Source organism: Myotis nattereri (assembly GCF_964212035.1).
Source record: "Myotis nattereri genome assembly, chromosome: 5".
NCBI lineage: Eukaryota > Metazoa > Chordata > Mammalia > Chiroptera > Vespertilionidae > Myotis > Myotis nattereri.
Genome location: NC_138080.1, coordinates 96,771,880 through 96,838,727, shown reverse-complemented (window position 1 = coordinate 96,838,727; position 66,848 = coordinate 96,771,880). Strand labels below are relative to the sequence as shown.

At 48.8% G+C, this 66,848-nt stretch overlaps 1 protein-coding gene across 1 annotated transcript; it reads left to right on the top strand.

Moving 5' to 3' along the window:
* Window positions 1-23,954: 23,954 nt before the first annotated feature.
* On the top strand, window positions 23,955-66,602 carry CCNJL (cyclin J like; the record flags this gene model as incomplete). Its single annotated transcript, XM_081093229.1, is given in 8 exon segments — window positions 23,955-24,012; window positions 24,015-24,213; window positions 24,598-24,637; window positions 24,640-24,717; window positions 48,077-48,290; window positions 62,918-63,220; window positions 64,451-64,610; window positions 66,179-66,602. Coding segments are annotated over 8 exon segments (1,476 nt in total).
* Between the last annotated feature and the right edge of the window lie 246 nt (window positions 66,603-66,848).

Sequence of the window (66,848 nt, the reverse complement as noted above, 5' to 3'; positions counted from 1 at the left end):
CGGATTCATGTGTAGGTCGGGGTCCTGCCAGGCACCCCTGTGGGGAGGAGCCAGCTTCTGAGTTTGAGCAGGAATCTTTGTGAACAGTCCTTTTTACTTTCCCTTTATGTAACCATTTCTTCTTCCTTCCTCCAGGGATGTAGGCATCTGAAGGAAGTGAACTTACGCCTTTGTAGCCAGGGTAATAAATCCAGCCTGAGCAAGACGAGCAGGGGCCCAGAGCTCTGTGGTGGCCACTGCTGGGCCTGATCTAAACCCGTGTCCCTTTGTCACCATGCCAGGGATTCCCTGGGGCTGCAGGGAGGATGGGGGGATAGTCAGCATTCATGGTGGGGGTGGGGCAGATGGAGGCAGAACCTTGCAGGAACCTGGGCTGGCGTCTTGTCTCCCTTGGGTGTGGTCCAGGGCTGCTGGAGTGCTGGGGTTGTGGCAGGTGGTCAGAAGCAGGGGACACAGTTCAGAGGGTCTCTGGTAACCAGCTGATGGCAAGGAGGAGGGCTGGCTTATCCACTCACACTTCTGAGGGTGGCTGCCTCCTTGGTAACCACTGGAGTCCTCAGGCCGATGATGCAGGATGGAGGCCCAAACAAGGAAGGAGTCCCAAAAAGGGGGCCTTTCCAGACACATGGGGGGAGAGGGGGCGGGGAAACCAGTCCCATACTGTGAGCCTCAGCGGACAGATCTACCTTTAGGCCTTGACGTTTGCAGGCATTGATGAAAACCCAGAACCCAGTGCACCTTTGTGCAGTAAAATCACTCTTGACCCCAGGGTCATTTCTCCTAAGGGGCGCACTTTGAAAGGCAGCCATCATCAAAGATAAACTCAGCTCAACACTAAAGTGGCAAGGTCAGGTTTTAATCAGTGATATACTATTGCAACAGTATATAGGGAACATGTAATATATAAATTGCAGTAATACGTCTGTAGGGAAAAGAGTGCACCTTTATACAAAGGTGTCTGGGTATTTTAAAGGAAGAGTGAGGGGATAGGAAGAGGAGCGGAGGGGCACTCTGCCGAGTCAGGGAAGTGAAAACTTAAAAAAATACAGGAAGGGGGATTGGTCTTATCAAACAGGTCCTCCTCTCCCAAGGAAGCAGAGACCGGCAGAGCGGGTGCTATCTTCAGATGTTGGCTAGAACAGACCGTACATTCTTTTCACTGGCTTGAGTTTTTCAGGCAGCCACTTTACGGGAGGGTTGGGTCATCCTAGGACTGCAGCCTTGAGCTGTTAGAAACGATGTGTTTGTTGGCATCTTTATGAGCCAAGGTTGACAGGCCTAGGCAAGAAGAGGGCTCAGAGCAGCCTGGCTGCAGTTTGAGCAAGGAGCGTCTTTGTCCCTGTCCCCTTCTGGAGAAAACCTGAGACGCTGCCGCCCTGGGTGCCACAGTGCACAGAGCACAAGCCCACTGTCCTGACTCCAACCCGGCCAGCCCTGCCGGGACTTAGGGCTCATCAGACAAGTGAGGGGGGTTGCATACATCTGGGAGGATCTTCCCATGCTGACTGCTGGACTAGACTATGACCAAGGGGAGGCAAATGAGGCATTCACCTAAAGGGTGCCCAAAACCTCAGCAATCAATATAAATAATATTTTAATGTAATATCTTAATACATCGACACTAATGCAAAAAAAAATCTCCGTGATGAAGAAACCATACAAATTTGAAATAACGAGGAAGTCTGACAGTGCTGGAATTAGGACGAGGTAAGGGGAGGCTGCGGCTGCAGCAGTGGTGTGGGACCCCTGGGCAGGCAGGCCCTCGGGTGGAAATTCTTTTCATGCCCTGCCTGTCATCTTCACTCACTCCACCAGGGGGAGCATGCCTACTACGCAAACCTTCAGTCCTAAGGCTTACAGGCTGGAAGACCTACCCTGGTCTCAGGCTGTTTTCAGAGCCAAAGACAAAAGAGAGGAAGGGAGAGAGAGGGAGGGAGACATTCTGCCCATTCTTTTATGCGGCCATGGCCTTTCTCTGGGGAAAGAACAAAAATTAAACAGAAGAGTTGCGACTAGCCGGTTTGGCTCAGTGGAAAGAGCGTTGGCCTGCGGACTAATGGGGTCCCAGGTTCGATTCCCATTAAGGACACGTACTTCAGTTCAGGCTTGATCCCCGGCCCTGGTTGGGGCACATGAGGAGGCAACCAATCGATGTGTCTCTCTCACACATTGATGTTTCTCTGTCTCTCCCTCTGCCTTCCATTCTCTCTAAAAATCCGTGGAAAAATATCCTCAGGTGGGGATTAACAAAAAATAAAAATAAACTCAAGAGCTGCATGTCTTCCCAGCCCTTTCATTAAAGGGATTTTGCACACATGCTAAATTGCAGTCACAGCTGGTGTCGGGTAGGAATAGAAGAGCAATAGTCAGGGAAACAGAAAACCCTGGTTCCAGCCCTAGTTCCGTCTTCAGGTTCCTTGGTCTGATTTGGCCAAGTCTTTTCTGGTCTGGTGGCCTCAGTTTCCCCATCTGTAAAATGAAGGATTGACTCCGATGGCCTCTGAATCCATTTTGGCACGAAACATTTACGTTCCTGTCTCCAAAGCAGAGCCAGGAAGAGAGCCCCGCATTCCTGAAGCATAAATTGAAACAGCCGGGTGAATCAGGCCGGCGTGTTCTGAGGCGTTGAACGTTGACCTTCGGCCCTCTGCTCCCACTGACGACCCTCACCAGATTGCTGTTCTTCGGTTTCCTGGGCGAGAACTGAAATCATGACCAACTGTTAGTGGACATTAGCCACATGCTGGGTCTGACGTATATTGTTCCTCTTCAGCTTCTCAACACCCCAGCCTCACAGGTGGAGAAATCAGTCCTGGGGAGAATGCCACAGGCACCGCGCTGGGAAGGGCATTGCTGGGATTGGAACCCGGCGGCCCTGGCCCTGGCCAGCCCTCCCTGCCCTGCTGTGCGTCCCCTGTCAGAGGGCAGCCACAGAAGTGCTCTGATACCCAAGATCCCCTGAGTGGTAGGGGGTTGGGCCCCAAACACTTCCCTCCCGCAAAGCATGGTCCTGCCTAGTGGATTAGAGATTTCCTGCCAGTTCAGTGGACGTCTCCTAAGCACTCGTGTGGCAAGGCCGGGGAAGGCCCCCGTGGTCCCCAGACAGCTGGGGAGTCAGAATCCCCCAGGGCAGGTGGGGCTGCGACCAGGGGAGAGACAGCTGCGCCTGCTCTGCCCATCAGCTTCCCAGGTGCAGCCTGTGAGTCTGGTCCTAGCAGCTCCTCAGCCAGCCCCGAGGTACAGCCCCGCCAACCCCTGGGCCCCTCGAAACCGGAAACAGGAAAGGCTCCAATTCTGCTCCTTAATGGGGGGCGTGGAATGTGTGTGTGTGTTCCTTTTTCTTCATTTCCCCCATCTCCTGCTGTCCACGGCTCCCTCAGGCCCGGGTGGACATTGGAAATGGAGCTCTGAGGCCCATTGGAAGGTAAGCTCGCAGGCCCAACTCCTCAACCAGCGTCCGCGGCTGGAGGGGTGCGGTTGCTTACTCACCCCTAACAACCTCGCTGAGATTCCCGGCCATCCCCCTCTTCCTGCTTCAGAGACAGAAGCCTACAGAGAAATTCTCAGAAAGGGCCCACAGATGGCGATGGGCACGTTGCCCTTTTTTAAAAAGAGACATTTTCATCTACTTTATCACTTTGGTCTCAGGTTGGCCCTGGTTAAAAACAAGAAGGAAAGCCTCAGTTTCGTCACTGGTGTTTCTTGTCCTGGATGCCCTTGTAAGCCTGCAACCGCCATCCATCCCCCCCTCTCTCCAGTAAGTGGTCTTCAAGCTGAGGCTGATAATTATCCAAAATGGCCTCCTAGTGGGCAGCGTTCATAGCTCACGAGGGGCTCCTTTATCCCTTAAAACTCATTAATGTCTGAGCTTAATTACATGGAGATCAAGGGCCTTGGAGGTGAAAGGCTAACGAGGGCATTAAATCCGGACCCACTTCTCAGCTGCCCGGTCACTTGGCAGAGCTGTGTGGGCAAATCGCTCCTGCAAAGCTCCCCAGCCCCTGGTTGGCGTCCTGGCCCAGGCGTCCTATAACCAGCACCTGTTCGGAGGAGGGTGGGCGGGGTCTGGAAGGACCACCTTTTATAAGCAACAGAGAGGAGGGAAAAATGGGAATCCTGAGGGTGCCTGCCCACCCCAGAGAAGCGATTTTTTCCACCCGGTGAGCCGCAAGAATTTTTAAAACATGCAATACCTGACTATGTAGCAGGGCCACTGACCTCTTTTCCCTTAGATTGTCAATAAAAAAAATGACAACAGCCAACGTAACAATAGCCGTCCAGTGTGAGCGAATCAAAATTATACCTATTTTTTTTTTTTTTGTCAGATCGGCAAAAAGTCTCTCCTTTGGTGTGCTGCAGAATTATGGTTATTAATGTATGCCATGAGATGAAAAAGGTTGAAAATCGCTGTTGTAGAGGGGCAGATCTTGAACAACCGGTGGGCTTCATCAGAAGCCAAACTGGGCCAGTTTACTTATTCAATAAATGTTATTAAGCCTCCACTATGTGCCCAGCACTGAGTCAGGCGCTGGGGACACTGGGATGAGCAAATCCTAGATCTGGTTCCCATCCTCCTGGAGCTTAGAGGGTAGCACAGGTGACAGGCATTGGACAGATACCACACCCGTAAGTGTAAAATGTCTGCCGAGACAGTGGTGCCGGGAGAATGGCAAGGTGAGGATTTGTCCTGGGAAGAGTGTCAAGGAGAATTCTACAGGTGGACTGACAGCAAGAGCTGGGAGCTGCAGGTTGAGTGAGCCCAGGGAGCGGGGTGGGGAAGGCGTTCCCAGGGCAGGAATAAAAGAGGACTTCATCCCTAGCTGGTTTGGCTCAGTAGATAGAGCGTCGACCTGAGGACTGAAGGGTCCCGGGTTCCATTCCGATCAAGGGCACATGCCCAGGTTGTGGGCTCGATCCCCAGTAGGGAGCGTGCAGGAGGCAGCAATCAATGATTCTCATCATTCATGTTTCTATCCCTCTCTCCTCTCCCTCTCCCTTCCTCTCTGAAATCAATTATATAGATAGATAGATAGATAGATAGATAGATAGATAGATATAGATATAGATATAGATATAGATATAGATATAGATATAGATATAGATAAATATTTTATAAATGTTAAAAGAGGACCTCAGAGGCTGGTAGGTCAAACTAAAGACTTCTATCTTGACCCTGAGAATAACGGAAAGCCATTGCATGATGTTAAGTGGGCAGGTGACATAAGCAGGTGGGTACTGAGATCACTCTACAGCCATAAGAACATTTCAACTTCACCTAAAGAATAGCTTCCTAAGACAATGCTTGATCTTGAGAACGAAATAACAATAAACATTTATTGGCCTCTGACTAGGTATGAAACGCCATGTGCTTCTCATGGCCTAATACACTTGGCCGTGAGAACAACACATCAGGTAGGTGCATTGCAATGATACCCTTTATACAGGTGAGGGAACGGAGGCTCAGAAAGGTCTAGAAAACTACGTGAGGCCTGTTGGCGACGTTGCAGAGCAGGAGCTCATATCCTAGGCCGTCCGACCCTAGAGGCTTGGATGCTGTGCTCCTAATGACTGCAGCACCAGAAGCTGCAAGGGACCGCAGCCTTGCACTGTGGGGCCAAGAAAGTCGATACTTTTCCTCCCATCTTCTAAGTTCTTCTAGCTGGACAATAATCAGCTTAACAGACAGATTAACAGGAGAAAATCACGTGTTTACAGACCTGCACGTGGGGAATTCACAAAAGCATGAAAATTCCAAAGACAATGAGGCAGCATGGGGTCTATAAGACATTTTGGACAAAGGAGAAAAGGAAGGGGATGGGGGTCTTAGATTTCCGAAGTGGGAACGGGCCTTTTACAGGTAGTTGAGGAAGAGCTAAACATACATGGCAGGAAATGTCTTGCTAGGCAACTCTGGAACAATGGGACACAGTGGGTATCTAGCTAACAAGTCTGGAGTCTTCCTAATCCTGGGGTGAAGACTCTTAAAGTGATTAAGCAAAAGCTCCCTTCCTAAAGCAGGTTTCTCTGTCTGACTCTCTATGGCAGGAAAAGGGGGGAAGGGAGAGGAAGGGAATCAAAGGTTCTTTCTGAATCTTGCTTCTTAATAAACAGCTTAAAACCCTAAAAAGGCAGCTTCAGGGTGGCAAAAATTTGGTTCCCTTCAGTACATTGGAATCCCCTGGGTGGGGTGTTAAAATGTAAATCCTGCCCGGCCAGTGTGGTTCAGTGGTTGAGCATCGGCCCATGAACCGGAAGGTCACGGTTGGATTTCCTGTTAGGGCACATGCTCAGGTTTTGGGCTTGATCCCAGTAGGGGGCATGCAGGAGGCAGCTGGTGGATGTTTCTATCTTTCTATCCCTCTCCCTTCCTCTCTCTAAAATCAATATTTTTTAAATGTGAATCCTTCCCATCCCAAGAGAGTCTGATGCAATGAATGAGCCAGGTAGCAGCCTGGGCATTGGGAATTTTTGGAAACTCCCCAGGTGAGTCTATTGTGTCGCCTGGTTGAGACCCACTGGCCCACAGCCCAGAAAAGCTCCAGGGAGGGCAGTTGAAGCTGAGAGCCATCTCTCCAGCTGGACTCAGTGGCCTCGAGTTCCCTTCCTGCTTGGATAGTCTGTGAGTTTGTGATTCACCAGTTCTGCTTCCAGGAGCCTTTTCCCCCAGGTGACTGGGTTTCTGGAACTGACAGATAGAGGCTGAGGGACCTGGGTAACTTTGCCTTGGCTCTGACGGCTGCATTTCCGAGCCCTGCCAGCCACATTCCCGCTGGCTCAGACCCAGCCTGCCGACAAGCTGGGAGGAGGAAGAGAACGGTCAGCCAGTCCCAGTGGGCACTGCCGGAGCTGGGTGCTGCTGGCTGTGGGCGCCCTTACCAGGGACCGATCCACTCCTTTGAGAGTATCTGGAGCCTCCGACCAGCCCCACCTGTGACTCAAGTCACAAACACTTATCTGACCCTCTCTGAGCCCAGTGGCTGTACAACCACGGAAGCTGGAAAGAAATGGGGCAGCGGAGAGTGAAAAACAATACCTCGTGCCTGAGGGCTACTTTCTGCCTGTTCCAGACCCTCCTGGAGCTATTACCGCATTTATAAACTCAGAATCCGATAGCCTCATGATGACTTCCTGTGCCCTTTTCACAATATAAATAGGAAAGGAGGTTGTCAGAGATTTGATGGCTGGTACAAAGTCACGAAGTTTGTGAGTGACAAGGGTCATGAAGCTTGTGAGTGACAAGGCCTAGACTATGATGCCCACAGATTTTGAGGCACCTTTGTTCTCAGAATAACTGCAAGATGGGGGTCAGGAGGGTCTCACTGGCAAACAGAAACCAGAAATCCCCACCACTGTCCATTCCTACCATTACACCACAGAGGGAAGGCAGGCGGGATGGAAATATGCCAGGTGACGTGAGTTCTAAATGGAAAAGTTGCTTTTAGGACTGTGAGTTCTCAATTCCTCAGAACTAGGGTTTGCCAGACAAGCCCAACATTTTTCCTTGACCCCATGTCTCAGCTTCCTCATTCATTAAAGGAGGATAGCAATACTTACTCACATACTACTAGAGAGATAAGCAATAACCCAGGTAAGGAGGTATAATAGTATGCTGGATGGTTCCAATGATTATGGAGAGAAAATAAATTAGGAGAGAGAATGGGGCGCCCCTTTAGGGAGGTGTTACTGAAAAGCTGACATTTGAGTGAAGACCTTTTAGAAGGTGAGATGAGACTATCTTGGGGTAGTGTGTGTGTGTGTGTGTGTGTGTGTGTGTGTGTGTGTGTAGGGGGTATTTTAGGCAACGGGAACAAGCAAACAAATGCAAAAGCTTGAGGCAGGAACTTGCCTGGTGTGTTGGGGGCCACAGTGGCTAGAGTGGGAGAAATGATGGTGGGCATTACGGACCAGGTATGGCAGCATGGACCACTGACCTGACGTTGGCTTTTACATGGAGATGGAGAGCGTTTTGAACAGAAGTTTTACATAAATGACCTTGCACCTGCCTGGCATGGCTCAGTGGTTGAGTGTCGACCTATGACCCAGGAGATAATGGTTCCCAGTCAGGGCACAAGCCTGGGTTTCGGGCTCCATCCCCGGTGTGGGGAGTGCAGGAGGCAGCCATTATTGATGTTTCCACCTCTCTCTTCCTCTCTAAAATCAATAAAACTATATTTTAAAAAATAAAAATAAATGACCTTGCATGTAAACAGGAAATAAATTGAAGCTCCAGGTCCCCTGCAGAGGTGCGGGTTGGGTGGGCCAGTTCTAAATGCATTTCGTAGTGATTAACAAAACAAAGGGAGTGAGGTGAGAAACAGCTCTAGAGTAAGGCACCTCCTTGAGCCTAGTTACAAATTATAGATAAGAAATATCCCCACAGAGCAGCGTAGGGATGTTTCCCCTTTCTTTTTTCCCTGCCATGCTCCACCAGGCTTTAGCTCTGATGAGGTGACATGGAAATCTTAGCAGCGCACCAAACTGGGAAATCCAGTCCCTCTCCTCACCCCACCTCAACCCCGGGTCCAGACATTGCCACTAGTTTAATCCTCACACAACCTTATGAGCTGGGTTCTATCTGCATCGTTATATTTGAAATCAACACCAAGGAAAAGAAATGCCTCCCATTTTAAAGTTTTTCCATTTAAAGACAAAAAGTACCACCTCTTCAAATGGGTTAATGTTACGACACTGCCTCAATGCCAGAAATGTTCAAAAGTTAATGATCGGACTAAGGAAATGCAGAGTTATCACATCCATTTTACAGGTCAGAAAGTTGAGGCTCCTGCCTCAACTTAGAAGTATAAAATCAGAGACTTGAACCCACAACCATTTGTTTCAGACACAGCTCCCTCATTTTAGTAACTGGCGACCCCATCCAGGTAGGTGCTTAGCTAAGAAATGTCAGGATCAAAAAAATAAAAATGTCAGGATCGTGCCCTACTCCACAGTGTTGACACAGAGGGTTCATCTTAATCCTAAATCAGCGGGACCTTGGCAGAGGGAGCCTCCTGCCACAACCCCCATCTGTTGATATTTTTGTTCCATGGCCCAGATCCTGAATTTTGCTGATCTTTTTAAATCTTTAAAATATACATGACTTTGACGTTCTACTCATTAACATCTCTATTTTATGAACCTAGAAATAAAATATTTTTCTTCATCAAATCTTTGAATAATCTGGACGCCTAAAGGAACATGGCCTGGCTGTGAGGACACATTGATAAAGTTTAACCATTTGGATACGTGTTTCCAATTAGTCAGCCACAGCCTGCCACTTGGCAGGTATGTGTAACAGATGAAAAGGCACTTTCTGGGCCAGCACATTTCTGTGTCACTGAAAGCAAGCCAGTGACGATTTGTCAGATGAGAGGAAAACACCACATCATTAGGCTGAGCTATTTGGAGAGGTAAGCAGATCTTTCTGTATTTAAATCAAAGGATGTGCTTTTTACTTGCTGTTCATTATTAATTCTTAAGAGTTGAAAAGCAGTTAGGACTTTTCACTCTGGTGGTGGTGAGCTCAGAAATACACTTCTTATTTATTTATACCTCAGATTCCTGTATATTTGTTAAGTATTATCTTTTCTTGGATTTTATTGCTATCTCTTCAAGGCCATCTTTCTCACCCAGCTTAGATGTTATGGTCCAACATTATGATCACTGCCTTATAAAAATGGCCTTAATGTTCTTATTCTTCTTTTCCTATCACTCCTCCCAGCAAAACCTTACTCTGGCCAAACTCAACCCTCTCCTTTCTTCATTCACTTGTTCCCAACTGAAGGTTAAGAGAATACACACCCAGCCCTGGCCGGTGTGGCTCAGTTGGTTGAGTGTTGTCCCAGGCACTGAAAGGTTGCTGGTTCGATTCCCGGTCAGGGCACATGTCCAGGTTGTGGGTTCAGTTCTGGACCATATGGGAGGCAACCTATTGGATCTCTCTCTCTCTCTCTCTCTCTCTCTCTCTCTCTCCCTCTTCCTCTCTCTCCCTCCCTTCCTCTCCTCCCTTCTCCCTCTTCCTTCTCTCTAAAATCAGTAAAAACATATTTTAAAATGAAAACAGTGAAGCAAACACACAACTGTGCAGATCAGTCTCATTCATGTCTACAAATCTCAAATGGCACAAAATGTAGCCTGGTAATTTCTTCTCAAACTCCCACCATCCTCATTGACATGTTCCTGAGGTAGGACCAGCATGGTTGGTTCAAGGAACAGAAGGATTGATGGAGGGGAAGAGTACCAGGAGATGATATCAGAAAGGCTGCAGGCGCCCAGATCATGCAGACCCTTGTAGGACATTGTAAGGACTTGGCTTTTATGTTGGTGAGTTGGAGCACCACTGGCAGGTTTTGAGTAGAGCAATGACAAAATCTGATTTAGGTTTTAACAGAACCTCTCCAACTACTATTTTGAGAATAGACGGTAAGGAACAATGACAAAATCGTGGAGACAAGGAGACAGGAGATGATTACAAGCAAGAGAGGCTGTGGCTTGGACCCAAGTGACTGTAGGGAAGGAGGTTAGAAGGGATCTGATTTTGCTGTCTTTGAAGATGGAGCCAGCAGAGTTTGCTGATGGTTCGGGTGTGGGTTGTGATAGTAAGTGCAGGGTCAATGAGGACACCAGTGTTTTGGCCTGAGCAACTTTATGGCTGGAATTGCCCTTTACGGAGATGGGAAAGACTGTAGGAAGAGCAGGTTTGGTGGGTGGGAGTGGGAGGTGAGTAAATGAAGAGTTTATTGTTGGACACAGTTGAGTTGGAGATAGCTTTTAGATATCTCTGTTAGTTTCCCGGGGCTGTTGGAACAAATTACCACAAACTTGGTGGCTTAAAAGATTAGAAATGGATTTTCTCACAGTTCTGGAGGCCAGAAGTTTGAACCCTGCATGCCAGCAGGGCCATGCTCTAGGGAAGGGAATAATCTGTTCTTTTGCCTCTTTCAGCTTCTGGTGGGTGGTGGCATCCTTGACTTGTGGACACATTGCCCCATTTCCTGCCTTCTCAGTCATATTACCTCTCTTCCATAGAGGTAGGAGAGAATCAAGGGACTGGTGCTGGAAGCAAAGTGTCTTCGTCCATTTTTGCTTCTATAACAAAGTACCATACATTGGGTGTCTTCTAAATAAGAGAAACTTATAACTCTTAGTTCTGGAGGCTGGGAACTCCAGGATCAAGGTGCCAGTAGAGTCGGGTCTGGTGGCAGCCCACTTCCTGGTGCATATACAGCCATCTTGCTGTGTTCTCACCTGGTGGAAGGGGCCTTTTTACAAGGGCACTAATCCTGAATTCATGATTATACCTCCTAAAGTCCCCATCTCCAAATACCACCCCATTGGGGATTAAGTTTCAACAAATAAATTTGAGAGGGGACACAAAATTCACTCTGTAGCACACTGAGGAGTTCAAGGATGTGGGGGACTTGGTTTTCTTATTTGCCTGGGGTCCAGAGGGAAAAACAGCAGGCTTCAGGAGATGGAGTCAGAACAAGCGAGGGTGGTGGGCATGAGGATTCAAGTCTGGGCGTGAGGGGATGCCTAGGAGACCTGAGCTGAAGGGTTCAAGCACCGGACTGTGGTCTCAAGGCAGATCATGATGGTGAGGCTGTGAGTGTTGGGGAGAGGGAGGGATGGGTTTTTGCCTGGAGCATCTTCTTCCCACATTTGATCCTTCAGCAAGTTGATGGGCTCTAGGGCATGAGGTTCTCTAATGGTTAGAGTCTAGAGACTGTGGAGTCAGATGATCTTGGTTCAAATGTCTGCTCTTGGTGACCTTAGGCAAGTTACTCCAACTTTCTTTGTCTCCATTTTCCCCTCTGTAAAATGGGGCCAAGAATAGTACCCATCCACCTTCAAGGGATTTTGTGACTAATAAATGAGTTACTCTGTGGAGGATGCTAGAAGAATGCCCTTTATGTAATAGGCCCTATTTGTTTTCCAGTCTTGATAAAACATATCCCAGATCTTCTACTCTCTGCCTCCATTATTCCAACACGAGGCCAAGTCAGCATCATCACCCACCATCATTGCTGGGTGTTTTGTTTCCACTCCCCACTCAAACCCACTATCACAGTGCAGCCAGAGTGATTATTTTGAAATGGCACATCAATCCATGTTACTCCTTTACTTAAAAATAATCTTCCTGTGAGCTCTCCTCCATGGCATTTACAATGAAGTCCCAAATCATTATTCCTGGATTACAATGTCCCTCACCATCTGGCCTTCCCCTCCACCTCGTTTCCTCACCCACCAATACCCAGTTCGCTCACCTTTCTCTTCTTTAACATGCCAAGCACACTCCTGCTTTGGGCCCTTGCACCAGCTGTTCCCTCTACCCCAGATTATTCTTTCCCCTAGTCCGTGCCTGGCTAGATTCTTCTTGTCCCTCAGATCTCAGCAGAGACCTTCCATGACCCCCACGTCATGCGGCCTTTTCTCATTCAGTTTGTGCCCATTTTAATCCTCTGCGTAGCACTTACTACCCTTTGCGTTTCCTTGGTTTTGTTTATGTCTGTTCTACTTTAGAATTTTCCATAAGGAGAGGCTAAGACAAAGGTTTGGATGTTGATGGTTTATTTGGAAGATGTTGCCAAAAGAGGGGAGTGAGGTTACAAGGAGGGCGAGACAGGGAGGGTGCAAAGTCAATGTATGGATGTCATTGTCGGATAGGAGCAAACTTTCTCTACCTTCAAGGTTCTTTTGGCTGGCCTAATAACCAAATAGACATGAGACAGATTAGCAAGAGAAAATAACTAAATTTAATGCATACATATGTATGGGAACCCTGCATACACGAGAGAGTGAGGGACAAATACACACAAGAGATTCAGAGACAAAAAGGGAGCATGGGTACATAAGGCATTCTGAGCTAGGGATGAGGCAAGGTGCCTTGGGGATCATTGTAGCATGATAAGAGCAGATACTTAGTAAATAGAAATTTCCCCTTCCATATAGGTGGGTCAAGAAGAGATGATGGCCCTGGCACATAATTTCTTGAGATGACTTGCTCTGAACCCCACATTATCAACCTCACTATTGGAGGGGAGGGGCTTTCTCCTACTAGGACCTCTGGGAAGCACCCACAATGCCTCCCAGAGTTGTCCTGTTGAGAGATGGGAGGCTGAAGCCTTTATCCACTGGTCACATCCCCTGGTAGTGGAGGGCTGCTTCTGGGGCATTCATTCCCTGACTCCCAGGCTGTGCTTGTCTGAGGGCCAAGCTAGTTCCAGCTGCAAGGCTGCAATGGAGGTAGTTCTGGCAACCAGAGGCCAGGCCGCTCTTCCCAACACAGCCGTGGCCAACTCGGAGGTAGACTGACCCCCGGGCTGGTGCTGTCTGCTGCCTGACCCACTTCCCCCGCTAGAGTGTAAGCTCTTGGTGAGTGGAGACTGCCACTTCTCTTCATTATGTATCCCAAGAGCCTAGCACAGAGTCTGACAGATAGTAGTATCAGCAAACATTAGTTACAGGAACTTAATCCTTTCATCACTCTGGGGTAGGTGCTGCTGTTGTCTTCATTTTTAGATGAGAAAATTAAGACTTGATCTTCCTTACCTGGGTCGCCCAGCTCACTGGTGATATGGCTAGAATATCAACGCAGGCAATCCGACTCAGCTTTGAACTAAAAGAAATTACTTTACTGGAGCTATCGTTACTGAGGAATGTTATTAGACTTGATCATCAAATTTAGCACTGGCCATGTAATGTTTTCAGGTACTTTTTAGAGGTTGCCTTACTTACATGGCATAATGGCTTTCCTGTTGTATTAGACTGTCATTTAGATGATTAATAAGAATGGAAAATGCAAATGGATCAAAGGCCTTGCAGGGTAAGAGAAATCCTTGCATCTGACCAGGCTTGATCGAAGGTTCCTGGAGGAAAATGGAGAGCACATGCTCCATTGAAAGAGAGCCTCTATGAGATGATGTATTGCAGACCTGAAACTTATATAATTTTATTAACCAGTGTCATCCCAATAAATACAGAAATAAAAATTAAACAGAGCCTTTATTGCAGTCCACAGTTGGTGCCTTACAGCAGGGTCGGCAAACCTGTTTGTGTAAAGGTGCCAATAGTGAATAGGCTTTGTGAGCCATATAATCTCTGTGGCAGCTGCTGGCCTCTGCATTGTAGTTATGGACTATGCAAACAAATGGGTGTGGCCGTGTGCCAATAAAACTTTATTTACAAAAACAAGTGACAGCCCAGATTTGGCCCACCAGCTGTCATTTGCCTTATGGGAAGGCAGTAGTCCAGATCTTCTGATTCTTCAAGAGGAGATAGAAATCAGGATTTTATGTGAAATTTCCTGATTCTGAAAACATTGTATAGGCCGCCAGTTGGCGCTCACTAATTCAGCAACTTGCCCTATTGCCTCGGAGGATGCGGAGGATGCGATGCCATCTTGGTTTGTGTAAGTGACTCTATGATGTTTGCACAACAACAAAATCGCCTAACGATGCATTTCTCAGAACGTGTCCTTCCTTAAGCAACTCATGACTGTAAGTGAGAACTTCAGACTTCAGGTGCTCAGATCTAAAATCTCCGGGTCTTCCTGATTTCCCTTCTTCACACCCCACATCTGCTCAGAGTCTATCAGCTCTAACTTCCAAATATGTTCACAACCTGGCCCCATCTCACCTCCTCCACCATTTCCACAGCGAGCCTCCAGCTGGCCTCGCTTGCCCCCACTGTCTGTGTACCCAGCCAAGGATACCACCATGCTAGTAACACGTGAGTCCTGGTGGTGGGAGGAGGGTGGGGTTGCTCAGGGTCTTAACATTTTAATCATGTTTTAGTAGCATTACAAGCAGAGTGATACTTGTGTAATCAAAACATTTTTTTTCTTCAAATATGTGTTTATTGATTTCAGAGAAAGGAAGGGAGAGGGGGAGAGAGCTAGACACATCAATGATGAGAGAGAATCATTGATTGGCTGCCTCCTGCACGCCCCACAACTGGGCATTGAACCTGAAACCCGGGCATGTGCCCTGACCGGGAATAGAACCTCCTGGTTCATGGGTCATCGTTCAACCATGGAGCCACACTGGCAGGAAAAACATTTTAAAATATACGAAACATGTTTAAATACACCCTCTCCCACACCCCAGCCTCAGCCTCCCCAGGTGCACGGCTGCTACCTTAATCCTCAGCTCTTCAACCCTGGGTCTCTGCACACCTGGAAGCTTTGGGAGCCCTTCATAGTAGGTGACCTCAAGGAGTCCCGGGGTCTGAGAAAAGCAGTGCCCTGCTGCTGACAGCCAGGACCTCCTCGCCTGAGGGGAAGGGTCCCATGGGCAGCCCCTGGCAGGCTGTCTGGTTGCTTTTTACTGTCCGTCTCAGTTTCCTTCCTGTTCATTGTCAGGAGGGGAGCAGGCTCAGGGGCTTTGAAGTTAATGGCTGCTTTTATTTCCTCCTCCTGGAGTCTGGGCAGCTCTTAGGGTCTCGTTCCATTGTTCTTCACAGAATCCTGGTCAGGCTTGAAGGCTCCTTATCACACACCTATTCCAGAGTTCACCAACTAGGGCTGATGCTGGGTGTGGCCACAAGGCGTTAAAACAAACAAAAAAAGGGCAATGCAGGAGATATCTCGATTTATTACTTCTTTGGAAAGTCTAGCAATCTGGCAATTAAGGGCCCAAATTCTGACCATCAGAGGGGCTGAGAAGTGGCTCCTCACTTTGGCTGCACCAAGAGCTTTCTGGGTGGCCACAGTCCTCACACTCCCTACTGTCCCTGGCACCTTGGTTGGCATAGCCATTGGCCATCAAATATGTGCTTGTATGTGCATGTGTATTCAGTTCATGTAGTAACAGTAGAAATGCTGCACAAAACTTACACCACATCTACGACAGCCCTATTTCCAAACAAGGGCACATTCTGACATACTGCATGCTAGGCTTTCAATACATCTTGTTGGAATGACACAATTCAACACATAACAGAAGGCAGCAGCATTCTAAGAAACCATTAATGTGAAGCATTAAACCCAGCGCCAGGCCTTTCTATGCACGGGCCTGTGAACTAGCCCCTGGTAGAGGGAGATTTATTTTTTATTTATTCCTTTTGAAACTTTAACATTTCTTCTTTTATGTATTTATTAATTTTTAGAGAGAGAGGAAAGGAGGGGGGTAGAGAGAGAGAAACATCGATTTGTTCTACTTATTTATGCATTCATTGGTTGATCCTTGTGCACTGACTGGGATCAAACCCGAAACCTTGGTGTATTGGGACAGTACTCTAACCAACTGAGCTACCTAACCAGGGCTCCTTTTGCAGCTTTTTGATCTTATACTTTTTTAATTGAAAAAAGTAATATAGGCCAACTTTATAAATGTCCTAGGCTTTGAGTTCTATTTTGTTAAAATGTTGCTTTTTCTATTCTCCCTGCCTGGCCCTCAGACCTAATCAGTAGAGTTGTATCTCAAGAATTTCTGGTCAAGGATCATAAAGGATGGGCCAATGTTCCCTTGACTTTGCAGAAGACACAGGTAGAAACAGCTTAAAAGGATGGGCTTTACCAGTGTGGTAAACAAGGCTTACATCTAAGTTTATGGCCCAGATGTCGTCCTTCTGTCCCTATAAACAGAGCCAGCCTTCATGCTTTTGACCCTAATGGAGCAATGCAAACCATTAAGACAGCAAGGAAAGACGACTCTAAGTGTATGTCTCCCCCGAAAAGCTGAGTGCTTGAAGAATCACATCACTGACCCCCCTGTCACCCGGGATATTTGCAGCAGTGCGGTTACGGCAGCAAAGGGCTGGAAGCCACCTAAACGCCAGCAAAGGAGATTGGTTACACATATCATGATGGAACTATACTCCGAGACTTTAGGGTAACTGCGCAGCTCTGTGGGCACTGCCGTGAAATGACTAAGAGGAAAGAACAAGGTGCAGACAGATATGCACGGTATGCTATCATTCGTGTAAAAGGAGAACAAGCATGCATGTCCATCTGGATAAATGCATAGGTCACTTCCGGAAGGACACACAGGCGCTGTTTATCCTTAGAGAGGAGAATGAGGCCTAGGGTCAGGGTGAGAACATGTTCATTTATTATTTAAATATATTTTTATTGATTTCAAAGAGGAAAGGAGAGAGAGAGAGAGAGAGAGAGAGAGAGAGAGAGAGAGAGAGAGAGAAGAGAGAGAGAGAAACATCAGTGAAGACAAAGAATCATTGATTGGCTGCTTCCTGCATGCCCCACACTGGGGTTCAAGCCCGCAACCTGGGCATGTGCCCTGACTGGGAATCGAACCATAATCTCCTGGTTCATAGGTTGATGCTCAACCACTGAGCCATGCTGGCCATGCCAAAGCATGTCCATTTAGCCGTATATATCTGTAATATGAGAGCTTGTATTCTATGAGAAAAACAAAAGAATAAGGAAAATTGAAGTGAGCAGTTGATAATATTAGTTTGACTTGTCCTTTGAAGAAGGTTGGAAATGTCGTTGGATACCTGGGAAAGTTGTAGTTAGGTAGGGTGGTCTTGATCTAAATGTTTGGTGCCCAAGCTGTGAGCTTAAAAGATGGGTTGGTAATGGCTCATAGTAAGCACTTGATAAAGGTTTGTTTTTGAATGAAGGAATGAACATACGGATACTTCTCAGGCTAGCTGGGGATTGAGTGGGTGGGAGAAGTAACTTCAGCCACACTGTCCCCGGCTGTCCACCAGAGGAAGCCTCTCCTGCTAAGGGCACTGCCCCCATTCCACCTGTGGATAGTGACTCACCACCAAAAACATCAGAGCAATTAAAATTACTGGGGCAACATTGTTAATAACACTCTATAAACTTCAGGTGCACAACTTGATAATGCAATATCTGTACACTCTATTGTGTGCTCACCACCCAAAGTCTAATTTCCCAAATCATTATTCATCCTCCTTCAGTTGCATTGTATTTGACCCCTTTACCTTCTTTGTCCTCCTCCCCACCCCCCTGCACAATGTATTTTTATCCTTCAGAGATCCTGGGAAAATGAGACTCCTAAAAATGATACACAGAGGACTGGAGACGATGGACAATGTTTAGTAGAATCTTTTCAAAACAGTTCCTGGGGAAAAATAAAACAAAGTTTCCCCCTCCCTCTCTCACCTACCAGAACTTCTGAGAGGACTCCAAACTAGTGAATAATAAAGGACTTTCTTCATTCAGTGCAAGAAAGAAATAATACAGCTATGAAAAATAAAACAGCACCGCGAGTTATGTGACTCAGTGAACGCCACACTAGTTAAGTCTATCATGTGATAATTTTAAAACAGCATTCGTTCTTGTCTGATTATGAAAGTAATACATGTTTCTTGCAGAAAAATTAGACAATGCATATATTCTAGAATAAAAAGTAAAATAAAATATCCTATAATAAAAAAAAGTGTCCCATAATACTACCACTCTGATTACACAGTTAATATTTTTATGGCCATTCTCCAGTTTCTTGTGTGTGTGTGTGTGTGTGTGTGTGTGTGTGTGTGTGTGAATGTAGTATAATTGGGATCAGACTCTAACCTTTTTCACTTAATATATTGTGAACAGTTTCTCAAATCATTATTCATTCTCTTTAAAAAAAAAAAAAAGTGTGTTTTTTAAAGGGTTAAGTCATTATTTAACCAGTCCCTATTCTAATAGCTCATTATAATAAAAAAGCATTGTGATGAGACCCCTGTAAATAGATCTTTATATTCGTCTTATTTTTTGTACAATTCTTTATTGTTGAAAGTATTACATGTGTACTCCTTTTCCCCCCATTGACCCCCTCCAGCTCTCCTGCTCCCCCCCCCCCCAGGCCTTTAGCACCCTATTGTCTATGTCCTTGGGTTATGTCCTATGTGTCTTTGGTTGATTACCTCCCACCCACCCATTCTCCCCCACCTTCCCTCTGAGATTCCGCACTCTGTTCCATGCTTCCATGTCTCTGGATCCACTCTGTTCATCAGTTTATTTTGTTACTTAGATTCCACATATGAGTGAGATCATGTGATACTTGTCTTTCTCTGACTGATGTATTTCACTTATCATGATTCTCTCCATGCTGTCTCAAAAGGTAAGAGATTCTTCTTTTTCACTTCTGATAGTATTCCATGGTTTAAATGTATCACAGCTTTTTTTATCCACCCATCTACTGATGGGCACTTGGGCTGTTTCTAGATATTAGCTGTTGTAAATTGTGCTTCTATGAACAGAGGGGTGCATACATTCTTTCTGACTGGTGTTTTGGGTTTCTTAGGATATATTCCTAGAAGTGGGGTCACTGGGTCAAATGGCAGTTCCATATTTAATTTTTTGAGGAAACTCCAAACTGTTTTTACGTAATGGTTGCACCAGTCTGCATTCCCACCAGCAGTGTACAAGGGTTCCCTTTTCTCCACATCCTTGCCAGCACTTGTCATTTGTTGATTTGTTGAATGCAGCCAGTCTGACAGGTGTGAGGTGATACCTCATTGTTGTTTTAATTTGATCTCCCTGATCAGTGACTTTAAGCATTTTTCATATGTCTCTTGGACATCTGTATGTTTTCTTTGGAGAAGTATCTATTTAGGTCCTTTGCCCATTTTTTTAATTGGATTGTTTGTCTTCCTTTTGTTAAGTTGTATGAGTTCCTTACATATTTTGGATATTAACCCTTTATCAAATATATCATTCCAAATATGTCCTCACATACAGTGGGTTCTCTTTTCATTTTGTTGGTGGTTTCTTTTGCTGTGCAGAAGCTTTTTATTTTGATGTAGTCCCATTTGTTTATTTTCTCCTTACTTTTCTTTGCCTTAGGATACATATCTGTAAACATTGCTATGAGAGATATCTGAGATTTTTGCTGCCTATCGTTTCTTCTAGGATTTTTATGGTTTCACGACTTACATTGAAGTCTCTTATCCGTTTTGAGTTTATTCTTGTGTATGGTGTAAGTTGGTGGTCTAGTTTCATATTTTTGCATGTATCCATCCAATTTCCCCAACACCATTTATTGAAGAGACTCTCTTGATTCCATTGTATGCTCTTGCCTCCTTCATCAAATATTAATTGAGCATAATGGCTTGGGTAGATTTCTGGGTTCTCTGTTCTGTTTCATTGATCTATATGCCTGTTTTTGTGCCAGTACCAGGCTGTTTTGATTACAGTGGCTTTGTAGTATAACTTGAAATCTGGTATTGTGATTCCTCCAACTTTGTTTTTCTTTCTCAAGATTGCTGAAGCTATTCAGGGTCTTTTTTGATTCTATATAAATTTTTGGAGTATTTGTTCTAGCTCCGTGACATACGCCGTTGGTATTTTAATAGGGGTTTGCATTGAATCTGTAGATTGCCTAGGGTAGTATGGACACTTTAATGATGTTGATTCTGCCAAGCCATGAACACAGTATATTCTTCCACTTGTTTATATCTTCTTCTATCTCTTTTTTCAACGTCCTGTAGTTTTCTGAGTACAGTTCTTTTGCCTCCTTGGTTAAGTTTATTCCTAAGTATCTTAATTTTTTTGTTGTTGCAATGTAAATGGGATTGTTTGTTTAGTTTCTCTTTCTGAGAATTCATTATTGGTATATAAAAATGCCATGGATTTTTCAGTGTTGATTTTGTATCCCTCATCTTATTTTTTTAAACTTCCAGATGCAGAATAGTTGGAGTAAATGATACATTTTTTTAACTTTTTGAGTTACATTGTCTTTCAGAAAGATGGTATTAATTTATATTCCCAACAACACTGTATATTTGTCAACCCTGCACATTATGTTTATAGAAATATTTGCCAAAGCTGCACCCCACTCTTTCTAAAAATACTTTTAATGTCTTTGCTAGTGAGTATGAGCATTTAAAAAATATTCATTCTTCCATGGTGTGTGGGTTCATCCGTTTCTGCATTTGGGGTGTTAGTGTTTTATGTTTTGATTTATAAGATTTATATAGGAAGATCAACCTCTGCCACATTTGTTAAAAACGTTCTCCAATTTGTCATTTGCCTTTTTGATGGTATTTGATATATCTGTCTTGCATATTTATTCAAATATGTATATTCATCCTGCCTATGGTTTCTTCCTATGCCTTAATATCTGGGCCTTCTCCTCTGAAATAATTCGCCTATTTTCTTTTAATTGTCTTGTGATTTTTATTGTTGTTTAGTTTTTTGGATTTGGTAAGGGTAATTCATATACAGTAATCCCCCCTTATCCACAGGGGATACATTCCAAAACCCCAGTGGATGCCTGAAACTGCAAATACTACTGAATCCTATATGGATTATGGTGTTGTTTTTTTATGATAAAGTTTAACTTATAAATTAGGCACAATAAAAGATTAACAGTAACTAATAATAAAATAGAATAATTATAATAATATACTATAATAAAAGTTATGTGAATGTAGTCTGTCTCTCAAAGTATCTTATTGTACTGTACATACAGGGTGGCTACACTGGACAAAGGGATGATTCACATCTGGGCGGGATGGAGTGGGATGGCGTGAAATTCCATCACATTACTCAGAACAGTGAGCAATTTAAAACTTATAAATTGTTTATTTCTGGAATTTTCCATATAATATTTTTGGATTGTGGGTAACTGAAACCATGGATAAAGGGGGACCACTGTATTGGGATCCACAAAGTGGAGGCCCCACCCACATCAGAAATTTTTTTTTAAAAATATATTTTATTGATTTTTTACAGAGAGGAAGGGAGAGAGATAGAGAGTTAGAAACATCGATGAGAGAGAAACATCGACCAGCTGCCCCCTGCACATCTCCCACTAGAGATATGCCCGCAACCCAGGTACATGCCCTTGACCGGAATCGAACCTGGGACCTTTCAGTCCCCAGGCCGACGCTCTATCCACTGAGCCAAACCAGTTTCGGCCACATCAGAAATTTAAACCTAAGTCAACCTGAACTTACAGGGAAACTCTTTCAATGAAACCTAACATACGCCAATCACAACCGCCCAACTCAGCTTTAGCTATCTTACCTTACTCTAGAAAATAGGATCTCCTAGCCTTATAACGAAATCCCAATTTCCTAGGCAGTCATGTGTTGCCTCTTTTAACATTCAGTAAGATTGGCCCTTGCCCCAAATCCCATGGGCCCAGTGCTCCATTGCTTGTGAGGCACGGTTCTCCCCACAAACCATGGATTGTTTTCCCTTGCAGAAAGGACATTAAAGTCATTACTAAATTGTTTTAGTTTTGTCATTGGACAGCATCATATATTGATTGATTTTGGTAATGGTGTAAATAAATTCTTGATTGTGTGTTTCCCCTTCCCCAATTAATTTCCCCAGCCGAACTTATTGAAGAATTTTCCCTTTTCCCACAAAGTGAAATGCCACATTTATCATATGAGTAATTTTAAAGTTAGTTGTATATGTTTCTAAGCTTTCAATTATTCCACTGATGTTCATTCATCTATTCTTGTACCAACACCACACTGTTTCAATGATAGCTTTGCAATATGTTTTAGGATTTAGTAATATAGATCTATCCCCCCATTTTAAAAACATCTTCGCTTTTCTCACAGATATTCTTCCATTTGAGTGTTAGGAAGTTATGTCATCCCTTTCCCATCCACCCACTATCATTAGAATTTTATTGAAAGAGTTAATTTGGATGAAGTTGGTAGTTTTGCCTTCTATTTCTTCAAGCCTTTCTTAGGTTTCAACTTCTATAATTTCTTCATGAAGAGTCTGCACTTTATAGGAGGTTTATTCCTAGGTATTTTACACTTTTATGAGAGTTCCTAATTTTTCTGTTTACATTAAAACTGCCGTTTAAGCTCCCATTGAAGCATACCAAAGGTGACTTTAAATTTTTTTCCAGCTGGGTATCTGCTTGCAGGAAACCAGTCAGAAGCTAAAGGCTCTTCAGTAGCAGCTACTTACTGAGTGTTGGTTCTACGCTGAATGGCGATGATCCCTTTACACGAACTGTCCTATTTGGTGATAGCTATCTCCAGCATTTTACACAGGAGAGTTCCCAGGCTGAGAGGACAGTGAGGAACTTGGCAGGAATCGCCCAGCTGGTAGGTGGATTTGAAACAGGTCTGTGACTCTCCAAGAGTATCACAAAAAACTATCAGCCAGAGGACGCCAAGGCTGTGCCATCAGAGGCCCGGATTCAAAGGAGCGCTTTTTCTAAAACAATCAACTAAGTTACAAAGACGATGCTTTCCACCCACCGGGCCCTCCCGAAGGCCGGGTTTTCCTGCAGTGTACCGGGTGGATGTGCACTCTGCAGTAGCACAATAAATACTAGTTGATTTACTGAGACTCTTAGAATTAGGGACTCGTGAATTACCAAGAGTTGCCTTTCTCGGGCTTTCCCAACTGCCCGTTTGGAAATCTACCTCCCCATCGCAGGACAGGTCTCCCCTCCCCCAAAAAATAGTCAAGAAGGAAAGGAAGGAAGGAGGAAGGGAAGCAAACAGAAAAGAGAGGATAGAGAAAGAGGGAAAGAGAGAGGAAGGGAGGAAGGAAAAAAGAAAGACAAAAAAAGGAAAAGAAGGAAGGAAGTAAAGAAAGGAAGGAAGGAGGGAAGGAGGGAGGGAAAGAAAAGAAAAGGAAAGAAAAGATAATTAGAGAAAAGAAGAGAAAAGAAAAGAAAAAAGAAAAAGGAAGAAAGAGGGAAAAAAGAAAAAGGAAGAAAGAGGGAAAAAAGAAAAAGAAAGAAAGAGGAAAAAAAGAAAAGAACAGGTGGAACCGACGCACGGTCTGCTGGAGCAGCGCACGCGGGAGCCAGAACTTTCCGGGGCTTTCTACCCGCGCGTTTCACGCGTGGTGCGCGCAGGTGGCGCTGCGCTCCCCGCGCTCCTCACGCAGCCCCGCGGGGTGCCCAGGAGGCCCCCGGGAGTCTCCGCCAAGGTGAGGGCGAGCTTTCCACCCGGCGGGGGAGGAGGGCGGGCAGGAAGCGGAGCCGGCGCTGGCGAAAGAAAGACTCCCATTCCCAGCCCCCCGCCCCGCGGGGCGCGGGGGCTGGCAGCGCATGCGCGCGGTCCGGCCCCCAATTCCCCCAGCGAGGGAGGGAGGCCCCCGGCGGCCGGAGGCTGCGAGCCGCGGCGGGACCCGAGCGCACGCAGGGGCGCGGCGGCGGGGCGAGCCGGGCTGCGGAGGTGGCCGTCGGGAGCGTGGAGCGCGGGGCGCGAGAGCTCAGCCGCGTGCGGGCAACCGGGGGACCCCCCCCCCCCGCCTCGGCCCTGGGAGGGGCTCGGTGCCCGCAGCACCCCACGCCCGGAGAGGGATGCGTGAGTTTTTCGCCCCGGCTCGAGGGCAGGATGTGGGAGCAGGACAAAGGCTGGGCGGCGGGGGAGGAGTTGGGAGCAGCGAGCTGGTGGCCGCTGCCGGAGCCCCAGCCTCGGCTGAGCGAGCGGAGTGGGCAACTTGCTGTGCAACTTTTGCAAAAGGGAAGATAAAAATTCTGCAAGTTGTTGCACAGCTTCAGGTCTCCCCCAGGTCCCACGAACAGAGGGAAGGGACACCGCAACCTTCCCGGGACTGGAGGCGACCGCCAGCTCCGCTGAGGTGGGCAGGAGGGGGCTCCCGGCCGGGGGCAGCGAGGAGAGGGATGCCCGGGGTAGGACGCAGCGGGGAGGGTGGCTGCGGCGTCTGAGGTGCCCGTGTCCACGCAGGGCGCGCCCTGAGAGCCCAGTAGCCTCGGATCGCGGCGCTGAAGACAAGACGCAGTGATGGATGAGCCGTGGTGGGAAGGGCGCGTCGCCTCGGACGTCCACTGCACCCTGCGCGAGAAGGTCAGTCCCTCCCCGCCCTCGTCGCTCTCTGGCTGGGGCTTTAAAGTCCCCTTCGCTCCGGACTCCGTCTACTTAGGTTATCCCGCGGGCGACCTAGGAACTCCGGGTGCCTGTCTTTGCTCCCGCCCTGAGCCTTCTCCCCTCGAGTCTGGGTTGGAGAGGCTGCGTTGGATTTTCTGATTCGGCGCCCAGAGCTCCCAGCCAGCTAAAACCCGAGCAGTCACTGTACTCCATACGGGGGTGTTTCCCATAGTAGTGCCACCCGAGATTATTTTAAAAGGTGAATGAATGAATGGCCTTAAAAATATTTTAATGTGCAATTTAAAAACGTGTATCTAGCAGGTCTTGCATAGGATAAATGATGCTGATTTCCCGTGTACTGTCGCGATGTAGCAGCTCTTGCAGGGGCTGCTGGGTGGAGGAGGGCAAAGGGTATAATACTGTCAACAATAAAAAAGTTAAAGGCATGTACTAAAAAATAGAAAGTTACGTAAAAGCAGTGATTCAGTTATAAAGAAGGACCGCATAAGCTTTAAGACATCCTGATCTCAATGAGTGGCCGTAAATCTTGGAGGATGTGAGGAGAAAACAAACACTCCCCTGCAGTTTGCCTCTGGGGGCAGGTGGGGGCAGGTGAAACGTGATCCCTGTACTCCCCTCACCTCAAAGGCAGAAGTGCTCTGAGGAGGTGGAAAGTCCAGGTAAGCTGGAGGTATGGCCGGTGTGTCTTGCCTGCCACCCCTGGGATCTGGGATGAGACTGGGACCCGTGGAATGGGGAACAGGTGTGAAATAGAGCAGATGGTTTCCTAGGGCTGCATGACAAAGTAGCCCAGGCCAGAGGACTTAAAATAACATGAATATGCTCTCTCCCAGTTCTGGAAGCTAGAAGTCCAATGGCCAGGCCATTCCAGTCCTCCGCGTTCCTTTGCAGACCTCTCACTGCAGTGTCTGACGCTGTTGCCACCTGGCATTCTCTCTGTATGTCTGTTTTCTCTTCTTAGAAGGACACCAGTCATTGAGATAGGGCCTATTTTAATCCAGCATGACTTTGTCTTAATTTAACTCATTACTGTGCATTTAAAAAAGACCCCGTTTCCAAATAAGGTCACATCTGAGGTTCCAGGTAGACATGAATTTGGGGGACACTATTCAACCCCCAGTATAGGGAGGGAGAGATCTTCTCAGCGGGGTCCCTGGTTCCCTACACAGACAGGCCCCACACCCAGTGCATTTGCACCTGGTGTCCATGGGATTCTGCTTACAAAGTCACCAGCTCTTCAGGGATGTTTCCTCATTTGGGAGTAGCTGTCTTTCAGCCAATTTATTTTTTCTTATTTTCTGGACCTACTAAGTCCGTCTCCGTCTTGTGTTGCTCGTCCAGGCTGTAACTTTCCTTTGCTTCCCTTGGGCTTTTCCCTGGGGTAGAACGGTCAAAGTGTAGCGTATTCTGGGCATCTGGAGAAGAGATCCGGTCTTGGTGGTTCAATTAAAAAGCAGGGGTGGTGGGGTGGTAGACCAGGCAGTAATGGTCCTTCTGTAGAGGTGGTGGCTGAACGGATTAGCGAGGGCTGCCCTGGAAATTGGGCGTCCTTGCTTATCATGGGCTCAGGTGGTTGCTCATAGAGTGGGAGGAATGGCTTTGACCTCATTTGCCCCTTTCCAGCAGGAAGGATTTCTAAGACCAGTATAAAAACTCAACCAGCTCAGTTACCTGAGAATCCTGTCTTTTATATGTAAGTGAGTGTGTTTTTTTTCTCTCTTCCAGCCACTCAGAGGAGCAAGGCGGGCAGGTCTCATGTACTGTGCCTCACCCATGCCATAGTGCCAGATTAGTTCACTATCTTGAGGGCTTGTTCAGGTTTTACAGGTTAGAAATAGAAAACTAACTTGGGGTTAATGGTCCGGGCCCCCAGTGATTTGAAGCTGGTTCTACGGGGTGAATCCTGGGTTCCTCTGTTTATAATGTCTTACCTCCCCAGTATATTGACTGTTTTTCTCCTTTATTTCTTCTCCCTGTTCAAAGAACATGCTTCTCGAGAAAAACTGGCTTAATAGAGAGAAAAGCAAAGACTAGGGGGAACCCAGTATCCACACTAGCCTCACCTTTTTTTAAAAATATATATATATATTATTGATTTTTTTACAGAGAGGAAGGGAGAGGGATAGAGAGTTAGAAACATTGATGAGAGAGAAACATCGATCAGCTGCCTCCTGCACACTCCCCACTGGGGATGTGCCCGCAACCAAGGTACCTGCCCTCGACTGGACTCGAACCGGGGACCCTTCAGTCCACAGGCCAACGCTCTTTCCACTGAGCCAAACCGGTTTGGGCAGCCTCACCTTTCTTAAGGAGTGAGGGCTGGCCTTTTATTTTTCCCAGAGGAATTTGATTCTGCTCTCCTACCTTGCCTCCCACCCCGTCCCACACTGACCCCTTTTCCCTTCCTTGAATAAGTCAAGCGCATTCGTGTCTCAGGGCCTTTGCACTGGCTGTTCCCCCGTACTTGGAGTCAGCTTTCCTCTAATTCCGTCCCTCCGTGTCAGTCTAGCAAATCATCCTGTTGTATTTTCTTTATTGCATTTACCAGCACCAGGGGTTATTTCTGTTTATTATCTTTCCCCCCAGAATATATGCTGCACAAGAGTAGTCCTGCACGTGCCATGTTCAGTGCCAGGCCTCAGTGCCCAGAACAGAGCCTCCCCGGCTGGTGTGGGATGATGAGAAGAATGACTCGCCCTTAATTTCCTCATCTGTAAATTGGAGAAAATGTTTTATAGGCCGTTAGGAGAAAGTGAGAGAACCTAACAACTGTGTGTGACACGTGGCAGGCACCGTGCCTTTCCAGTTACGATTGCTGCATGTGAGGCTACGCTCCTTCCTTGTAGTGCATGGTCGGGGTAAGGCTTGGGGTTTGTGACCACCCTCCAAGGGATTCACACTTGTGGCTGGCAGCCCTTACAAGAAAGACATTGTTATTCCATTGGACCATTGGTTTGGGGTGTGATTAAGGCTGGGAAAGTCAGCAGTTTGGCTAAAAGTTACACACCTGCTGAGGTCTGGGACCCAGGAGCCAGACCCCATCAGCAAGGTCTCTCACCAGCCCGGATAAGGCATCCTGACTGGTAAAGGAGAGAACGGACCCTTTTTGCACCATATCCCTCTGGAGAAGTCTCTCTCTGCCCTCCCTCTCAGGCTGCCTGTATTCCACACTCAGCCTTAAACTTCTTTCATCATCCTTCCTGGCCCATTTGCTTCTGCTGGAACATATGTAGGCCCCCCCCCCCCCTGACCTTTCTGCAGGGCCTGGGGGCGCCAGCCAGTACAAGGGAGTCAGTTTTCTTACCCACCACACCTGTGCCCTTGAACTTCTGCACTTACCATGGGGGAGGAGCAGATCATCACCAGGCTGGTCATGACAGTGAGGCTGTTGGTGATGATGTTTTGGTAAGAAGGTATATGCCCTCATGAATATTCAGATTTAAACCAAGAGCCACCTTTTTTTTTTTTGTCTCTGAAAGATGCATCCACAAACGTTCAAAATTAATAGGGTCTTGAATCCCAACAATGGGCGGAGGGCCACCTTCTTTGTCCTTCAAGCCTCTTTCCCCTCCACTGTGGTTCTCGGTCCCCAAACTCAGGCTGTTTCTCTCACAGTCCTTGTCACCCTGTGTAGTAACTTGTCCTACCCACTCAGCTGTGAGCTCCTTGCAGGCATGAGGTGTGTCTGGTGTCTCGGCATGCCCAGACCAGTGTCCCGTGTGGAGAGGGACTCGGGGGTGTCCACCGCCTCACCTGCTGCAGGCACAGCAGTGGGAGAGCTCAGAAGGGAAGGACCAGGCTCAGAGGGACTCTCCTGGGGCATGTCGAATGGCTGTGCAGGAATGCTTCCCAGGGATCCTAGTCGGGTCTTTGGCATGTGCCAGGAGACACCTGGCCTGGCTGGCTAGCTTGTGTGAATAGCTATGATGCTGGCTGTGGTGCCAGGCACAAGACCAGGTGGAGGCTGGCTCCAGCTTCCTACAGGCTTGCATCTTCTCCTCTCAGATAATTTGGGGTGGGGGGATGGGGAGGGGCAAGGAATGGGGGAGGGGTTAGAAATGGAATTCCTCACAAGAGCAGATTCACTGGCATTGACCAAAGTCCATCGTAGGGATCTTAGGACAAGAACTACTGGTTGGGCCCAGATCATCATCCCCAGACTTCTGCCCGGAGGTTCCATTTTTCTCCTCAAATTTTATCTCCTAATGACCTGCAAATAGAACTTGGTCTTCTCTCCTTTTGATTTACGTCCATTGGGCATCATTTTCAATCTCTGATTAGTAGGAAGCAGTTATGTGAGGAAGCAAAGAAAATGTTCAAGGACCCTCATGCTGTGATTTAAGTCTTGAGTATGTGGAAGACTTTCTGACTATGGAGATTTGCGGATCCTTGGGGGCGGCGGGGGGGCGGGGGGAATCATACCCTCCCAAAGTCATGTGACAAGCCCTACTTGGCATGACCTGGTAGTTTTATCTTCCGGGGCCACAGGCTTCTCCTCCTCCATAGGGTGTTTGCCTGCTCCCAGGACGGGAGCCACAGAAGACCTTGGGTGTCTTCTCACCCTGCCCAGATTGGAGCTCTGCAGAGACAAATGCGCCTTTCCTATTCCTGAGTGTGCTTCCCTGCACACCTAAAGAACTGCAGCTGCGTGAGACCACGTTTCTTGAACCAGTGGACAGGTGAATGACATTTTTACTGATTTGCGACTGAATTTATTCACAGATCTTCCAAAACACCACCAACGAAAAACAACGTTTAGTGATGAGAATGTGTGTGGCCTCTGTTTAGTGAGCATTTACTATGTTTGAGGAAAGGTGCCAAGCCCCGGAATATGTATTATCTCGCTTCCTCCTCAGTGCTGGAATTGACCCCGATTTACAGGTCAGAAACTTCAAGACACAGAGGGTGTGAGTTTGAACGTAAATTTATTTAAAAGAACATTCATTTTTTTAGCAGAGACTAGAGGTACAAGGCAGGGAACACGAGCTGCCATGTGTGACTGTAGAGTCTGTGTTTCAGTTTGTTAAATGGTTCTGCTAGAGCTGGGTTCTAAAAACACCATCCCGAGAAGCTAAAGCTGAGGGCTCTGGCCTTGCTCTGGGTACTAGGAGGGGCTGATGGCACAGCTTTAGTTATTGGAGCTGGTGGGTCCGGCGCCTCCCCTGTGTGTCTTGCGTCTCACCTTGAAGTGATTTGGCCTTTGCTGTTGCCTGTCCTGGTGGTAGACATGGTGGGCTGTTCTGACTTGCCACCTTGGGGCCTCCCTCTGTTGCCTGAACTCTTTTTTTTGTTGTTGATGATTTTCAGAGAGAGTGAAAGGGACGGGGAGAGACAGAGAGAGAAACATCGATGTGAGAGAAAAACATCCATTGGTTGCCTCCTGCACACACCCCAACTGGGGCCGGGGATCACGCCTGCAACCAACGTATGTGCCCTTGACCAGAATCAAACCTGAAACCCTTCAGTCCACGGGCTGACGCTCTAACCTCTGAGCCAAACTGGCTAGGGCTTGCCTGAACTCTTGACAACTGGATGTGATAGAATCTCATTCCAGCTCCACCCCTTGCCCACATTATTTTCCAGGGACCTCTAAAGCTTGCACATTCTTTTATTTCTCCCAACATTAATATTTTTTCTTCTCACTCCTCCCTTTAAATTCCTTGAACTTCCTCCTTGCAAGGCTGAACATCTGTCTCCTTATAGAAAGTGGCAACCCAGGTCCATGCTGGAGGATTTGCTTAGGTCCATGGTCGGCAAACTGCGGCTCGCGAGCCACATGTGGCTCTTTGGCCCCTTGAGTGTGGCTCTTCCACAAAATACCACGTGCGGGCACGCACGTGCAGTGCAATTGAAACTTCATAGCCCATGCGCAGAAGTTGGTATTTTGTGGAAGAGCCACCCTCAAGGGGCCAAAGAGCCGCATGTGGCTCGCGAGCCATGGTTTGCCGACCACCGGCCTAGGTCATCCTGGATTGATTTTTCTATTTCCTTAACCTCCTTTTGGATTTCTGCACCCCCAGGGGGCAGTTCTTTCCAAATCATGAGATACACCCAGCTCTACCCATAAGAAAGCATTCCAGACACTGGAGATGGCTTGCATCTGCCCAGCTTAGTTCCAGGAATGTGTCATCCAGGCTTTTCAAACTCAAATGCTGGCTTTAACAAACCCTCACCTACTGACAGGGCTGCCATATGCTTGTGGTGCTCAAGCTGTTATATTGTAAATCAGCAACCCGACATTAGACGCCTTAATGAGCCAAATTTTGGAGTCCTTTATTATTACACCAGCGGGCTTAGAGGAATATTGTTCCCAAAGTCTAAGCCCTTCATGGAGGGAGCTCTCCTTATTTATACTTTTTCTCAGTCATTTATCTTCCAAATTTGGAATGAGACTTCCAGACCTTCTGAGAAAGAAGGCCTGTGTGCTGCTGAGAAGGGGCCATGAGACCATATCTGAAGGCCTGGCCTGGCGCCAGCACTGGCAGCTCTGTCTGGGGCATAGCTTATGGTCTCTCTGGAATGGGAGTGGTCTTATTTTTCCTATTATTTAAGCAAGCAAGTGTTTACAGAAGCCAAAATAGCAGGGTTAAAATTTCAAACAGCAGTTTTTACACAAGGTAGAGGTTACTATGCTTCAAAGTGACCTGAAGCAACTGGCCCTCCAGGTTCTTCCTGGAGGCGAAGATGGGGCTGTTATTACAACGAGGAGTTTCTTGCTGTCCAGCTTGCTGAGATGGTCTGGACTGTCCCTGGAGGTGGGTACAAACAGATGGAAGATTGGTGAGAAATGGGGTTGGGAGGCTGGAAGAGATACAGTGGGGCCTTGACTTACGAGTGTCCTGACTAACAAGTTTTTCGAGATACGAGCCGTCTCTCGGCCGATATTTTGCTTTGAGTTGCGAGCTAAAATTCGGGTTCTGAGCCAGCGTCAGATACCCCACCGCTAGTTGGCGCAGCGAACGTCACAGTGAACGCCACAACATCAGCCCAGCATCACGTGTCTCACTTGTTCACTTTTTGATTTGACATTCGAGTAATTTGAGTTACGAGCTCCGTCACGGAACGAATAAAACTCGTAAGTCAAGGCCCCACTGTATTGTGATTCAAGGTGGTGTGTAGCTTGGAGACTCCCTGACTCCCATGCTTCACCTCTGAGGACAAAACTGAATCAGAACTTGGCATCCTCTATTGAGTTCTTCGTCTTAGAAAATGAAAACGCTCAATGTGCCCAGGATGCTCAGCCAAGACTTGGTCTCAGTGCATCTTATCTATAGAAGAAGCAAACGATCTTGGAGCCTTACTTTCATCTGCAACCCAGGACAGTGATCCCTGCCCCACCTGCCTCCCAGGTGTCCCAGGAGAAAGTGGGGGTGGGGTGGGAGCACTCGTCAACCTCAGGGGCCTCTGGGTTGTCACGTGGAGAAGGGGCTTGGCGGGCGCTCTGGTTGGCTGGGGCAGACTGTCTAAGTAAGGGCAGTACTTTAGAGGCTTCGAGCTGGCGCGGTGCCCTTGCCCTTGACTTGCTCTTTGTCTTCCTAAACCACACAGCCCCTTGGGTGAAGGGAGTGCAGCCAGCCATTGTCTAGTGTGTCTGAGCACCTGGCAGAAGGAGGTGACACTGTGGTTCTGCTCTTTTCTCTCTTTTCGTTTCGCCTTTTATTAAACACACACACAAGTGTGTTTTCTTGCTTGTTTAGGAAACTGCAAACGTGAATACCAGCAAACAGAAGAGAGTAAACTTCCCCCACTTGGAAGTAATCTGCTGGCATTTTGGTATAGATTCTTTTGGGTGTGTGTGTTATCACAGTACTTTTTATTTATTTATTTAAATTCTTTATTGGTTAACGTATTACATATGTCTCCCTTTTCCCCCTTTGACCTCTCCCTGGCTGCTCCCACCCTCCAGCACATGCCCTAACCCTCCTACTGTCTGTGTCCATTGGTTATGCTTATATGCATGCGTATGAGTCCTTTGGTTGCTTTCTTACCCGCCCCCCCCCCCCGCCCCCATCCCCTTCCCTCTGAGGTTTGACCGTCTGTTCAATGCTTCTCTGTCTCTGGATCTATTTTTGTTCATCAGTGTTTGTTGTTCATTATATTCCACAAATGAGTGAGATCGTGTGATATCTACCTTTCTCCGACTGGCTTATTTTGCTTAGCATAATGCTCTCCAGGTCCATCCATGCTGTTGCAAATGGTAAGAGTTCCTTCTTTTTTACAGCAGCATAGTATTCCATCGTGTAGATGTAGCACAGTTTGTTAATCCACTCATCTGCTGATGGGCACTTAGGCTATTTCCAAATCTTAGCTATGGTAAATTGTTCTGCTATGAACATAGGGGTACATATATCCTTTCTAATTGGTGTTCATCACAGTACCTTTTTATTTTGGATTTTTTTTTTTTTTTAGTAACATTGGAACACTTTACTTGCTCAGAACACTTTATTTCGCAGTATACCATGCACCCATTTTCATATCATTCTTCTCCACACAATTCCTAATTATCAGACATTAGCAGAACATTAGAAATTATTGTGTCTATTTAGGATACATAATTCAAGAACATGGTAAAAAAATCAAGCTCTGCCCTAGCCGGCTTGGCTCAGTGGATAGAGCATCAGCCCGAGGACTGAAGGGTCCCAGGTTCGATTCCGGCCAAGGGCACATGCCTGGGTTGCAGGCTCCATCCCCAGTGTGGGGTGTGCAGGAGGCAGCCAATCAATGATTCTCTCTCATCATTGATGTTTCTATCTCTCTCCTTCTCCCTTCCTCTTTGAAATCAATAAAGAAATATATTTTAAAAAAAAGACCTCACTTTAAAAAAAAAAAATCAAGCTCTGTACATTGTGAATAGGCTTCCTTGCACCCCTGTCCCATCCCCCTAGTTTCCCTCCCTGAAACTTCCCATCATCCTGATTTCTTAGGAATCCTTCCGGAGTTATTCTCTATATAAAGAAACACAAATGTACCTAGCCGGGTTGACTCAGTGGATAGAGCATTGGCCTGGGGACTGAAGGGTCTTGGGTTCGATTCTAGTCAAGGGCACATGTCTTGGTTGCAGGCTCAATCCCCAGTAGGGGGCGTGCAGGAGGCAGCCAATCAGTGATTCTCTCTCATCATTGATGTTTCTCTCTCTCTCTCTCCCTTGCCCTTTCTCTCTGAAATCAATAACAATATTAAAAAAAAATTTTTTTAAAAGGGAAACACAAATGTGTGTTCTAATATACATAGTAGTATAATTTACACACTTTCTTTTTGCCATTTAATTTTGTTTAATGTTTACATTTTAATAATTTAAATATTTTATATGAAACCACCAAATAGAAGCTCCATGACCAAAATCTTTTCTGTTCATTGTAACAATAAAGGTATATAGTAGATACTAAGTAAATTTGTATTTAATGAATGAATGGCATATTTCTTTTTGCTCATTTTCTATCCAAACATATACATTTTATTTTAAAAAAATGCCATCTTAGCATATTATAACTTAATTTGTTCCTACCTGTGTATACTAAATAGCTTTCTGTGTCAGTAATTATTCTTCTACAGTATCATGCATAATGTTTGAGTGCATGGATACACTATGATCTGATTAACTCATCTTGTTGGACATTTAGGTGGATCTGCTTATTATTTTAATTGAAGTATAATTTATATGCAGTCCAGTGCACAGATCTTAAGTGTGCATGCAGTTTAGAGTGTACAGTGAGTTTTGACAAATATCTGCACTCATGTAACTTCCACCATAATCAAGATAGAGAACCTTGCCATCAACCTGCGGAATTCCCAGCGCCCCTGTCCATCTCTCACCCATCCTGCTCCTGGCCCCAGGCAATCCTGATCTGCTTTTTGTCTCTGTCGACTCGATATTTAGAGAGAGAGGAAGGGAGAGGGAGGGAGAGAGAAACATCAATGTGAGAGAGAAACATTGATTGGTTGCCTCTCACACACACTCCTACTGGGGACCGAGCCCGAAACCTGAGCATGTGCCCTGACCGGGAATTGAACTGGGGACCTTTCGGTGCATGGACTGATGCTCCACCAACTGAGCCACACCAGCCAGGCCTGGGTAAAGGCTCTTTTGAAGTAACAACTATGCCATTATTATACCTAACGATATTAACAGTAATTCATTTTCCCCAGTTGTCTCAAAATTGGTTTTTCTAGTTGGTTTGTTCAGTCATGGTCCAGATAAGGTCCACGCATTCCATTCTTAAAAACTTATTCTTAAGTCTTTTATAATCTAATGATCTCCTTGCCTCCCATCCCATTAAAAAAATGTTTTTTTCATGATTTTTGGAGAAACCAGGTCATTTGTCCTATCCTTGATTTGGCATCTTATTTCTTCATGGTATTGTTTAACTTGAGTTCACTAGTAACATTTGGTTTATATACTTCTGTGCTCTTGTGGGATTTTAACCTGCTTGTTCTCTAGCTTTCAGCTCAGACATCATTTCCTCGGAGGTGCCTTCCCTGAGTCCCAGACAGGGTCAAGGCGGGGCCCCTTGTTATATGTTCCAGACCACCCTGGGTTGCTCCTTTAGCACTCAGCGCAATTTGTAATTATGCACTTATAAATACGATTATTTCGTTTGGATCCAGCTTCCCGGGCCCGTGAGGGACAGGCAGGGGCTGCGTCTTCCCAGGTCTAAGCAGTTGTTGCAGATGAGCAACACCCCCCCCCCCCACGCACACAGACACACCACCACCACCACCAGCATCCATATGTGCACATCATGAGCACCTTATCTGAGGTCTGTGCCTTACGGCCTAAACATTGCCTTCCTGGACTCCACTGTCGAAATAGTTCTTGCATGTGGGGTAGGTAGTATAGCTGCCAGTAACTCCATCCTTCTGGTAGAGAAATGGCCTCCAAGGGGTCAGGGACTTGGCCAGGGTCCCCTTATTACGTGGGAGATCTGGAGCCTTAAAACTTTGCAATGTGCTGTCCAGAGTCTGATTTGCGACAAGCAGAGGAATTGCAACCAGCCTTGAAGTCAGTGATGGTGTAACATGAACTTCCCCTTCAGTGGGGCCGACACTCTGAGCAGCTACTGAGGAGGTGAGAAGGCCCGTGGAGGGGGTGGGGAGTGTTAAGCTGTTGGCTCTGAGCTGAAATCTCTGGTTGGCCTCTCCCTTTGCGATAACTTTCTGTTTTGAAGTAATTTCAAACTTACGGAAGAGCTGCCAGCATAGTACACAATTTTAACACATTTGCCTCACCATTCTCTTTTTCTGTCTTTGTCTTTTCCCCCTGAAATGGGGCAGACATACCCCATTATCCCTTAATTCTTCAGGGTTCATTTTGTATGGTTACTCTTTTTTTTTTTTTTTTTAAATAGTTTATTGATACTTAAAAGAGAGGAAGGAGAGGGAGAGAGAGAAACATCAATGTGACAGTACAACATCAATCGGCTGCCTCCTGCATTCCCCCTGCCAGGGATCGAGCTTGCAACCTGGGCACGTACCCTGGACCAGGAATCGAACTGGCAACCTTCAGGTGCACAGGACAATGCCCAACCAACTGGGCCACGCCAGTCAGGGCTCATGGTTACTCTTAAGCTGGGGCATGAAGTAGTTTCTGGGGGAATTTTTGTCAAACCACTGCCAGTATCTTCCCAGGTGTTAGGAGGCCCTTTTGGGAGGGGGAGGCAGAGGGGGTTCAGCATTCTGGTCAGGAAGGAGGAAGCCTAAGGGACTTGAGTATTGCTGGCTGTGAGTCTGCAGAAGGCAGAGCTCTGGTTTATTTCCTTGGACCTCTCTGTGGCTTAGTTGGCAGCCTCTTTACCCAGCAGCCATTTACTGAGCCCCATGTGTAACCTGCAGACCCATGGGAGCCTCTGCCAGGACTGGGGGCCTCAGTGAGAGAAATGACTACTGTCCACATGAATGGGTGCTTGCTTGACATACATCCCCTTCCATTAATGAAGTCCTCAGACAGCCTACTCTAGTAGGTACTGTAATTATCACCATGCTGCAGATGGGACTTGCTAAATTTACTCGCCTCACAGGGTGATCTGATCATAAATTACTAACGGAGCAGGTAGTGGTGGGTAGTTATGCTCCAGGAGTGTTGCCTTTTAGTAAGAGGTTTATCTTTGTCTTAAGCCCTGTCCATTGTTTCTGTTTGTCTATGTTAACACACCTCAAGAGACACTTACTCTTGTTAACTGCCCTTAAGCCAATCCCCCACCACCACCTGGCTTTCTATCGTCTCCATGTCGTTTTTTTAAAATATATTTTTATTGATATCAGAGAGGGGAGAGGGAGAGAGAGAGATAGAAACATCAATGATGAAACAGAATCATTGATTGATTGGCTGCCTCCCACACACCTCCTACTGGGGATCGAGGCTCAACCCCTTAGCCACACCAACCGGGCTCCAGGTAATCTTCTTTATTCCCCCTTCCTTAATTTCACATGCATAAAGGAAGCTGCAAAACTGTTCATGTCTGGGTCATTTGAGACCTTGCTCCCTGGCATATGCTTTATAAATGCTTATAGAACTTCAAATAAATACATAAATAACGTATACAAGGCCACACAGCTCATAGAGGGCAAGGTCAGGATTTGAACCCGGGCTTTTAACCACTGTACCAACAGTGACATCCAGTTGCCTAGGGAAGTATGAAAAGCTACAAAGAGGAGGTGCTGTGTGAGCTGAGTACGAAAGATACGCAGAAGCTGGCTGGGCAGAGAAAGGTGTGGAGGAAGTTCATTACCAGGGCCCAGGGCAGCCTCTGATGGTCACACATCAGTGACCTTTGGGCGGCAGTCTGGTGAGTAGCCAAGAGAGGGAGCCAGATCAGGAGCATAGTTTCTGGGGAGACGGATCTCCCTAGGTGTCTGCACTGGTCCGCAGAGCCCATGGAGAGCTTTGAGGAGGGTGTGAGGAGGGAGGGATGGATCCCTGGGAAATGGCCTTGGCCTCGGAGACTGGGTGTTGGCAGTGAATCAGAGCCATGGCATCTGAGCCAGGGCAGGAACTAGGGAGACTCCAGAGTTTCAGGAAGTAGGGTCAAAAGGACCAGCTAACTAAGAGAGGGAAAGATTTCAGGTTTCTTACTAGTTGGAGCGAAGTGATTTTCCGTTGCTGAGCATGATGGGCCTTTGTCGTAGTGAGCGTTGTTCTTAGAAAGCTCCTTCGGGCAATTGCTCATTTCTGCGTCAGTTGTGCCATTTAGGGTCGGTGAGTGCACCCCATGATGGTCCCACAATGACAGGATAGCCTCACGTGAGTTTCTCAGAACCCATCTCGTCGTTAAGCGATGCGTGACTATAAATGGTGAACAGAACCAAGTTCTCTGCCTTCGCAGAGCTTGTCGTCAAGCATCCGGCTTGCAACGCACACACAGGTGCCCAGGAAGTCCGGTTCAGTAAATCAGGGAATAGGGAGCGAAGGAGATTCCTCAGACTGCCTCACACTGGACGGCTTAATACGACCAATGTTTGTTCTGTCACAGCTCTGGAGGCTAGAAGTTCGAAATCGGGGCCATGCTCCCTTCAAAGGCCTTCCTGGCCTCTTCTAGCATCTGGTGGCTGCTGGCAACCCTTGGCTTGTAGCTGCATCACTCCTTCTCTCTGCCTCCATCTTCGTGTGGTCTTCTCCCTGGGTCTGTCTTTGCCTCGTCTTTCCTCTGAAGATCTGTGTCTGTTTTTCCTTTTTATAGAGACATCAGTCATTGGTTTAGGACCTCATTTTAATTTGATTGTATCTGTGATGATCCGATTTCTAAATAAGGTGATATTCTGATGTTCTGGGTAGATGGGATTTTTTTGGGGGGGGGAGGGGCACTGTCCAATTCAATACGGGGGTGGGGGGAAGGACATTTTCCCATAAATTCCCAGGAGACTCCAGTGCCTGAGGTCAACTGACTGCAGTTACAGAAACCCTGAACCCTGGATCCACAGGGGAACCGAATCCCAGCTGGAGCGATTAGTGGATGGTGGTGGTGGTTACTGTACTCACCTGTTTGGGGTGCATGTTGGCATCAAGGTGCCCAGGAGGCAACATCAGAGGGGATCTGGAAATTGGGGATGGGAGTCAAATGTGTGGAATAAACAGCTTTTGAGGCCACCTCTTAGGAAGGATGACCCGGAAGGAAAGGAGGCAAGATCCAAGGGTCGGACCTGTCCTAGAGAACCAGCATGGAAGGGTGACCCCTGTCCTAGATAACGGGGAGGAGAATGGGGGGGCGTGAGAGAATGAAGGGCAGACCCAGCAGAGAAGCAGTGCGGATGTGGTCATATTAGGACATTGCTGAAGTAATGAACTTGGGTTGGGAGGGTTGCAAAAAGGCCGTGTGTTGTCCATGGAGGCGTTGTGGGGGCACAATGGCGTGGGTGGGAGGGGGACCCCTGATGGGGTGGGCAGACATGTCTTTGGGCACAGTTGAATGCCTGGCAGTGGCTCTGGCTCCTGGGAATGAGGTGTGCCTGGAGCCGGCACCCTGCCCTTTGCTGAGTTCAGGGGGCTATGAGAGGTGTGGTTGGTGGCTTGGGGTGACCTACCTTTCTCTCTCTCTCTCTCTCTCTCTCTCTCTCTCTCTCTCTCTCTCTCTGCTTAAAGGAAGCTAAAGGCCGGACGTCAGCAGGAGGGGATGTCACTGGCATTTTTTTCTTCATGTTGAAATAGTGTTCCCCAGAGATGTTAATTCTTTACCGAAAATGCTCCCCGGGTTTATGAAGCAATGGGGCACAGAGGGGAAGGGGGGTGATCCTCCGGCCTTGCAGGGCCTCCCAGGTCCGAGGTGTGTACTCCTGTGGCCTCTGAAGACCCAACCTACCCCCTCCCCTTTCTTTTTCCCTTTCAATTTGCAAGTCTCCACTTCCTGTTGGTCACCTTGGTTACCTGTGGTGTTGCTTCATGTCTTGCTACTCTTTGTTCTCAGGCAGACTCAACCCTGGAGCTGTTTCCCAAGCAACTGGCCCGGTGCCTGGAGGCCCAGCCTCCCTTGGGAGGCAGCGGTGGGCAGCAGTGAGGATGAGCATGGCCGTGGCCGCATGCGCGGAGGGGGAGGGCAGAGTGGTTTTCTTTCTGTGGCCGGGGTGGGAGAGCAGCTCGGCTCTGCTGCGCACCTTGTGCCGTTTATGGAATGGTTGTCACACCCCCTGATCTCAAGAGGGTAGGTGTTGGGGTGGAGGGCCTGAATTAAGTCACAACGGTCAGGGGTTATCGTCCCATGAGAGGGGGAAGGGGGGATGGGGTGTGTGAGCAGAGATCCAAGACTGGAAGGGCAGATACCGACACATGTGCATGCTCGAAGTTATCTCCTGCTGGTGGGTTGCTGGTGATGTTAATGTTCCTTGTACTCATCTGTATTTTCTAAAATTTCCATAGTGATCAGATATTTTGTAATTGGTTCAATGTAGCATTATTTTTGGAAGGAAAAACCAAACCTAAACTATCCTGTGGAGGCCCCGAAACATAGTGTTAAGAGCACAGGGTCCGAGCCTGGCTGGTGTGGCCCAGTAGTTGAGTGTCGACCTCTGAACCAGGAGTTCATGGTTCAATTCCCGGTCAGGGCACATGGTTTTGGAAGCTCCCATTCTCTGTAAACACTGACCTGCTTCCTCCTTAGAAATCCTCGGTGCTGTTGGGTAGACTGAGGCGCGTGCCACCCCAAGGCACGGACAGAGCTCTCTCTTTCCCCTGGAGTTCAGCATCCCAAGCTCCTTGTACCTCCCTGCTGGTCTTCATGAGTGTTTGGAATTGCTTATTATGATTATTAGTTTTATTTAACCTAAGATTAGGAGCAAATAATTTTTTCTTACCTTTTCAAGTACTTGCCATTCCCCAAATTTGGAGGTTTTGGTGATGATTATGGACATCTCTTTTGTGTCAGGTATTGGGGGTCGCAGAGCTGGACAAGATTAACCCTGTCCCTGCCCTCATGATGTGTATTATCGAGGGTGAAGAACAGTGGATGGATGGATGAATGAATGGATGGATGAATGGATGGGTAGATGGGTGTGTGGATGGATGGATGGGTGGGTGGATGGCTGGATGGGTGTGTGGATGGATGGGTGGATGGGTGGGTGGGTGGATGGATGGATGGATGGATGGATGATGGATGGATGGATGAAAAGTTCTTGATGTTTGGGGAGTATCTGATAGGGGCATAACCAGAAAACACTCTTTTCAGAAGTGACTTTTGAGCTGAGATCTGAAGGAAGAGTGGGTTAATAGTGAGGCAATTAGAAAAAAAACACAGTGCAGGATACCCAGGGTTAAAATAAAGACTTCCCTTCCTTCCCTAATATGAGTCCACGTGACCTTCAGACTCCTCTGAGGTCAGCCTCAAAAAGCTGGCAGAGCCTGTGTGTGAAGAGCACACGCTGAATTCCACACACGCCCCCCCCCCCCCCCCCCCACCACCACCACCATCTGTCCTACCACAATGACAGGCCGGGGTCCCTGCCCGGCAGTCCAGGCTGTGGGCTCGGGGTCTTTTGAACAGTACTTGGGCTGGCCTGGCCCATACTCCCAGGCGCATCTGAGCCCAGCACAGGTGTGGAGTGTTGGCCACCTCTGCTGAGGTCAACACGGCAGGGAGGGGGACAGTGGTATCCTCGGAAGCCCTCCAGGCAGCCCCTCCCCCTCTGTCTGTAGCTAGCTTTGGGCTTTCATGTGGGTCGTGATTCACTTGTCCTTGGCTTTTCTCAGAGTGCTGTTCCTCTCAGACCATCCTCTTTCTGCTCTGGACCTCCCGGGAGAGATCTTGGGCAGCAAGAAGAGTGGTTTATTTTTGTTTTTTAATCTTCACCTGGGGATATTTATTCCATTGATTTTTTTTTTAAGAGAGTAGAAGGGAAGGAAAGGGGGGGCGGGGGAGAGAGAAACACTGACATGAAACACATCGATTGGTTGCCTCCTACACATGCCCCAACAGGGGCCAGGGATTGAACCTGCAACCGAGGTACATGCCCTTGACCAGGAATCCCATCCGTGACCCGTCAGTTCACAGGCTGATGCTCTAACCACTGAGCAGCTGGCCAGGGCAAGAAGAGTGGCTTTGGAAGGACTCTAGCCTGCCTTGACTCCCACCACCTTCCTTTCCCCCAGAAGGGCTCCTTTGGTCTCGGGAATGCCAGGGCTTCCCTTTCAGGGGCCAGTTTCCCCCTCCCTGTGGATTACCCCGGGGAAGGCTGCAGGGCTGGGTAGGGGACACCTGGGGGAGAGAGGGCATAGCAGGCCACAGGCAGATGGAGGACCCCCCCCGCCCCCCCCACCCCCCCCACCCCCCGTTGGTGTTTACTCGGGTCACACCTGTGTTCATCATGCAAAACACTCCATTCAACAGATACTCAGTAGCCCTCGCTGTGCTGGTTCCGGGGGTACAGCCAGGACCAGGAGAGAGAAGTGGAGGTCACATTCTCAGGGGAGTGGGGAGAACAGTTAATAGACAGGCAGACACTTCGGTCAACAGGAACTGCTGGCTGTGGGGCTGTATGGGTGCTGATGAGCGGCCTGAACAGAGACCCAAAGGAAGAGAGACGGCCCCGATGTCCAAAATGGGGGTCTGGTGGTCACGGCACAGCCGTACGGGGAAAGGCCAGGCCGCCATTGAAACATTGTTCCCATGTGCCTGCCCCCCTTGTAGATTATGGACCCGTCTTGTTTGCCCAGAGAAGCATCTGAAGAATCCACATAAAATGTAACAGTACTTCTCTCTGCAACAGGGCTTCTCTGCGTGAGGGAATATAAGTGCTATTTGTTATTTGCCACTTTTGAAAATCTGCCAGCTGAGCACATAATTTATAATTAGTAAAAAGAAAAGAACTACTTCTGGGCCGAACCCTGGGCGCCTTTGAGGCTTGTGAGGATGACGGATGTGTAGCACAGTGGGGTTGTTACCATTACAGGGTTCACCTTGTGGGAGGGATGATGTGGGGTTGAAGGGAAGCTGGGATGCATTTTGAGTTTGGCCTTAATACGGTGGGTGGGTGCCTGCATATCTAGTCCCTCTCTCTCCATTTTTCCTTTCAAACTGGAAACACAGTAATTGAAATAATAAAGTGGTTATACAGCGAATATTTTTTTAAAAAATACAGACAGTGTTGAAAAGCATGAAAGTAAAAATCACACGAGGTCCCAGTGCTCTGAGATAACCAATGCTAACATTCCAGTGTGTATCTAATAATTTTTTCTACCCTGTTATTATTTTTTAAAAATGAAATAAACTACTGATATAACAAAAGATGGATCTCCCCACCCCCCGCCCCCCTCACCACCTCCACCCCCAAACTGCATCAGGGCCACCTGTCCCTGGGGCCCCACCCAGTCATCTGCTCACCTGGGAGCACATGCTCTCCTGTGTGTGACTCAGGTGATAAAGGACCAGCAGCCTGGGAGGGAGTCAGGAAGCCTCTGCCGCCCCACCCCTCCACCGCTCTGCCCCTCTTCATCTGTGCCCTCCCCGCAGCCTTATGCTGGCCACACTGAGGGGAAGGTCACCCTGCCTGGCTGGTTCCTGGCCCCTTCCCGCCCGCCCGCTGGCTGCTGAGCGCCTGCCAAGTGCCTGCCAAGTGCCTGCCTGATCCCGGAGCGCTTTCCAGGCCGCTCGCCCGAGCAGGCTGCTCTTTTGTTTCTGGAATCCAGGCTGCTCAGCAGAAGGGGCTGCTTCGTGCGCCCGGCTGCGGTGGCCTTCAAGCTGACTCAGGTCAAGAGTGCTTTGAGGGGAAGGCGGCTGCTTAGAGCAAAGCCCTTGTCATGAATGCCTTCCCCCCTAATTGGGTTAGGGAAGGAACCAGCTGGACCCGCGAACAAAACAGGACCAGCACGCTGGTGTCCCGCATGGCTGTTCATCTGCCAAAGAATCGCCCTCCTCTGAGTGCCGGGAAGAAGCCGAGGCTCACAGCTCCTAGTTCCCTGTGGCTTGGGAGCTCTGCGGAGGGGACAGGCAGGGTTCCTTGCCTGCGGAGGCCCCCGGCCCAGCCGGACACCCTCAGGGAGAAAGGGTCGTTCCACCGTCCAGAGCAGAGCCTGACAGAGGCAGAAACCTCAACTTCCCTGAGGGCTGATTGCCCAGCTTGCGGGAAAGGCCGCTAAGGCTTCACGTGTATGGCAGCAGGACCCCCATTTTCCAGGTGACACTGGGGTTCGGAATCCACATGCCCAGGCTAGTAAATAGTGGAGTTGAGATTCCACTACAGAACTGCCTGTCTCGACAATCTCTGCTAAGCTGCTCCCCCCATATGTTGGGGAAGGAGTGTATTTGGTACAGGAAGGGATGCCCCTGTATTCATTTTTGTGTATTGAGCAGACGGTACAGGGATTTGCCATATACCCCCACCCCCACCCCCCACACACACACCTTTAGAGCCTCCCCTATTATCACATCCCCCACTGAAGTGGTACCTTTGTTACAATCGATGAACCTACACTGACACATCACTGTCCCTCAAAGTTTACATTAGGGCTCACTCTTGGCGGTGTACATTCTGTGGGTCTGGACCAGCCGTGGGCAAACTACGGCCCGCGGGCGGGATCTGGCCCGTTTGAAATGAATAAAACTAAAAAAAAAAAAAGACCGTACCCTTTTATGTAATGATGTTTACTTTGAATTTGTATTAGTTCACACAAACACTCCATCCATGCTTCTGTTCCGGCCCTCCGGTCCAGTTTAAGAACCCATTGTGGCCCTCGAGTCAAAAAGTTTGCCCACCCCTGGTCTGGACAGATGTTTACTGACATGTACCCCTCATTATAGCATCATCCAGAGACGCTTCACTCCCTAAAAGTCCTCTGTGCCCTGCCTGTTCATCCCTCCCTCTCGCCCAGCTTCTGACCACTGATCTGTTTACTGTCCCCATCGCTTTGCCCTTTCCAGAATGTCCTATAACTGGGATCCTAGAGTGTGCAACCTTTTCAGATTGGCTTCTCTCACTTAGTAATATGCATTTACATTTCCTTTATGCCTTTTCATGGTTATTCATTCTTTTTCCCCTGTGCCAACATTTTTTGAGCACCTGCCTCTGTGCCAGGCACATCCTGGGCACTGGGCAAGTGGTGTAAGCAACATGGGCATGACCCCTGCTCCCCCGAGCTAGAGTTAAGCAGGGAGAGAAACATAAGTAAATGTTTGACATTGGAGAACAGCGTGCTAAGAGAGAGAACAAGGGGGCCTGATTGGGAGTGAGGAGCGGTCGAAAGCCTTTCTTAGGAAGGACAATTAAACCAGCATCTGAGGGACGAGCAGAAACGGGGATGAAGAGCATCCCAGGCAGCTGCCTGGCTCTCAGAATGCTGCTTGCTCTTGAGACTAGCCTTTTCCAGGAAGCCCTGCCTGCTCACTCCTTCTTGACATGCATTGCTGCCCCTTCTGGAGGTCCATTGCTTTTGCTTCTCTGCACCGATGGCTTCCTGTGAGAATCTGCTCAGGCCTTTTCCCAGGGAAGCGTACAGAGGGAAGACCGACAGTGTGTTGCTTCGAGCTCTGTTCTCCCAGTTGGCACAAAGGAATATCCAGAAAGAGTTAAGCTTGGCTGAGTTGAGCAGGGAGGGGAGTCAGGATGCTGCATATCTGACTGATGTTTTGGGGCTTTGAACTGTCTCGATGAGGGCAGTTCAGCCAGGCCGAAGTTCACTTGGCTGACTTCCAGTAGCTGCTGGGACAGAGCCCAGGAATCTGAGATTGTGGTTGCTTCTTGTCAGGAGCCTTAAAGCCGTAGGGCTCAGAGGAAATGCACCAGTAGCCTGCAAGCTCAAGGGGTGGGGAGGCGGACTGCTGTTGAGGGGAGCTGCAGCCCCACATTGGGTGCTGCTACTAGCTGTCAGGCCATGGCCCAGGAGGAGGCTGGCCAAGAGATCATGCCTGGCCACTCTATCCCTGTGGACGCCCTGCCCTAAACCCTTCAGTGGCTCCCTGTTACCTTCAGGACGGGACAGATATCTTAGCCGGGCATGCAAGCTGGGACCCTGCCACCCTCCCAGCCTGCTTTGTCCGGGCATACCCCGCCTGTCTGGTTGTTCCACGCACTCTAGATTCCCAGATGGGACACCTGTGTGGCTTTGCAGGTGCTGCTTGTCCTGCTGGGCGTTCCTTCCTTCCTGCATCCTCAACAGGTCAAGTCCTAGCTGTCCTTCCAAACCTTCTCTTTTCCTTGAAGTCCCCACTGACCTGCTGCTCTCTGCAGACCACCACACCTTCCTCTGTGCGCCCTGGGCACTGAGTACTCACCCCTGCACGGCTGTCCGTCTGCCCTCCCTTCTCCGCCCCCTCTCTCCTTTCAGTTCCTCATTGATAGTTATTGGGCACCTCACCATGTTTCAGTCACACTGGGGTGATGGGAGTTTGAAGTCCCATAGTTGCTGAATAAATTCAAATAATGAAGATGGCCCTAACCCAGTGATGGCAAACCTATGACACGCATGTCAGAGGTGACACGCGAACTCATTTTTTTGGTTGATTTTCTTTGATAAATGGCATTTAAATATATAAAGTAAATATCAAAAATATAAGTCTTTGTTTTACTGTGGTTGCAAATATCAAAAAAATTTCTATATGTGACACGGCACCAGAGTTAAGTTAGGATTTTTCAAAATGCTGACATGCTGAGCTCAAAAGGTTCGCCATCACTGCCCTAACTGGTTTGGCTCAGGGGATAGAGCGTTGAACTGCGGACTGAAAGGTCCCAGGTTCGATTCCAGTCAAGGGCATGTACCTTGGTTGCGGGCACATCCCCAGTAGGAGGTGTGTAGGAGGCAGCTGATTGATGTTTCTCTCTCATCGATGTTTCTACCTCTCTATCCCTCTCCCTTTCTCTCTGTAAAAAATCAATAAAATATATATTTTTTAAAAATAATGAAGATGAAGAATACCCAAAGAAGTCAACCCACAGAATGGGAGAAAATGCTTGGAAATCATATATCAAAAAGAAATTAAGCTGGGATAAAAGCTTCTCTTCAGGCTTATAAAATAAATGAATGAATAAATAAAAGGTTAAAAAAAAGAAGGATCCACTAAAAGACTCCCAGTCTCGGATCTGTTGCTAGTTAAATAGAGCTGGCGGGAGGTGGGGGAGTGTTGTTATAGGACTCTTTCAAACTCAGGTTCTTCCTATGTAAACATAAGGCGAGGAACTAATTAGTTCAGGCTTTGAGCACGTTCCATGGCAAAGTTCTGGGCTCGAGAGAGAGCTGTGCTTTGGCGTCAGGCTCTCTGGGGGGCACAGCCAGGAGAGAAGAGATCCCAGCATGCATCTCAATTCCAGCCTCACTTTCCCAGGGGAGACCTCCCAGTCCTCAGAGAAGATGGGCCTTCTCACCGTGGCCAGAGCTTTCCTTCCTAGTCCACAAATTCTGTCAATGTCTTAGTTGCTCACCATCTCTCCTACCGGCCCATAAACTCCTTGCGAGTGGGTGATGTGTCCATCTTATGTTTTCATAACAGCTTTACTGAGATATCATTCACATACCATGAAATGTACCCTTTTAAAGTCTACAGCTCAGTGCTTTTTGTACATGAGTATTTGGGAGTTCTTTGTACTATTATTTTAACAGCTGTTGTACGTTGAATTATATATATATATACATATATATATATTTCAGAGAAGAAGAGAGGGGGAGAGAGAGGGAGAGAGAGGGAGAGAGAGAGAGAGAGAGAGAGAGAGAGAGAGACATCAATGATGATGAGAGAGAATCATTGATTGGCTGCCTCCTACACAGACCCCCACTGGGGATCGATCCCGCAACCCGGGCATGTGCCCTTGACTGGAATCGAATTTGGGACCCTTCAGTCCACAGGCCTACGCTCTATCCACTGAGCCAAACCGGCTAGGGCTGTACGTTGAATTTTTTTAAAATTGTCTCTCACGATCCCAGCCACAGAGGGAATCAAGCCGTGGACCCTGAGAGGTTCCTGTGTGCTGGGTGCTTTATATGCATCTTCCATGTCATCCTCAGCTGCTGAGGAGGAACAAGGGTGAAGACAGGTGACAGGGGGCACAGCCTGTTTGGGCAGCAGAACCCGAATTCAGATGTGGGTCTCCTACATCCTGTTGTGGCCTGTGTATCTCCAGGAGTTATCCTTTCCCTGGGAATGGAGCCGGCTGCCTCCTTCACTGGCCCCTGTCATTGGGAAGGGCCCTGACACTTTCTGAGCCTGTGCTTGGTGAGGGTGGATGGGGCTCGGTCCAGGAGTTCCTGGAATAGAGGGGTTGCCATCCTGGGACTCGAAGGAACGCAAACAGGATGTGGAGGGAATGGGTGCCCTTTAACCAGCCAGAAGGCAGGCTCGCGCTCTCACCTTTCTGGGACATCCGAGGCTCTCGGGAGGCGGCCCTGACCACCCTTCTGCCCTGCCTGTTCCAGGAACTGAAGCTGCCTGCCTTCCGGGCCCACTCCCCGCTCCTGAAGAGCCGGCGGTTCTTTGTGGACATCTTGACCCTGCTGAGCAGCCACTGCCAGCTCTGCCCCACAGCCCGGCACCTGGCCGTCTACCTGCTGGACCACTTCCTGGATCGCTATAACATCACCACCTCCAAGCAGCTGTACGCCGTGGCGGTCTCCTGCCTCCTGCTCGCAAGTACGTGGAAACCGCTCCTTCCCCTGGGCTGCCGCCTCCTCCGTGAGCCTGGGTGCTCCCAGGTCTTTGTATGTCTCTGTGGTCTCTGCACATCTTCTCTGCTCATCCCAGCTGAATGGGAGCTAATGTTATTAGTAATAATCATCAATATTTTCTTTAGCATCTGTAATGTACCAGGCTAAGTGATAAGGATTTTAGCATCTTGATCTTTTATTTTTTATTTCATTTTTTATCCCCACCCGAGGATATGTGTTTTTTATTGATTTAAGAGAGAAAGGAAGGGAGGGAGGGAGGGAGGAAGGAGGGAGAGAGAAAGAGAAACATCAATGTGAGAAAGAAACATCAATCAGTTGCCTTCCATATGTGCTCCAATGGGGGAATCGAACCCACAACCTTTTGGTGTATGGGACGACGTTTAAACCAACTGAGCCACCGGTCTGGGGATTGAGCCATGTACTTTTAATTAACACCCACTTCCTTATTAAACAGTGAGTTTCGGGGAGGGAAAGGAGCCTGAGACATAGTAAGGCCTCAAAAACATACATATTTATGGGATAAATGACATCATGGAGCGAGAGTTTCTTTAAAGCTGGGCTTCCACACTTCTCCAGGTTGCCCTTAGTATAGGTACAGGTGGACTGACAGCGGAGCTGAATGCCCCAAGGTGGCCAGCTGCCATCATAACATCCTTGGACATCTAGTATTTTCCCCTTAAAATCCAATCCGATTTTACAGTTTCCACCACAATATGTGATTGTCCTGTTCCCCCACCCTTGGGTCCTGCTGTTGCCCTAAGGAGACGGCACCCGGTTTCTCCTGTTTCTCCGGTGGCTCTGTCTGCTCCCGGCAGCCTGCCATGAACCCCCACGGGCACGGGCACGGGCACGGGCACGGGCACCCAGCTCCAGAAGCTTTAGACTTTTCAAAATTACGTCTTGTTTTCCACACTGGCACCTTCCACCTGCTGTTGTTTATCATCCCTTTAGCTGCGTTGGGCTCACAGCCTTCCCGATTCGTGATTTTCTCTGCCTTGAGCCAGCTGGGTTTCCCATGCTACACAGAGGAGCCAGCCTGGCTGAGTCCACCCTGTTGGCTGCCTCAAAGTCCCCATCAGCATGCAGCTCTCTTTGGTCTTGGGAGGAGATGTGGGGCGTGTGAGACATCCCTGTCAGCGGAGGGCAGAATGGGCATCGCATTTCAGGCGGCCCAGGAGAAGCCCGCGCCGTGGCCTTTGGCCTGCCGCTGTCTGTGATCTGTGGGCTGCATCGAGGCCCGCCAGGGGCAGGGGACTTAGATTTCCATGGGACCACGCAGGCTCTCCCCCAGCGACTGTCTGGGGAGCCGGGACACATGAGGCGCACACTGGAGACTCCTTTGTGCTGCTGGGGCCGTGGCCGATGGAGGGGGCCCTGCAGACAGAGAGGCAGACGCCCCCACCCACATGTCTGAGGGCAGCAGCCAGCCTGGAGCGGCAGGACGGGAGTTTTCAGGATACCTGCCATATGCTCAGAGGCCCAAGGGAAGAAAAGTTTCCATGACAGCCTGAAATCCTATTCACTCCTCCCTGCCCTCTCCCCAGGCGGACTGTCAGCCCCAAGGGGGGTCACGTTGCCGCAGGGCGTTTGAAGTTCTGCGAATTCTATACCCAATAATTCCCAGATAGATAAGAGGAGCCACAGTTCTTCCTGCCCCCACCTGTCAGTTCTCAGGTTTTGAGAGCTGCTTCCAGACAAGGGCCTTTGCACAGATGGAACCTTTTCACCTGTATACAGGCTCGTCTGCCCCATAAAACGGGGGTGGGTTCAGGACCCATATTTTTTTTTTAATATATTTTATTGATTTTTTTACAGAGAGGAAGGGAGAGGGATAGAGAGTTAGAAACATCGATGAGAGAGAAACATCAATCAGCTGCCTCTTGCACACTCCCCACTGGGAATGTGCCCGCAACCAAGGTATATGCCCTTGACCAGAATCGAACCTGGGACCCTTCAGTCTGCAGGCCGATGCTCTATCCACTGAGCCAAACCGGTTAGGGCCAGGACCCATATTTATAGGCCTATGGAAGGAGGTGGAAGAGAAACAGCATGTAGGTTGTTCCATAGTGGACCAGTGGCAAAGCCACCCCATTGTCATATCTGAGTTAATTGTTTGGATTTCCCCTACTTAATACAGGACAGACTAAAAATAGTCTAGCTATAAATATATTATAAATTGAGTAGACTCGTTGTATCTTTCATCTCATACAGCACCCCTCTTCCAACTCTTTTTTTTGTTGTTGTTTAAAAGGATCATTTGAGCCTGGCCAGTGTGGTTCAGTGGTTGAGCATCAACCTACGAACCAGGAGGTCAAGGTTCGATTCCCAGTCAGGGCACATGCTAGGGTTGTGGGCTCAATCCCCTGTAGGGGCCATGTAGGAGGCAGCCGATCATTGATTCTCTCTCGTCATTGATGTTTCTCTCTCTCCCTCTCTCCCTTCCTCTCTGAAATCAATATATATATTTAAAAGGATCATTTGAAAATATGGAAACCTCACAATTTTCAGGTGAGTTGATTGGGACAGTGTGAGATCATCCTGTCATTCTGGCGACAGCAGCTTCATTGCTTACCTGCATACCCAGTCCTGCGCCCATCACTTTACACACATATCACAGGCAATCCTCACAAGCAGCCTGTGTGGTCGTGGTGTCATCTCCTCATTCTATAGGATCAGAGAGGCTGAATAACTTGCCCAAGGCCACATAGCTCAGAGTTTTATTTTTATTATTTTTAATTGATGTAAAATTCAGACCACAACATAAAATTCACCATTTTAACCGTTTCAAGGTGTACAATTCTGTGGCATTTTGTACATTCACATGGTTGTGCACCTGTCACCTCTGTCTCCTTACAGAGCATGTTCATCACCCCAAAGGGAGCCCTCGGACTCATTAAGCAGCCACTTCCTGTTCCTTCCCAGTCCCTGGCAACCACTCATCTGTTATCTGTCCATGCAGATTTGCCTATTCTGCATAGTCCACATAAAAGGAATCATATAATATGTGGCCTTTTGTGTCTGGCTTCTTTCACTTGATGTTTTCAAGGTTGTCTGTACTGTAGCAGGTATCCATACTTCATTCCTTGTGGGTGAATCCTGTTCCATTTTATGGATGTACCATCTTTGTTTATTCATTTGTCTGTTGGTGGGCGTTTGGGCTATTAAGAATAGTGCTGCTGCCAAAACCGGTTTGGCTCAATGGATAGAGCGTCGGCCTGCGGACTGAAAGGTCCCGGGTTCGATTCCGGTCAAGGGCATGTACCTGGGTTGCGGGCATATCCCCAGTGGGAGATGTGCAGGAGGCAGCTGATCGATGTTTCTCTCTCATCGATGTTTCTAACTCTCTATCTCTCTCCCTTCCTCTCTGTAAAAAATCAATAAAATATATTTAAAAAAAAAAAAAAAAGAATAGTGCTGCTATGGACATTTAGGTACCAGTTTTGTTTGAAGACCTGTTTTTACCTCTTTTAGGTATAAACCTAATTGGAAGTGCTGGTCAACTGGTAATTCCATGTAGAACTTTTCCAGTAAATTTGGAGGTTTGCTTTTGCCTGGTTGTTGCTGTTCAGAGATGGCGGGGTGTTGCATCCTTAGCGCCAGGCAGGAAGCAGCTAGAGGAAGGACAGAGGGTGGGAGAAAGCCAGAGGGAAAGAGCAGTACCAGTGGCCTTTTTGCTAGGATAGCATGGCCTTAAATGTAAGACCTTATTATTATGATATAAGAAGAGTGAAAAATCTTTTTTTTGTAAAAAAACAAAAGGTAGAGAACTACCTACTATAAAAAATTAGTTTCCTCCAAAACCCATAGTCCTATTTCCACAGTTTGGTATGTATTTTTCCTGTCCTAGGTATACTTATGTGTTTTCATAATTGGGAAAATTTATTTTCATTTACAGGGGTGGGAGGGGATAAATCTCATATTATACCCATAGAAACCGCCCAGTAAACAAAATTGCCAGATTCTCTCCCTTCCTCATTCTTCCTCTTTCTCTCCATCTGTTGCCTATCCCAGTCTCTAGAGATAACTTCTGGGAGCAGCAAGTTCTTGTGTCTTCTTCCAAAATGGATCTATTATATTTTCTAGAAATGTTCTGAGCATATACAAACACAGTCAGGCCTCATGATTTGAAGATTCTGTACCTGCAAATTCGCCTACTCGCTGAAATTCAGTTTTAAACCCAAAACCAGCACGCCTAGAACTCCGGCAGCCATTCAGGGACATTGCAAAGCAGCAAAACATGTGAGGCGCCCAGCTTGTGTGTTCCCAGCTGAGATGGAACGAGGCAGCCCACTGCTTCTTGTCTCAGTTCTCGTAAGTCCTTTTCTCAGTCTGTTTGGTGCCATGTGGTCTCATTTTTCTTATGTTGAATGCGTGCATGTAATGTGCCAATCGTTGACTGTTCCCCCTGAAAGCTGCTGCAGCATCGGTGGGGCACCTTCTCCTCCCTGGCATCTCGGTGGCGGTCAGCCAGCACAGGGCGGATTGGAAAAGGTGGTCCGTCACGTGAGGGCCACGCTGCACAGATCCGGGCCCTGGGCCGCAGGGTTACAGCGCAGCGGGCGAGGACGTGGTGATTTTCCAGTTCCTGTTTCCGTCCCTGCAGACTGGCAGGCCCAGAGTTATTTGGGGGCAGGACTTTGTGTGTGTGCCTGTCAGACAGCTGGCTGGGCTGGAAACTTAGAAACTGTGCAGTTTGTCTTAGCAAGTCTGCTGCCCAGACCTGTTTGTCCAGGGCCTGGGGTTCTGGGCTCTCAGGGTTGTTGAGTTTTTTTGCGTGTGTAGGGGGTTGGGGATCTTAACCTGCATGAGTTCATTGAACATGCAGTGTTCAGGAGCCCTTGACCCCACACAGGTAGATCATTCAAGAACATTTATTCAGCCTCTGCTATATGCCAGACGCTGTGTTCAGCGCCGGGGAGATGGCCGTGAATGGAAGGAATGTATACCGTCTTTGTCATTGAAGAGGATTCTTTTCACACACATGTGCCTACTATGTGCTGAGCCTGAAGACAGTGGAACACATCACAGACCAAGTCACTGTCTGAAAGAAGCAGCCTTCAGTCCAGGCATTGCCCACAGGTCTCTGAGTCCGTGCCAAGAATAAGCTAATTGCCCTTCTAAGAAAAACCTAAGGGTCCTTCCTGTTAGGAGAACAGCCTGGCTCACCCAGTTAGCGGGAAGATGACCGGGACGTTGATGTCAGGAACCTATCTGCTCTTCGTGCTACATGCCGTGTGGCTGCTGGAGCTGGGAGTTTGTTTTTGTTTGTTTTTTATTCGCTTTAACCTTGAACTCTATCTGTAGTGAATGCTTGTGTCTTGTAGGACCTTCTCCCCTGTTCACACACGCCCAGGGTTGCGTTATACCCCTTCTCCTGCTCTTGCTGATGTGGCGGAGGACCCTGGAATCCTTATTCGTTAGGTCCTTTGCTCCCTGGGAGACCCACCCAGAGGGTTTTCCAGTGAATGACTCATCCTTGCCTCACCTAGGGGACTCCCCTCGGTGGAGAGGTCACTCCCCAGGTCACGACAGCCCACCCTTCGCTGGGCACCCACGGCCCGGTTGGCATTGGTTGTGATAGTCCCAGCAAGGCAGCCTCGGCTGGTTTAAAACCCCTCGCAGACCCGAAGGAAGTCCACCAGCCTGTCACACCCTGGGAGGGGAGAGGAGGGAAGAGGTTGTTTTTAGGGTAGTGGTGTTTGCCTGAGTTTTTGAGGCTGTCTTCAAGGAGCATGCCTCTCCCTGCCTCCGAAGTCGTCGTTTTAATTATAAGCATTTCAGTGTCTAGACAGGAAGTTTCTTCTTTGTCACTGACAAGTTGGGTTTCTGGAACTCTTCTAGGAAAGTCTGAGACCTCCTGACCTGTGGGCACTTGTAAAGCAGATTTATGCCAGGATAGTCTTGGACTAGGGCAGACCCACGTTCCAGAACCTTCTTTCGCAGTTACTCTGCCAGTTCTGGCTTCTAGGGTCCCTTCAGTTGCTTCTTGTCTTCTGAGAAGTTTAAACTCTTTTTTCCATAGTGGGAGAGTAATATTTATTTCTTGTAGAAAATGGGAATATAGAAAAAAATATAAAGAATAAAAGAAAAATTAGTTGCAAGCTCAGTACGGTTTTTTAATATATAATCAGAGTTTGAGGGAGGAGAACAGATTCTGGCCTCAGGGATCATGGAATGGCTAATATTTAATGCATGTTTATGTGCCAAGCAGTAGTCTGAATTCTTTGCATGGATTTACTCATTTAATCCCCAAAACAATTCTATGTAGTAAGCAGTATTATTTCCCCCAGTTGACAGGAGGAAACTGAGACCCTGTAAGTTAGATAACTGGCCCCAGGGTGCATGGCTAGGATGGGGACCCATGGAGCTGTCCCTGAGTTTTTTTTTAATATGTTTTTATTGATTTCAGAGAGAGGAAGGGAGAGGGAGAGGGAGAGAGAGGTAGAAACAACAATGATGAGAGAGAATCATTGATCGCCTGCCTCCCGCACACCCCACACTGGGGATCGAGCCCACGACCGGGGCGTGTGCCCTGACTAGGAATGGAAACCATGACCTCCTGGTTCATGGGTCAGTGCTCAACCACTGAGCCACACTGGCCTGACAGAAAATATATACCATATATTTTATTGTATTTTTTAAAGTATTGCTTTATTTGTTTGCAAGACTGATTTTTTTCCCTCCTTTTATTGGCCGGGCTGTCTCTGAGCCTTTGTTCTCAGCCACTGTACAACAGTGGCCTTTGCCGTAGCAGATCACTTCCTAACATGGCTGCACCGGGAAGACTCGGCCAGCAGTGGAGAGGTTGCTGGGGGACCCTGGCTCCGCTTTCGGAGCCACGTGGTAGCTGACCTGGATGGAAACTTTAGCCCTCAACACCGGGTCTCATGTCTGGAGCGGCTCCCCTCCTAACGGGAATGGCCAAGATTGCCCCTTCTCTTCCTTTTCCTGCTCCCAGCAGAGGTTGGAAAAAGGGGCCCGGGACCTGTGATGCCCACGCCTTTGGCACTGCCCAGAGGACTCACTCTCTGCTCTTCCTGGATGCACGTCCCCGTCTGGTCCAGAGCAGCCCCCATGGAGCTGGGCGTGAACGTTCTGCACAGCAGTGACTTTCCTAACAGGAGGCAACTCTGTCTCCGCACAGAGCCCTGGCTCGACCCTGGCTCCAATGCTCCAAACCATTTATATGACAAGTGCCCCCTGCCCCACAGCCCCTGCTTTTATTTTTATTTACGTATTATTTTCCTCCTCACCTGAGGATATGCTTATTGATTTTAGAGAGGGGAGAAGAGGGGAGGAGAAAGGAAAAGAGAGAGAGAGAAACACTGATGTGAGAGAGAACATGGATTGACTGCCCTCTTTACGTGCCCCGACTTGGAACCAAACCCAAAACCCCGGTATGCACCCTGACGAATTGCACCTGCAACCTTTCCGTTTATGGGATGACACTCCACCCAACCGAGCCACACAGGCCAGGGCCCAGAGCCCCTGCTTTTAGGCAGTCAGTGAAATTATCTGGGTCCCGTGGAAAGCAGAGCACAGAGGAGTCAGCGATTTGCTGGGGCCACCATGTGAAGTCACCGCACCAGTTGCTCCATCCTGAGACAGGGAAGCCCTCAAAGCCATCGGGGAAGCCAGCGTGTGTGACCCAGCTGGCCGAGTGCAACCTCTGACCTGAGAGGCATTTTTTTACAGCTTCTTCTCGAAGGAAAAAGTGATCTGCAACCTCAACTGCAGCCTGTTTCCAAAGTTGTACTTAGGAATTGATCCAACCTGTCAGACATGTGCATTCATTCATTCATTCATTCATTATCTGTCAAGGACTACTGTGTCCCAGATTCCCAAGATGCAGCCTCAAACAGGACAGCCCTACTTTTAAGAGGAAGGAGTGAGGCGCAGTAAAGGAGCCTTTTCTTTGTTTCCTGAGGAGGGCAGGGAGCTGAGCCTGGGATTGGAGGCCTCTTTCTCCAGGACACTCCATAACTTTCAGATCCCTGGGGTGGCCAGAGATCTCTGTCATTCCTGCAGCAGGTGTTTCAGGGCAGAGTGGGGGGATGCTCCCTGCTCCCCATTCCTTTGGTGTTCACAGCTTCCTCCCTTCCCTGAAGACCGCCATGAAAATGCTCTTGTAGCTGGAGGGTTTGCCTCCTCTGTCCCTGGCTTTCTCTCTCTCCCACATCAAATCCTGTCTGGAAACTGAACTGTCTGCGCCTGTGACGCTGATGGCTCAGTTGGTCCTGAACCGAGCGGAGGTTTATAAAGCTGAGCTGGATCCCGTGTTGCTGAGCACTGAGCACTGAGCACCCTCCTCAGCACGCTGAGCCCTCATGCCATCCTCACCACAGTTCTGTCTGCTTCTGTCCACATGGCACAGGCCCCAGAGGTGGAGACTTGCCCCAGACCACACAGCTGGCAGGTGGCCGAGCCTCCTAGAGCCCAGATGGTCATCCTCAGAGTGCGCTCTGCCCCTCTGTGCTGCATCGCAAAGTGAAACAGCCTTTTAGAGGGGGATGGCCTCCGAGTAGTTTCCTGGCTTCCCCATCAAAGTGATTTAAAACCTGTCTCTTTTGTCTGCTGAAGGCATGAGCAGTTCCCCCTTTGGGGATGAGTAGGAAGCATCCCTCTGCCCTCTGATAACAACAGAAATCCAAAGAGTTGTTTTGTTGTGTGTGTGTGTGTGTGTGTGTGTGTGTGTGTGTTTTAATATATTTTTATTGATTTCAGATAGAGTAAGGGAGAGGGAGAGAGAGAGAGAGAAATATCAATAATGAGAATCATCCATCAGTTGCCTTCTGCATGCCCTCCTATTGGGGATTGAGCCAGAAACTGTGCCCTGACCAGAAATGGAACCACAACTTCCTGGTTCATAGGTGTGCTGCACTCAACCACTGAGCAGCACAGGCCAGGCTGGTTTGGGCAGCGTTGGGTATCCTTTACTATAGAAAGTATACGGGTGGAGACTCACTCTTCAACTTCAGTTCTCCCATTGGAAACCAAGTCCTGTTGACCATGCAGCCCCTTAGCGGACAAGTTCTGGGGCTGAATGACTTTACAGCATGAGCAGAGGGCAAGGTGAAGACAAGAGTATTTGTGGGGAGCAGGGCGGTTAGATGGGGAGGGGCTGCAACTGGCCTGACCCCCTCATCCCTGGGATTTCCTTGTGGAGACACTGGGATTTCAGGGATCCTTGTGACTATATTAGAGATGTCCTACTTGTGGTTTAGAAAACTCTGAACTTTTGGAGCCATTTATTCATTCACTTAAATCCCCCCTCTCTCCCCTTCCCCCCCAAAAAAAGGAACTTTATAAAGTATTAACTTTATGCCAGTGGCTGTGCTAGGTGGAGGAGATCTGGAATGTTCTAGAAGACAGATGTGGCCCCACCCTCATGGAGCAGACAGCCAGACTTATTTTAACGTTGTCCCTTACCAGCCAGCTGGATGAGGGGGCAAGTCCACCTTTCTGAGCTTCTGATTAATGTGGAAAAACACTGCCAGCCCCGGGGTTGTTAGCAGAATGAGCAGAGTGTGCTGTGTAGGGCGCAGAAACCAGTCCCCTGAGGCTTCCCCTCCCTGGGGCTGCTGGGCTTTCAGCTGCCTGCGGGCTGTGGTGGGGCCTGGCCTGCAGCTGCCCTGCCCTCTCAAGCTCACATCCTGGTGTGTGGACTCTCTGCCTCTTTTTTTTTCTTTCATCGATTTCAGAAAGGAAGGGAGAGTGAGAGATAGAAACATCAATGATGATTGGTTGCTTCCTGCATGCCCTCTACTGGGGGGTCGAGCCCGCGGTCCGCAATCAGACAGTCCAGAATAGGAGACCAGTCTTCCGGTCTTGTCTTTTTTTTTTTTTAACAAGACAATTGGCCTGGATTCATCCAAAGAGTCGGTGTCATGAAAAACAGAGAACGGGACTAAAGACATTCGCAAAGTAAAACAGCCTTTTAGAGGGGGCTGGCCTCAGAGTAGTTTCCTGGCTTCCCCATCAAATTGCTTAAAATCTGTCTCTCTTGTCTGCTGAAGGCGTGAGCAGTTCCCCCTTTGGGGATGAGTAGGAAGCACCCCTCTGCCCTTTGATAACTACAAAAATCCAAAGAGTTGTTTGTTTGTGTGTGTGTGTGTGTGTGTTTAAATATATCTTTATTGATTTCAGAGAGAGAGAGAGAGAGATAAAAATATCAGTGATGAGAATCATCCATCATCCAAGACCCTATGTGAGCCTCGTTGGATCCTATATCTTTAAAAAAAAAAAAATTGTAAAGATATTTTTGGGACCCTTGCAGAAAGTCAAACATGGATTGAATATTAGGAAATGTTATTGCATTAATGCTGGTGTTCTTAGGATTGCTAATAGCATTATGATTATGTAGGAAAATGACCTCAGGATAGATGCTGAAGTAAGGGAGGAGAGGGGAGGGAAGCATGTCACATCTGCAACTTCACATGAAATGATTGAGCAGAACCAGTATTTACATACACACTTTTGTGCCGTGCGCACACACATACACACACACATCAATCAGTGAATCGGGGTGAAGGGTCACCTCAATTCATAAATCTTTTCTGTGGATTTGAAAATTTTCCAAATACATCGAACAAGTTGAAGAGAGTCTGTGGCTCTTGTCTGCCTTGGAAAGACAGACTTCTGTCCCCCATGCTCCCCTGGGGGGCCTGCCGAAGACTTCCAGGCATCGGTGCCGTTTGTCTTGTCGGTCAGGAGCAGGCAGCCGAGCGGCAGCGCTTGGTGGCGGCGGCGCTGGGGACAAAGGACTGGCCCCACTCACAGTCATGGGAGAAGGGGAGGAAATGTCCGCCAGGCACGTGCAACACCAGGAAACTCATAAACTCTTTTCTGGCTGTGGAATGTTTGGTGCTGGGGAATCGTCGCTGAGCTGGGGGCAGCTGGCCAGCAGTTAAGAGCCGGGGCTGTGAGGTCGCTCCCAAGTGTGGAGTCGAGTTCTCAGAGCGCTGTCTCTGAGTCTCTGGGGGTCTGAACAGAACCTACCTGGGGGGATGCAGTGGGTGTCGAGCATGAAGCACAGTGCCCAGCCCAGCCTAGGACTGCAGCCGGGGGCTCGGGGCAGCTCTGCGTGCTGGGCACGGAGGCTCTTTCCACTCCGCATGGCCACTCCATCTGCACCTGGGCATGCTCCTGGGTGGGAAGTGGAGGCCTGTGGAGTTCAGTGTGTTAGGTTCAGAGCCAGCACACTGCGGATTCAGACCCCCCTCTGCCTGGCCTGGCCTGTAGCATGGTGGGTCCCAAGAAGCAGCAGGTGCGGTCAGGCTCCTCCGTAATCATGGCCCCTTCCATTTCCTGGTAATCCTCTTGGGCCTGGTGGCTGGGGAACAAGCAGAGCTCTGAAAGGTTTGCAAAGCACCAGGGGCCGGGAGGACACTAATCTGATTGAGCGCATCTGCCAGTCGGAATAGATTGCTGGCTGCCAGCAATGCCACCCCCAGCACAGGGCATGTTTCTGCTGGTACTGTGACCTTCACCACGCCTCCTTCTGCTGCTGGGAAGAAAGAGATCCTATGTGTCGAGTGCCTGTGAGTAGTTCAGTACAAGGTTCAGGAAAACATTGACAATTTTGCACACACACACAAAAATAATAATAATTTAAAAATTAAAAATTTTTTTATATATATTTCTTTTTAAATTGCACAAAAGATACATGATTATAAGAAAAAAGGTAGAGAATACAGATAGAGCTCATTAGAGGACAATTCAAATGGCCTAAAATTTCAGCCCTAACCGGTTTGGCTCAGTGGATAGAGCGTCGGCCTGCGGACTCAAGGGTCCCAGGTTCGATTCTGGTCAAGGGCATGTACCTTGGTTGCGGGCACATCCCCAGTAGGGAGTGTGCAGGAGGCAGCTGATCAATGTTTCTAACTCTCTATCCCTCTCCCTTCCTCTCTGTAAAAAATCAATAAAATACATTTTTTTAAAAAAATTTTCACTATCCAGAGACAACCATTCCTTCTCTCAGTGAATACTCATTGGGTACCTACTGTGTGCCGGGGACTGTGCTGGGACCTGGGGGCACAGCGGGGAATGGGCGGGACATGGTTCTGTCCCTCATGACGTTTAGACCTGCTGCCCAGGAATATTAATGCTCAATTAATATCTGAGCATGAGAAGTGCCTTGGTGACATCCAGTGGCCTCCGAACTGAGCTCTGGAGCCCAGCCTGTGTGGCTCAGTGGTTGAGCATCCATGAACTAGGAGGTCACAGTTCGATTCCCCAGTCAGGGCACATGCCCGGGCTTCAGGCTTGATCCCCAGTGGGGGACATACAGAAGGCAGACGATCGATGATTCTCTCTCATCATTGATGCTTCTCTCTCTCTCTCTCTCTCTCTCCCTTTCCTGTCTTTGAAAGTCAATAAAAACATTTTTTTTAAAAAAATGAACTGAGTTCTGGAGGACCCATGATAAGGTAGGTGAGGAGACCAACACTCTCAGCTGGAGGAGAGTGTGAGTTCCATGGAGCTGGATCCTGTGCTTGGGATGGAGGGCATGAGACGAAGGCCAGGCCCCACCCCAGGGTTTTAGCTGTACTAGAGGCTCTTCCCCCTTGGGCCTTGCCTTTACCTGCCTGAGCGGCCCCTACATGGACAGCAAGGGAAGGTGTGTGTGTGGATGGAGAGGGCTCCGAAAGGAGATGGGGTGTAAGCCGCTCAGGAAGCGGTCGGCAGTCTTCTCCGCTCCTCACCGTGTTGTGCATTTCCACTCGCTCAGCTCCTCCCTGTCAAAGGCCAGAGGTTGGCGTCATGCCACCTTCGTCCACTTAGAGCAGTGGTTCTCAACCTTCTGGCCCTTTACATACAGTTCCTCATGTTGTGACCCAACCATAGAATTACTTTCGTTGCTACTTCATAACTGTCATGTTGCTACTGTTATGAATCGCAATGTAAATATCTGATATGCAGGATGGTCTTAGGCGACCCACAGGTTGAGAACCGCTGACTTAGTGGGTGTTGTCGAGCTCGCCAAGAAGATGGGCACACAGGCTTCTCAGTGACATCGCCTGAGCCTTGCTGAGGACTTGTCGCATCTGCTGCAGGGCAGCCTGTGGTGGTTCCCTCCTTCTCTCTCCTGAGCGGCGCGAAAGCCCCGTGAGAACTGGGTCGGCAGTGCCGGCGGTTGTGCACAGGTGTGCAGACACGTTGGCTGCTCCCTTCGTTGGCAGACGTGTGCTTGAGCACAGCTGCCTCTTCTGACACTCGCTCAGCAGCTGCTCGGCACCCAGAGAGGTTGGGCTCGGGGGCCACAGGTGACCCGAGCGAGGCTGGGACGCAGGGCTTCCTGTCTGATGGGGGGTCGGGCAGAACGTGGGGACTGTGGTCAGGGAAGGCTTCCAGGAGGCAGTGACTCTGAAGGTGGAGAACGAGGTGAGGTTGGCCGAGTGAGGAGGGAACTCGAGACAGATGGCTGTGTAGACGAGGCTCACAGGCAAGGAGAGCACGGTGCCCTCAGAGAATTGCAGTGACAGAGGCCCCAGCCGGGTGTGAGCAGTTTCCCCAGCGTGAGGGGTGTGAGGCCGGGAGGTCCCCCGCAGCCCCACCTGCAGAGCCTCCCCGAGTGGAGGCTGCCAGTTCCCACCCACGGCCCCAGCACCTCGACCCTCGGTGGGCCAGACCCCCAAGGCCACCAGCTGCTTCTCTGCCCTGAGGATGCCCGCCGGGCGTTCCCTTGACCAAGGCTCAGGTTCTACATTGTTCCTCAGAATTCCTTGTAGGGATCGGCTCCGGGTGTCCACAGTGATGATGCGCTTGATGCAGGACCCTTTGGGGCTTCTTCTCTTTCCTGTCTTCTCCCACCTACCAGTCTTTCCGAGGCTCACCACCCACACACTCTGTTTCTGAGAGCACCCCAAATAAAAACCCACGGGTGGAGCTTAAACTCAGTCCTAAGAACAACGGGGAGCTGTTGAAGGGCTTTTCCACATCTGGGAAGGGGTGGGGGAGGACAGGGTCATTGTGACTATGGCCTGACCCTCCCAGTGGTTCTCAACCTTCCTAATGCCGCGACCCTTTAATACAGTTCCTCAGGTTGTGGTGACCCCCAACCATAAAATTATCTTCGTTGCTACTTCATAGCTGTAATTTTGCTACTGTTATGAATCGTAATGTAAATATCTGATATGCAGGATGTATTTTCAGGGGTCGCGACCCACAGGTTGAGAACCGCTGCTCCTGGGGCGAATTAGTTACGAGCAGACGGGAGAGCCCACCTCATTCCTCAGGCCCTCGCTGTTCTGACTGCTAGTGAGGACCTTCTGTGTTCCATGTGCTGTTCTGAACTTTTGGAATGCATGTTGTCATTGTCTCTGGGGTCCAGATTCCACTTTACGGATGAGAGTACTGGGGCACAGAGAGGGTGAGATACCTGTGCCTGGTCACACAGCTGGAAGTGGTGGCTTGCGGATTTGAGCCCAGGTTTGACAGGCCCAGTGTCTATGTTCGTACTCGCTCGGCAGCGGGGCCTTTTGGTTCTCTATCCTCTCTGCCGGCACCGTCCAGGCACTTGAAGGTGGACCTTTACTAAATTCCTGGGTGCAGGCCAGTGCTCTCGTCTGGTGACCTCTGCTTCTCCCACAGGTAAATTCGAGGACAAGGAAGACCACGTGCCCAAGCTGGAGCAGATAAACAGTACGAGGATCCTGAGCAGCCAGAACTTCAGCCTCACCAAGAAGGAGCTCCTGAGCACGGAGCTGCTGCTGCTGGCGGCCTTCAACTGGAACCTCTGCCTGCCCACGCCCGCCCACTTCCTGGACTACTACCTCCTGGCCTCCGTCAGCCAGAAGGACCAGCACTGCCACAGCTGGCCCACCACCTGCGCGCGCAAGACCAAAGAGTGCCTCAAGGAGTATGCCCACTACTTCCTCGAGGTCACCCTGCAAGGTGGGCCCGGTGTCGGGACCTGTGACCCCTCCCCCACCACCCAGGGGCCAGGATCAGGTGGCACCTAGAGGCATGCATGTCCCATCTAGGGAGTTCTTACCGACAGGAGCCCATCCACCCAGATCACTCCCATTTTGCAAGGGATAAACAGGAAAGGAACAAAGATTCACCCAATGTTACCAGTATTGTGTAAAAGAGAAATAGCAGCCTATTACAGGCGACTGGTATTCTATAACCTTCTGGTCGCCTGTTAGTGTTTCTTATGGTAACCTGCAACTTGCAGATGATCTCAATAGGACAGATGTGCAGATAGGTCAGTCTGGAAGAGCTGTCATCACACAGATGGGTGGGGGAGGGGGCTGTGTTTACGTCTGCTCTAGCAATTCAGTTACCCTGTTTAGGGGCTGGTATTCAGATCTCACTCTTCCCAGTGTCTTAAAATCTAGGTGTTAGGTGAAATACTGGGTCAGAAATACAACTGATACAGCCACCCAGTAACCCACCACAAACCAAAATTTGTCATGTGTAACAGAATCAGGAAGTGTGATATCCAGTATTAATTGAGTGCTTACTGTGTACCTGGCACCTTATTTTAGTGCGCTGCATACATTATCTCATTCGAGCCTCCCAACAACTCCACATAAAAGTCATTTCTGCTATTCAGTTTCCTCAACTGATGCTCAAAAGGTGAAGTAACTTCCCTAGGGTCATTGCTAACATTTGAACCTGGGGAGTCTTACTCTGTGACTGACTGTACCTGTAACCATAATACCACCTTGACTAATTTCATACTATAACAGGCAAGTATTGAAATCATTGAAAATCACAACTTAAGGCAGCATGACAATGCACCGATAACCAAGTATAATTCAGGAACATTGTAGGGATTTCAACAGCCAAAGTAAGGACAAATGTTTTGTAGCCCATCAGCAAACCCATTGCAGCCCCCAGGCTGACATCAGAAGTCCCAGACTGAGAGCCAGGGTGCTTAAGATTCAAGAACTTCATGCTGTTTCCACTTTTTCATCGAGAGAGAGAGAGAGAGAGAGAGAGAGAGAGAGAGAGTTTGTGTGTGTGTGTGTGTGTGTGTGTGTGTGTGTGTGTGTGAGACAGCAGTGAATAGCCTTGAACCTAATCATTTGTCTACTGATTTAGGGGGCACAAGGCAGGCAGGGCACCGGGCTTCCAGGCTTGGCTTTATGATGCTGACTGCCTCTGTTTCTCTTTCAGATCATATTTTCTACAAATTCCAGCCTTCTGTGGTCGCTGCAGCCTGCGTTGGGGCCTCTAGAATTTGCCTTCAGCTTTCTCCCTATTGGACCAGAGACCTGCAGAGGATCTCAAACTACTCCCTGGAACATCTCAGCACATGCATCGAAATCCTGCTGGTGTAAGTTCCCCTTCAGTCCTTCCGGGTTTCTGAAATGTTGAGGTTCCACCTGTCCTGAGGCCCAGTTCAGGCGATTTCCTGGAGTCTGAGGCTTATGGTGGGTTTCCCTGCTAGTGTCTCACGTCATGTGGGCCGTGGTGACTCCTGATAGAATTGGGGTTTGGGGAGTTGGTCCCTATTTTGGTTAGCTTTGGGTTTGCAGCTTTAAGGTCAAGGAGTGAGGGAGAAGAAGGGTTGTGTGCATGGCTGGGCTCTTTGATTTGAGTCCCAGTGTGTCAGTCAGCCTTTTGGATGATCAAAATTCAGGGACTCTCATTATAAGTTGCTTTCTCAGATGTGGCCACAAAGCCGACCACAGCTAAGCCCAGAGCAGCTTCACGTAAGAGGCCACCACTTCCTTGCAAGGGTCCCTGGGAATCTTGGGGAGAAAAACGTTCAGTGTGTCAGAGAAGATGCTTCAAGGCATCGTAGACCCAGCACCATGAAACTGACATCAGATGGAAGAGCTCAGTGGTGAGCGACCTCAGGAGGACAGATAGGACAGGAAGGTCCTACCTGGCTGCACCCAGTCCCTCTTGCACCTGACAGGTGGCAGCATCTCCTGTGTGCACAGCCCCACTGAACCCGGGGCCAGGTCCCTAAAGAGTCGCCTCTTGGTCTCCTCATGTGGGAAGCTCTGCCAGTAGCTGCCCTTGTCTCATTCCTCTGAAATGTCAGTTTCTCATGCCTCGGGCCTTGTTTTAAAACCTGTGCCTTCTATTTTATGTTTTTTTAGTTTGTTTTTTTAAATATTTTTTATTGAGCCACAACCCGGGCATGTGCCCTGATTGGAATGGGACCGGTAACCTTGTGCATAGGACAGCACCCAGCCAATCAAGCCACACTGGCCAGGGCTGAAGCCAGAGAACGCGGTCTGGTCTGCGTGCTGTCAGGTGCTCTGGATTCTTAGCCGCCAGCCCTGCCCCTTCGTGGCTGTCACACTGGGATGGCCCCCTTCTCAGACCTGCTGCAGCCCCTATTGGCTCCTTTCTTACATTCCCCTTTACAGATGGAGTAGTTTCTAGGCCTCAAGGGCAACTTGCTTCGGGTCTGCTAGCTCAGGAGTGACCTGGCTGGGACGGAGCTGCCGGGAGGGCCTTGAAGGCAGAGGTGGTGCTCATCTAAGCACCGGGAGCTCTGCCCTCTTGGCGGGCACTGCCAGGTGTGGTGTGCAGGGGGGAGCGGGAGCAGATGGGCCCTCCCTGTTGGAGGTCACACTCGGCACGGTGGGGGGCCAGCTAGCAACCTGGAAGTTATCACCTGGAGTGTTAACTGCGAGGTGGGGCAGTGCAGGGGCTGCAGGACAGCGAGGCTAGTTTTGAGGGCTCAGAAGAGGTTTTTGTAAGACGTAGATCCACGCTGAGGTCTGGGGTTAGTCGGACGGTCACTGAGGCAAGGCTGGAGGCAGTGAGCACAGGCTGGGCAAGGTCCGGCGGGAACAGCACGCAGATCCCACTCAGCAAGGCAGGTAGAGGCGCTCAGGTGTCTGCCTTTAGCCGCCGAGTCTCACCCAGGCCCTTCCCTTTCAGAGCCTATGACAACGTCCTCAAGGATGCCGTCGCGGTCAAGAGCCAGGCCTTGGCCATGGTGCCCGGCACGTCCCCAGCCCCCACCCAGATGCTGTTTCAGCCCCCTGCCTACCCCGCCCTCAGCCAGGCGACGCCTGTGGCCCTGGCGCAGTTCCAGACGCCTGTGCAGGACCTGTGCTTAGCCTATCGGGACTCACTGCAGGCCCACTGTTCGGGGACCCTGCTCTCTGGGGGCACGAGTTCATCTGTCCACTCCCCGTACCCCTCCCTCCAGCCTCTGGACGTGTGCCCCGTGCCCCTGCCCGTGTCCCTCAGCATGCAGATGGCCGTCGCAGCCGAGCCCAGGCACTGCCTCACCACCGCCTACAGAGGCAGCTACTTCAGCGGGAGCCACGTGTTCCCCACAGGCTGTTTCGACAGATAGGGCCCTCTTGGGCTGCCCCGGGGACCTTGAAGACCCAGGCAGAGGAAGAAGACCTTGATGAGGGAGCTCAGTGGAGCCAGGCGACTGGGAGGCCATCCCAGCAGAGCCTCATTGCCCTTCGTAAGGAAAACGGACCCAGAGCAAAACGGTCCCTGAGATACCTCACCCAAGAGCATTCCTCTGGAAAACGCCTTTCACAGGTGCCTGGGGTGCAGGGGCGAGGCGCAGGGCCGTCCCCTGGAGCAG